Here is a 72,089-nt window from a genome sequence, read left to right as displayed (position 1 = left end):
TGCGTATCATACACCTTAAGCTGTTAATAACTTGGTTTCGCCATGTTTCGTATGAACATTGCATTACAACGATATGGCAACACAGAGATGTTACAAGTTGTAGTATGTTCCCACAAGATAGATTTTGTGATACATCAATTATTAATGAGACCATAATTTAAATTGCAGCGATATCCTCTATAAATGTTTTTTCTTGGCTTAACTACATTATTTGCCGGTATTTCATTTTAAATAAATTCATCCAACCATGTCATTGTTTTATTACAAAGTATCACATGAAAAACTTAAGGCAAACATTTATTCATAACATTCATCATTCCATTTATTGGAAATGATTACCAATGACTGACATTTATTAATACTTTGGGCAGTTTACTTTACTTACATTTAAAAAAAAATACACAGGGTTTTAATTATGCCTTTACACCCTAAAGGGTGATCACACCTAGTATTTTGGCACGTATTTGTTTATTAACGCTGGCATTTCCTACTGAAGTGTCTGTTTGATTGTTATCTTTTTGTTGTATCAAAACTGAAATGTACATTGAACTTGACTTCCTTGTGTACCTTGTCTTTTGCCGGCGTTTCTGCTTCTTCAGGCTGAAAAAATGCCACTCATTATGAAAAGAAAAAAAAAAAAGAAGGCAACATGCTGCTGTAGAGGAAGCATATCAATTTTGATGGATACACGTTAATGTCTACGGTTTTGACATCTTCCGTAGTATAAATTAGCATAAAAGCTATGACAGGCTTGGCTAACTGAATGAATGGATGAATGAACATTTTTAAAAATAAAAACGAAAAAGGTTGATCATTACTTTTAATCAAATACATCAAAGAAATGGCGAGGCACAAATGTTACATGACAAAGCCGAGAGATCTATTCAGTCAAGCAAGTCAAAGGAGACACAATAAATAAAAATATTTCAGAAGAAATATAACAATCACAATTTGTTACTTATATGACAGTAAAAATGTTTAGCGGGTTTCTTTATGAGGTTTGTAACAAAAATATGATTGCCTAACCTAAATTAAATACACAAACAAATGTTGGAAACGTGTCGGGAAATGGAAACTTTAAAGGTGAGAATACATAAAACCCTGTTTTGAGTGGTTTAAGTCATCGGCTGACCTCTATAAGAAAACAGCAACATCATCAGAAATGGTTCGAAAAGTAAAGAAGCGAATTGATCGAAACCCGCATCGCAGTGGCCGAAAAATGGCTCGGGAGCTGACATATCGCAATATTCCATTCGGCAAATATTGAAAAATGAATGGAGCTCGGGGTAAAGCCATTGAAATACAAAAAAGTGCAAGAACTTACACCGCAACCGAAAGAAAATAGACTCAAAAGAGCTAAAGAGTTACTTCGCTTGGCCGAAAGTGGCCACCAAAGTCTCCGGGTACCAATCCGATGGACTATTGTATTTGGAGTATTTTGGAAAGCTTGGCACTAAAAAATACCAAAGTGTCAATCACTTCAAGCAATGGGAAATGGGCCAAAATACCGCAGAGCAACATTCGAGCAGCATGTGACGGTTTCATTGGCCGTTTGAAGGCCATAATATGTGCCAAAGGCGACCAATTCGAAAAAATCTAAACTTATTTGTATTTAAGAACATCAGACACTTGCTGTGTTGCCAGACGTTGCCACTACGTCTTTATGATTTTTCATTCAAAATTTTAAAATTGGTTTAACAGTTCATTGTCCCAGCAGCTGTGTCGATGCGACTGCCTTTATTGTTTACCATGACATTTCAGCTGTGAAATGCATAGGCGTTTTTCGATCACAGCGAGCCCTATTTTCAACGAAAAATTAAATTTAATCAGAGGTACTGTTTTCTTGGTTGTGTGAAAATATATAAAATTTGATTTGCGGCAAGAATTCAGCTATAAAATATTATAATTTTAACAAAATACAATATAATCATAATGTAATCAAGAGTGATGGCAACAATTATGAATCATATGTTAAATGACAATGTTGCCATACACATGGAAATACACACGGACAATAAAAGTGACAGCACATATGTAAAACCCATTCCGTCTGATTATACCTAAGAACACATCGTCTAATAATCATTACGACTGAAAATTAATATTCAATATTTTTTTGGAGTGTAACTTTTTAAGGAAAAATTTTCTTCGATATTGCTTTCTAATAATGTAATGTGTTATTGCTTAAAATTGTGTCTATTAGTGTTTTCCAATAAACAATTGTATATGGTTTTGTTGTTTTGTTCCTGCAAACTATTGTATGTTAATCTATTTTTTTTTCATTTAACACGAAATTTCCATTTTCAGTAGCAAAATTTATAAATTAGAGGTCGTTGAAATGGCAAAACACTAAGCAAACAACAACAACAACACCAACAATGCCACATTCAAAATCTCTACACATTAATTATATATTGTTGGTTTGTGATGATTGAATTGCTTTTTTTTTTGGCAGTTTGGGTTTTTCTACTCGTGGATACAGTATTGAAATTAGCCGAAAAAAAACACAAAACTTGCATTGACCAGGCGTTAATATGCATGTGTGTATATCTGTATATACGTTTTTCGATGAGAATTCACTGCCAATGGTCATAACAAAATAAACTTGTTATTGATTCATAATTATTGAATTTCAGAGACAAGAGCTATTATGATAATGGCAATCATTTAGATAATTGCAAGCGTGTTTGTCTACACATTTATAAATAGCTACCTATATAATTATATGCATATATATATTTCTTTTATGCCATATGTGAGAGGGCAGAGTATCATGGTTAACACAGCAATTCCATTAAATGTGTCTAATTTTTAATCTATTACGACAATATTGCGGTTACTTCGCTCCAGTAATATCCAGAACACTCTCGACACACTCTCTCTCTCTCTCTCTTTTACCGGTTATGTCCAAAAAAAGTGACACACATACTATGTTCACAAGCCAACTTTATGTGGCTTGACCCCTTTATTGGTTTCCTGTAAAATATTGTCACGTGTGAACCCTCTTCTCTTCCCTTTTCTCACCTCATTTATAATGGTAACCATTGTTGGAAATCTATTTGTTTTCTTTTGTTTATAAACAAACATTGACATGTTGACACATTTTCCATTTTTATATTCCGATTTTTTTTTTCGTATTAAATTATCATAATTTATTTTGCAATTAGCCAAGAACAAGGAATGTTTAATGAGCTCAACAGTACTAACTCCATAAAAAATACGAGTTTAGCTGTGCTTGGAATTTAAATGAATTCCCATAGATGTCAAAAACGCAATAGCTCTTGATAAATCAAACCCAAAAAAATTTTATTAAAAGTGTTTCGTTTTTTGTTTATTTTCGAATAAAGCTTGCATTTGCATTTCATAAATCATTGGCAGTAATTGCCTAATTACTACCGATGCAGAGGAATTTAAAAATGATGGTCATATGATCCAAATACGTGATCTGAAAATATTCCTTTATTCAAACAAATGAGTCATTCTCTCTCTCTGCAGCTGGCGCTAAGTATTAAAGACAAGTTATGCATTTTTTGACAAAAATATGGATAAATATGATAATAAATTTGTTTATTTAATTGTACCGGTCAGTAATTGTTGTCCCAAGTAGGATTTTAAGTTATTAAGTGTTGATATTTATTACAAAAAAAGCCGACGACAAATGTACTTTCAAAAACAACAAACTTCAAATGTTTTCGCGATACATTTTTCGTCAATGTACAAAAACCCGAGTCATTTGTTTTCCAAGAAAAATTTTTAATTACAACTTACAAATGTGCTTAATATTAAAAACGTGTCACTTAAATTGTCATTGATTATATGATATATTTTCATAAAATGTGTCACTTAAGGCAGAAACAGAATGGACGCTTCAACGCGTTGTTATGTTCAGCTGTTCAGAATAAACACAAAATATTACCAAATAATCAGGGTAGAAGAATACAGGTAGACCCATCAACGCTTGGGAACATTGATATGTCAAAGCTTGGGAACATTGATATGTCAATTTTTTTTCAAAAATAAGTAGATTTTTATAAGTTTTCTCATACGACGCCAATCGGAGGCTGTTACAATATGTATTTTTCAACCATTTTAACGAATTTAAATACTTTTTCATTCAAGATTTTCCATTTCAAAATTGGTTTGACAGCTCATTTTGCCATCAGCTGTGTCGATACGGCTTGGTACAATAAAAAGGTAAGGTAGAGCTACCAGCTGATTATAATTTTTTTTAAGTGTGCCCGACTTCTGTCAATTTGAGTATGTTTTTGTTTTAAAAAATAAAAACGCAATATTTTCAAAACCAAATTGCGAGAAGCGCATTAAAGCTATTCGCCAGTTTGCATTGGAATTGAAAGATAGAACTGTTTAGATCATATTTTTGATATACATTTTTGAAATCCAGGCATTTCATTAATTTTTTCTGCTGTTTAACTGATTTTAAAAATGAGGAAAAATATTGAATAAATAAAAACAACTTGTTGTATACAAATTTGAAAGGAAGCGAGCCTCAGTTGTATTTCTGTGGTTATACGAAGCTGTTCTACCTCCTTATTTTTTATGGCAAATAATGCAAAAGTTAACCAGTGTCGACATATATCATGGCTGAAAACACTGTTAGATATATCTATTGTCCTGTTGAAACAGCTAGCTAAGGGTTTTCATGGTAGAAGAATACAGGTAGATACACGTTTGGGAACATATATATGTCCAATTTTATAAAATATATTTCAAAATAAGTCAATTTTTACATGTTTCTTATGCGAAGCCAATTAGAGGTTCTTGTGATATGCTTTTTTCAATAATTTTTACAAATTTCAATAATTTTCATTTAAAATTTTCAGTTTTACAATTAGTTTGACAGTTCATTGTCCCATCAGCTGTGTCGATGCGATTAACTGTATTCCTCTTCCATAAGGGATTGTAATTACAAGACTACGTTTACATTAGACATGTTCGGATGAAATGGTAAATTTTCATTGATTACACGTCAAATATAAGTGGTTTGAAAAGTGAATGCCATTATATGACCATGTAGTCGATTCAAAGTACCGTTAGTGGTTAACAATACACCTGCAAATGTCAGCGTGGGATTACATTAAGTGACACTAAGATGTTACTAGTTCAAGTATTTATGGTTAATAATTTAACCATGTTATCGATAGTTTAATTATATCAATAGAATATTAAACATCTACCACAAAGCACAATTACTCACAAATATTGATTGCCATCAGCTCGTTTTTTTTGGCAAAACCAAATGTAAGTAAACGCAAAAATAACTTAAAGAAGATCCAGTTAAAATAACCACAACAGAATATGGCCACAAAACTTAAAATATTTGCCAAAAATATGGTGCTATCATCTTTGTTTGCACAGTTCAACTGATACTCCAAAAAAAGTAAACATTACCAAGGTTGCAATCATCCTGAACTAAATGACAGGGTAAATAACTAGGGAAAATATGGTTTAGGCGACTGTTTTTTGTTTTTCTGTATAGACTGTTCAACGCAAATGACCCTGAACATTTTTGGCTCATTTCAGATAGAGTTAAACCAGTTCAATATGCAATGTGAATGTCAATGAGGTAGGCATTAATTTTTTAAAACAAAAATATTTTTGACAAGAAGAAGAACAACCATACGAGTGACGCTATTCTGTCAGCCAGTGTAATCTTCATCTTAAAAATATTATTTATAATTATTGCTTCATTAAATTATTTATAATTTTTGTTTTTTATTGCAAAACTTGTTTCAAAGAATTGTTTACGATTCGCTTAACACATGTGTGCTGTTTTCAAATATTTTGTCTTGGCCACGATTTCATCACGATTTCTATACAATATCTTGACAGTTATCTTTTTAATTATTAGGCTTTAGATTCCATTTTTAATTAAAAATTCTAATAAAAAATGACATTCACACTTATTGATGTCAATAAAAGTTGGATTATTTTTTATATACATTTTTTTTATCAAAGAAACATTAACTTTTTAAAAGACACCTTCAATTCTGCTAATGATTATTATTATTACTTGAAGTGAAGATAAAATGACTCATAACTCATTCTTGTATTTCCATGTTCTTTCTTTGTTAACAAAAGCTTAAACTTGTTCCTTTTCAAAAAAAAAGGAACTAATGGACATATTTGCTAATACTTATGCTAATTGATCTGTTATTAGATGCTGTCAGTTGTGATGATTTTGATTGAGGTTTCTGTTTATTTCTGGAATATTTTATTTGCGTGTGTATAAAATCTCTTGAGAACTAACACACCGATATTAAAAACCAAAAGGCTTTATCTAAGAACTTAGTTTATATTATATCTTAATGACAATTGAACTAGTAATTAAAACAACAAAATTTAATAAATCAAGTTTAATGTAAACAACCTCATTATACACACCATGGTAGAAGAATACAGGTAGATGCATCAACGCTTTGAACATTGATATGTCAAATTTTTTAATATGTTTCTTCAAAATAAATAGGTGTATATGTTTTCTCATGGTAAAATCAAGGAGGTAAAGCCATGCAATCATATGTTTACAATGTTTTCAAAAATTATAAATTTGACATCTCATTGTCAAATTTGTATTTATAAATCCATTGTACATACACAAATCAGAGATGGGGACCTGTTTTATGTAGTGAAATGTGACAAGGTAAATTACAGAAAATTCAGAGATGGAAATGCTTATTTGAAATGACTTTACTTTCTTAATTTTACCATGTGTTTTCTTATGCGACACAAATCGAAGGTTGGAATGATATACAGTTTTCAACAACTTTTACAAATTTAAATATTTTTTATTTAAAAATTTCAATTCGAAATTTGTTTGACAGTTCATTGTCCCAGCAGCTGTGTTAGTGCGACTAACGGTATTCTATCATGATACACACTTGCGTTGAAAGAGACATGTTAATATAAAAACAAACAATTACAGAAACAAATGACAAATAAAAGTTTGAAAAAGTTTGAGTTTTGAAATGTGGTTTCAAAATTCTACTCCAAAACCTTTTCAATAATTGCATATTGCCTTAGCAGTTTAAATCAGTTAACATTGGTAGCTATTTGCTGTGATGTCGTAACAACAGATGCATTTTCACAGGGTTGCCATATTTTGACTCTGTCTTGCCCTATCTTTACACTGCTATGTCTTTGAAGAAAGGAGTTTAAGGTTGACTTAGTTCGAGTTTGTGCCTTACACTCCTTTGTTTTTTTTCGAAGAAGCCAGCCCATGACTTAAGCCAGTCAAAATAGCGTTTTATGTATTTTCACCTTAAGTTTTCAGCAGTAATGTTCATTACTTTGTTTTGTTTCTTCGAGTGTATTTTGTTACCCAAGGTTCAAGTTACCTACAAAACCCTAGCAACTTTGTTGTTTTTTTTTTGTTTTATGATTTCTTTTGTCCTCATCACGATTATTACAGGTCTCCTGTTGTCGTTTACAACACGATTTATTATATAACACACATGGAGAGTGAGTATTGATTCGAAGTTTAAAGATGGCCTGCGGTGTGAAGTCATGATGCTAACTAATCATACATTATCAGCTGACTATGTATGAATGTATGTAGTATGTTTGTATGTACTTTGAGGTCACATTGTATACATTTGACATCGATGAAAGAAAAAAAAGTTAAAAGGCCAAAACAAAAGTGATCATCATTAAATATAAAACTAGCCATTGGCTCGGGCAGAAATATCATTAAAATGGCCTGGGACACATTAATATGGGTAAATGATTGTGCGGGTATATACTATAAATAAATAACTGCGGAGGATGTTAAAGATTTAAATCACCTCTCTTTGTTTGCTATTAATAACAATAAACATTTATGCTGTTGCCATCATTGTTAGAGTGCGAAAACACAAAAGGCGTTGTTGGTGTGGCCAACAAATGCATGCATTAATATTTTTTATTTCAAATGGCCAACCATTAAAAATCAGGGAAGTTGTGATGAGGAGTGACTATAGGAGATGCAATTGATAAGAGGCCAATACTTGAGTGTGGATAAATAAACCTTTAATTGAGGTTTTGTTTTCTTGTAGTCAAGTGTTTTCTTTTGGTTAGCAAATGTTTGTGTTAGTAGTAGCATTTGGGGTCAGGAAGAAATAATAATATAAATAAAAAAACATTAAAAATAGGTTGTTGTTGTTATTGTTACTAGTCAAAGTTTGTTAATTAATGTTATTTTTAACTACCGTGTGCCACCTTCGCATACCAACTTAAATAGCAAAAGAAACAAGTACAATAAAAAGAGGCAAAAGGCACTTACATGCTACACTGCGAAACAAATGAATAAAGCCACATATTTATGCTAGATGCTACCTTATATAAAATACAATTTTCGAAGAGCATTTTTGGGATACTATTTGCAAATATTATACCCTAATTGTTAGTTCTTGTGTATTTTTTTTTTTTTTTTTTTGCATCAAACATAGAATTGACCATTGAATGTGTCTGTCTAAACATAGCTATATTTAATATGCCGAAAACGCAATTATTGAAATTTTCTTCGAGAAAAGTGGTGAGTGAAAACATAGCATAGCATTGGGACATAAATGGACAAATTTGAAAAATGTAAAGACTTCAATTAAAAGTTAATCTAATTATCTACCTGAAGTCTATTTTAAGCTTGAACATGGTAGAAGGAGCATGGACACAGCTGTTGTGACATTGAACCAATTTTAAAATTGAAAATTTTAAATTAAGAATTATTAAAATTTGTAAAAATTGTTGGTGTCGTGTAAGACAACGAATAAAAATCTACTTCAAAAATTTTCTAAATTTTTTGACATATCAATGTTTCCAAGCGTTGATGCATCTACCTGTATTCTTCTACCATGAGCTTGAACAAATGTAAAAACATGTTCACACATTTGTGAAATCCTGAAATACACCCAATGTAGTATTAAGGCTCTATCAGACGGAACGTTTTTTTATATATGTGCTGTCAATTTATTATTGATGTGTATTTCCGTGTGTATGTCAAAATTGCCGTTTTCACACGGTTTTTATTTCCTTTAACTACATTGATATTAGATTTCATAACAAATTGTTATATTTTATGAAAGAATTTTTACTTCAAATTTAATTTTAAATATTTTCACATACAAATTTAAAAATTCTATGAATTATTTTTCGATGAAAATAGGGCAGAACTGAAATGGTGCCCATGTATCACACGATAAGTCTAACTTCTACACTTGGAAAATATGACATTACGCAACATTGCGTCTTATAGAGCCTTTAGTACTAGTAATTTATTGAGTCTTCTTCTTTTCGATTACATATGGATGTGCCTAGGAATGATAACACAAAGTATTCTTAGGTTAAGATCAAATATATATAGATTAAATACACTCTAGTTGTTTACATATATGTCAGTCTGATCATAAGGCAATTATAACAATCAAGGACTTGATTGTAACCATGGCAGAACAATACAGGTAGATGCATTAACGCTTGGGAACATTGACATGTCAAAATGTTAAAATGTTTTCCAAACTTAAGAAGATTTCTGTATGTTTTCTTATACGAGCCAATCGGAGGATGTTATGACACGTGTTTCAACAATTTTTACAAATTTGAAAAAGTTTTCATTCAAAAATTTTTAATTTCAAAATTGGTTTGACAGTTCATTGTCCCAGCAGCTGTGTAAATTCGATTACTTTTATTCTTCTACCATGATATGATCAAAGACTGAACCATTTAAAGGCTGAAATCTAGGAATCTGCACAAAAAATTAAACCACAAAAAACATCGTAGCTTGTAAATGATTTAAAAGATCCAGCAAGAAACCCTGATGATTTCCTTTATTTTAACTGTCAACATTATTATTAATATTATATATAAGATTTTCCAGTGCTTGGAAAACCTTTCAAAGATGCTTTGAGCTGACAGCTCAATTTCCCGTGTTACGATCGTACATTTTTCCCGAGAGATAATTCCTACAATTCTAAATAATTGAAGAGAAATAGTTTGTGAAGTTGGCAATGCGAATGGAACTTTTTCGTACCTTGTGTATCCTATTTGTTGCACAAATTGCAAACCAGTAGTTCGCTTTTAAATAAAAACTAAGCAACTAAAATCATTTTTCTCCTCTAAAATTGTTCGGAAAAAATTACAAATTGCTGCTTTTTTTAACCCTTTCAATTAATATATATGCTTTATTAACTTAAAAGCCAATAACTGGCTTATTATGTATATTTTTGTTAGGGGAGATTTTTTTGGATGAAATTCAATGTCGAGAGTATTGGTGATACCTACATTTTGTAAGAATTAAGTTACGAATAAAAATTTGATTTACGATAGCAAATAACAGAAAAACTCCGCCCGGAATTGTTTTCTCATAGTTGGTCTGAATATAAAATGAATGGTTTTATGAAACCGATTTAAATACGTATTAAAACTTATTTAATACCAGTTTCTATCAATAATATTCGAATCCTAGCGTTGATCTAGCTTGTTTACCTCTTGTGATAACTTTTTACGTTTTTTTTTGTTTCCATTTCCGGCCTCAGATTTTATTGTTAGTATAAACTAATCTAAGTGGCTTTATTTGCATTTCCATAGTGTATGGTTAATACAGGCAGCAAATTAGATATGTAGCTAAATAAGATAACATCTGTTAAAACCCATTAAAAGAACCCTTAAAAGACAAACACACACAGTTTTCAGTTTCCAGAAGAAGCGTCAGAGCGAGCAAGAAAGAGAAGAAGGAAAAACCAAACAACACATTTCGTTTTGACAAATACCAAGTTTTGCTGGAGCTCCATTAAACGACACCGTGTATCCAATCACCACGTTGGTTGCACCAGGGTTATGGCCAGTTCTTGTCGGGGGGGCGGGGGCTGCGCTTGTAATGGGGGGCGTGGTTGTGCGGTTGGCAAAGGCTTGTTGTGTTTTGTTTCGTATGCGTTTCTGGTTTCATTGTATTTTGCGCGTCAATAAATTCGTTTTTTTTTTTTTTTTTTTTGCACAAAATTCGCGTTGTTTTTTTTTTTTTTTTTTTAGAATTTTAACTGTATAAAAATATTTTTTTCTGTAAAAAGATTATTATATTTTTTGGCTGTTGTTACTTCATCCACGAAAAGCTAAGCTATTGTTTTTTAAGTTATTTTCAAATACATTAGATTAGTGTCGTTACACCACAACAGAGTTTTTTTTTTTGTTTTTTTTAATTAATTAAATAATAAATCTTGAATACATCTGTTTACTTTTTCTTCTGTCTCGAATAGTATTTTTTCGTCTGCCACTTTGATTATTGGCCCAGAGAACGTTTTGAAAATTGTCCGTACCGCAATGCGACTAGTGTATTAATAAAGTTAAGCTTCTAAACATCTTCAAGCGGTGGCGTTTACTTAAGCTGCGAGTTGTGTTGGCTGCTACAGGTCTGCCTTCAGCTTGCTGGTGGTGGTGGTGATGACGGTAGTGGTTTTGCTTGTCGCAGTTTGGCACTTGGGTGATTCTGTGAACTTTTAAGATGGCAAGGGGTGATACACTGAGGAATGTTTTTTTTACATATGTTATTTTAAATTTCCATATGTAAAATATATACATATCGTGCGATACATGTACAACATTTCAGTTGTGAAATATATGAGTAAAGTACATATGGGTACTTTTTCGATCACAGTGATCCCTATGTTCATCGGAGAAATATAATTTAAGGCTCTATCAGACGAAATGTTTTTGAGATACACATTGAAATACACAAGGATAATAAAGTTGAAAGAATAAAAATATCTGAACTGATATATGTGTGAAATTCACTGTTTTCAGCAATAAAACGGGCGTTTTAAAGAAGTCTCTTATATATCTTAAGTGGTGTACACATCATCGTACAAAATTGATTAAGTTCTCGGTTTAACTTTCTCGGATTTTTATTGGAGTCTTAGTCATCAGTAACTGTAAACAATATAAGTGCCTGATTTGTAGGATGTGTGACAGTACGTTTGGATTTACGAAATCCGCTCAATCTTAAATGTCAATTCCAAAGCGTATTTACAATTTGCATGATGCATGTGATTGCATGTTGCTGGGACAATGAACTGTCAAAACAATTTTAAAACTTAAATTTTTAATGAAAAATTATTTAAATTCGTTAAAATTGTAGAAAATGCAAATCATAAGAACCTCCGATAGGTCGTATATGAAAACATATAAAAATCTTATTATTTTTTGAAAAAAAAAAAAAAAACATTTTAAAAAATTGGCATGTTCTATTTTCTATGTTCCCAAGCGTTGATACATCTACCTGTATTATGCTACCATGGCTTATACGTCAAATAATATCCACTGAAATATAAACACAATTTACGTGACATATACGCTATGCAATTGACATTTGAAATCGAGTAGAGTAGTCTAATCGAGTGATCTAAGATTTGATACCCCATGACTCCTAAATTTCTCTCTGTGTAGTATTGAACCTTAGCGAATTAACCCGAAATTGCTGACAGCTACGTCTTTTGCTGCAGTGACTAAACACATTGTTTGCTTTTTCTTCGTTGATTAAAATTGAAGTTTTTGCCAATTTTTGTTGCTGTCATCAATGAAAAACACCAACTGATGTTCAATGGGGATACCTACCTATTCAACGATCGACTGACAAGCGTATCGTTGTTAAACGCCAGTAAGCAACACGAATCATCTCATCATCCTTCCTTATCTGAAGCGCTCAACAACCTAAAGTTATTTTTAAAGTATTGACATAGCAAAATATTTCATATTCCATGTCAAATTTCGATGAGATGTCACATTTGCACAATTGAGATTGGAAAGTGTTAAGGAAGTTGATAATATCTCGAAAAAGTGGGGTCCAACAAAATAAACATTTCACAATTTTGGCATTAAGATAATAAATTTTTTTAATTTATATATTGACTCTGTGTTATAAGTTTAGAGTTGTTCTTTGCAAATTCCGCTCGTGGAGAAACAACTTGTCTTAATTATTCAATTTTATTAGGCGGCTTATGGCCTATGTTTTTTTTTTTTGTTGTGTCTTATTTGCTATTACAAATATAGCCGTGGTTTGTCATTTGTTCCCCTCGCCCCTTGTGGAATATATTTTGAATTTCAATAGCTGGGAGCTGCGATTCATGGGCTCTCTTTTTTTGTTGTGTCGTGTTTACATTCTAACGTCACTATTAATGATTTTCAACTCTTGGCCGTTGTTGTTGTTGTTGTTGCTGCCGCCGCCATTATTATTGTTATTATTTATTGTGGGTTTTTTGCTGTTTGGTTGTTAACACTTTTTTGCTTCATCTTCGATCGTGTCAATCGTGTGACGTGAGTGTCAAAAAAAGTTGACTGGTTGTGATGTAAATATGAATTTCAATGTATTTGACGATTAGAGAGAGATGTTGATTACTCAACAGGTTTGATATAATTAAATAATTTCCTTTGCCTAGGGAGGCCTTTAAAGCTATCATTAAATTAAATTGGAAATTTTGTTTTATTGGTTAAATATTCTAGCAGTATAAGAGTCATATAAAGCAGGAGCGGGAAAATGCAACCCCTCGTACCAAAGTAGAATAATAATGGTTGGTGCATCAACGCTTGGGAACAATGAAATGTCAAAAGTTTTAAAATGTTTTGACAAAAATAAGTTGAAATTTATATGTTTTCTTATCGAGGGTTGTTTTGACAACAATTTTTACAAATTTCAATAATATTCCATTAAAAATTGCAATTTCAAAATTGGTTTGACAGTCCATTGTCCCAGCAGCAGTGTTAATGCGACTCCCAGTATTCTTCTATCATACCTCGTACCTTCAATAAGCGTAATTCTCTTCTCTTCACCATGGTAGAAGAATAAAGGTAGGTGCATCAACGCTTGGGAACATTGATATGTCAAACATTTTTAAAATGTTTTGTCAAAAAAATGTAGATTTTTACATGTTTTCTTATACGAGGAAAATCGGATGTTGTTATGATATGTATTTCAACAATTTTTACAAATTTTAATAATTCTTTATTCAAAATTTTCAATTCCAAAATCGCTTTGACAGTTCATTGTCCCAGCAGCTTTGTCAATGTGACTACCTGTATTTTTCCATTATGTCTCGTACTTTCAATCAGCGCAATTCTCTTCACACTCAGAAACATAGAAATGCTATGTAGTCACAACAAATGTTCTACCCTCTATCCGTTTCTTTGTATTCTTCATTAAAGGATAATCATGGTAGGAGAATAAAGGTAGATGCATGAACGCTTGGGAACATTGATATGTCAATTTTTTGTTTTCAAAAACATATATTTTTCTAAGTTTCTTATATGCTAACTAACCAGAGGATGTTATGATATGCATTTTTCAACAATTTTAACAAATGTCAATAATTTCATTCAAGATTTTCAATTTCCAAATCGCTTTGACAGTTCATTGTCCCAGCAGCTGTGTCGATGCGACTAACTGTATTCTTTTGCCATGAGGATGATGAAGAATATACAATGATTACATCCAAACGTGAAAGAATTGATCACTTTCACCATTTTTGTGACTGAGGCTACGTTTAGATACAACTTTGCATCCGGCTTAACTGTCATAATTATCCAATCACATTAGTTTATTGTGATTGATTGTTCTTAAAGGCATGCCTCTTCTCCTCTTTTTGACAAGCAATAGGGACCTGCAGGCCTACTCCTTTTTAACGGCCATGTCTGTCATTAATTAGAATTTAAATTAATTAACAATGTCTTATCACTTCCTTGAGATGTTAATACTTTTGTCTTAATTGGGGTGTTTATTTTATTGTTCGACTATCATTAATAATTTTTTTCTCTCTTACCAGCACTCTAATTATTTGTAAATTTGCCATACAATAATAAATCAAATATTTTGTAGAAATTTCTATACCATCATAAAATCAAAAAAGAACAAATCTTCATAAATCATTATGACTTCTTGAGGGCAAATCACAAATTTGCCAATATTAAAATCCAATTGTCTTTGTGGTATCTTTATTAGTTAGCCAATATGATGGCATCATCATCGTCATCATGCCACCCAAGGAGGAAACAAAAGTTCAAATTCCACAGATTGTTAGCATGTTATGAACTATAATGCCGTAACGTAACATAACACTGTGTCTAGCCAGCAATTTTTTTCCCCAAAATGGGTGGTGCCAATGAATTCGATTTGGCATGAATTGTTTTAATTTATCGAATTAGCTGAAGCAAAACTAATTCAACATTTTAAACAGTTAATGTAAGAGTTTTCGTATAAAACCTTGACAGATCTGTCAAAATCATTTGATAAATGTCATTGCTAATAACAGTGTTATCATTTTTTTATTTAAAAATGGATGGTGTTCCTTTTTATAAACTAAATTATAACTAGCGGGTTGTCAATAATCTTTGTTACCATATTTCAGGCTTGTTTTGGGAAACTTAAAAAAAAAAATAGATAAACAGCCACATGTCAAAAATCAAGTGGTATAACTTCAAAATCATCAGAGATTTATTAATACGTTTTAAGTGACATATACGCATTGGAATTGACAATGGAAATCGAGTAGATTTAGTGGTCTAAACGTGCTCTTGGTTACATAAAACCTCTTTAGTGGATTTCAACTGTCAATAACATAGCATTTATGAACGAAGAATACCGTTAGTCGCATTGACACAGCCGATGGTACAATGAGTTGTCAAAGCGATTTTGAAATTGAAAATTTTGAATAAAAAGGTTTAAAATGTTTGAAAAATACAAATTATAACAACCTCAGATTGGCGTCGTACAAGAAAACTTATAAAAATCTGCTTATTAAAAAAATTAAAATTTGACATATCAATTTTCCCAAGCGTTGATGGATATACCTGTATTCTTCCACCATGAATACGGCGAGTAGTCCTAAAGTACGCTTAGATTTACAAATTCCACACGATCTCAAATGTCAATTCCATAGGGTATACGTCAAAAAACTTCCAATGGAATGAGATTTGAATTCTAGTGGTTTAGTAGTCTAAAGGTGAGAATACATACAGTGCTTATTTGACTGGCCTAAGTCATCGGCTGGCTTCTTCGGAAAAGAACAAAGGAGCGTAGGACCAAAATCGAACTAAACAAAACTAAAACTACTTTCTTTCTCTACAAAGAAGCCAGCTGATGATTTAAGCCAGTCAAACAAGCGTTTATGTATCTTACCTTAAAAGCGGCTTTACTGGCTTTATTGTCAAAGTTCTTTACGTTGATTTTAAAGGATTACCATTTCAGACCTCTGTATTTCACATCAAAATAAAATATCAAATAATCCTCACATTTAAACATTTCTTTTCTACCATTTGGGACAAGAAGAAATATCTGCTCATATTGTATTTATATTAGGTTCACATAATGCTACCAGCTCCCGTGCAGTGTTGCAGATTTTCTTTATTGGATGTCTTTCATTTAATTGTACTGACTGACAGCAAACAGGGAATGAACGGTAAATTGTCGGTAATGATGATGCTGACGTTCGTTTGGTAGCGAGCGGCATTCGTTTGATTATGATTTGTGAGCCATTGTGTGTTTGCCCAGCGAATAATGAGATTTGCATTGGGTGGCTCCCACAATGAAGTAAAGACTGTATAACAAAATAATTATGAATATCACTCTTATCTCCATTATTGTTATTAGTATTATTATTAATGACAATTAAACTGCAATCCAATCTACCATAGCGAAAAATTAATTACTGCTGCTGGGGCGATGAAGACTTTGAAATATGTTGGACCATGCTGCTGTTACCGTGCCAGGTAAGTGTGGATAATGTGAATTAAGAAATAATTTGTCTTTTGTTTTCGTTTCCTAATATTGTTATTTAAACGGATTGGAAGTATTTTAAACATCATTTGATATAGCAGACATACATTTTAATTAAAGCTAGTTTACACTGACACCAAATTAAATATTTTACGAAGATACCCTATTTCATTACGCCAATGAAAAGTGTCATCTAAATAAAGCATTTTATTAAACAATTTCAGTTAAGGTGCAAGTACATAGAAAGCTTGAAGTCATGGCTAGGCATATTAGTGCCAAATTATAAAGGAAAATGACGGCAGGATTTTAGTGCGGTTCTGTAATTCCTTTATGAAATGTCACCAAATATGCCTAGCCATGACTTTAAGCTTCTTATGTACTTGCACCCTTATGCAAATAAGAAGTTTGACGTTTATGTCCGCCCACCCTGACCCTTTAGTCCAAGTAAATAGGATTACAAATTTTTAAAGGGTTACAAAATATCAGACGCACTTACCTCGTTGTAACCTACGCCTATCCATCTTCCATCTTTTCATTAGTTTCCCACAATTTTCTCACATTTATTCGCTTATTTTTTATCTTGTGCCAATAAACCCTATAGTATGGACATTGTTTATTTCGACACACGGCCATAGTTTAGTATGTACCATCGTTTAGTATCCCTGAATTTGGCAATTTTTCCTTGCCGGGATTTTCTCCGTATGGAGCATAAAACTTTATAACGGGAATTTACGTGACAATATATAAATATGATTTAAGCTTCATAAAAGAAAAAGCTATACATTTAAATAAAATATAATGTCACCTGGGCACACTTCAAATCGTGTAATTAAAATAGTGTAAATATGACATTAATTTAGACTGCAAATACAATGCAAATATTTTTATTCTGCAACAATGTATCCGCAGCTTGACTGCACTTAGCCTATTGTGTAATGCACATTCATGCATACATATATGTATGTAAATGTTAAATACATTATGTATATATGCAGCAAACATCCGGATACTGTTGTTGCCGTTTAAGGCGCCAATTAGCCTTTAATTATGTTAAATATCAATTGAAAAGTTCAAGTTTTCCCATCAACAATCGAATCGTCTCATCACATTCATACGTCCAGCGAGATTTTTCTTAGTCATCGAAAAGTAATTAAATGAAAATCTTTGTTAAATAACTTATAAATGCAATTTGAAGTTCAGAGTGGTAGACGTTTTTGAATACAAGTTTAAGTGTGGGCATACATGTGATGAGTTTAAATTCTTGTTTTTTTTGTATTTTATATAATTAGTTCAATGTTACCTAAAACTTAATTTTTTGAATTTAAATACAAGTTTAAGTGTGGGCATAAATGTAATGAGTTTATTTTGTTCTTGTATTTTATATAATTAGTTCAATGTTACCCTAACACTCGATTTTTTGAATTTAAATAAATTTTTATTGATCTAGAATATCTTTCTTCTGATTTTTCTATTCTGCCACAAGAATACATGAGGAAGGTTAACTTGAGTTGCATGAGAAAAATACAACTCTGTAGTAGTGAATTTCACATTTTTAACTACATAATTTTGATTGTGTCAGATTTTGTTTGCCATTTATTCATTTTTGATCATGGCAAAACAATAAATGTAAACCCATTGTTAAATTTAATATGGCAACCCTTTTCTGGCATATTTGGCATATTTTGTGACATATCATAAAGGGATACCAAGCCGACCTCAAACTCTGTCGTCGTCTCCCTTTATAATTTGACATTCTTATGCCTAGCCATAATGTTAAGCTACGTATGTATCCTCACCTTAATACTTGGAACATAAATTACGTACCTTACAAAGATTCGTCACTTGAGATATAAACAAAGAAATTTTAAATATTACTCGTTCATCAATTATGTTCTGAATGCATATTGTCTTAAAACGGTGACACATGCCCAAAGCAAATTCTAACCTACAAGCATTCTAAAGAAACAAGAATAACTGTCAAATTATCACTTACCGTTTGAAATAATATAATATTTTGAAAAACGACCTAGTACTGGCCTTAATAAAAAAAAAAACGTTGAGTATATGTATGAACCCCATTGAATACATGTTTAAACCATACGAACAAAAGTGGCATTTGTTTAAATGACATATTTTATGTGGAACTCCATTATTTTCGTTTTCATTTTATGTTCCATATAGTGTTAATCTGCACTGATTGTTGTTGCTATTGTTATGTTAATTCTTTAAACCACAAAAGGCAAATAGTTTGACCATTGTTAACATTTCTTTATTCTCTATTTAGCCAAATATTTATTCGTAGCTTTAATGTCATACAACCGGATATTGTTTCCAGCGAAATATTTATCTCTTTCAATTTTGTACTAAATATATTAAAATGAAATAGATCTTTTATTACGATTGGTTTAAGAATATACGCTCACAATTAAAATAGTATTTTTCTCCCTGTGGCTAGGAATAGATAAAATTATTTGTAAGGAAAAAGAATAAACTTATACCAAGTTTGTATTCCATGAAATTGGTTTGGAGCGGAATTTATTAATATAGGTGTAAAGTTCTTAAAATAGGGTAATTAATACAGCCATATTAGTAAAAATATCCTTTGTGCGAACAGTGTATTAGACCTGATATTTAATTTACACACACGGTAGAAGAATATAGGTAGATGCAACAACACTTGGGAACATTCATATGTCAAAAATTAAGTAGATCTTACAAAAATTAGTAGATCTTTATATGTTTTCTTATACGACGCAAATCGGAGGTTGTAATGATGTGTGTTTTTCAACAATTTTACAAATTTCAATAATTTTTCATTCAAGATTTTCAATTCCAAAATCGGTTTGACAGTTCATTGTCCCAGCAGCTGTGCCGATGCGAATACCTGTATTCTTCTACCATGATTTACATATTAAATGCTGAAAATGGCATATGTACCTCATGGTAGAATAAACCGATTTTGGAATTGGAAATGTTAAATGAAACAATATTGAAATTTGTAAAAATTGTTGAAAATTTCACATCATAACAATTTCTGATTTGCGTCGTATCAGAAAACATCTATAAATCTACTATTTTTTTTTTAGAAAAAGCCTTTTAAAAATTTTGACATACCAATGTTCCCAGGCGTTTATGCGTCTACCTGTATTCTTCTACCCTGGTATGCCTGTAACGTTTTTAAGACTCAACTAAATCCTGTTTCCAATCATTCGTCCCCTATACAATAGCCACATTTTTTATTCCCGGAAGGAATGTTTCAGCCCCAAACTCTGGTTCTCCTACAACCAACCCACACACGAACAATTAAAAAAGAACCGTCAATCATTTTTTTATGAACGGGCGGGCATAGATTTTATAACAAAAAATGCCAACAACAAATGTGGAATGAAAACAATTTCTGACGACCACATCATTGTCATGTAACCACATAAGGTAGATTATCGTGTAGTTTATGGTCATACGTTAAGATCACTGACCAAACCTGTTTGTTATTTTTGTTGGTAATTTAATGCATATTATATTTTATTTTTTTTTCGCTGCAAAAAACAAAACTGAAAATTCCAAATACTACGGCTTGATCATAAGCTCATTCACAACGCCAAAACATTTCGAGAGCTGTAGTGGAGGTGATTTTATTAAAGATAATTACAATGAAGATTGCCGAGATGATGATAATAATGATGATAACGTGGTTGATACCCGGTCACCATGACCTTAACACACTTTTGTCGTTTGTTTATTTACACATCTTTTTTGGAGCTATTCTGTTTACATTTGTCATCATCATTTTAATGGTGTTGCTCCAATAAATCCGCTTGCCAACCGTCAAATCAACATAATTGTTTGTCATCATTGATGTGTGTGTGTTTTTTTTCCTTTTACCGTTTTGTGGATGCTGCAAAGTGAAATGAAGCGTGTTGGACTTACTTTGGGAAAAATGTTGTGTTATATGGCGAGCCACTCTTTGGTCTTGTTTTTATCGTGCAAATTAGCCGCGTTGACATTTATTTAATATTTATGTTAATTTTAATGCTACACAAACGTGTAAATGGTTTATAGTAAGAAACTCTGTTCGAAGCTAGATTTTTGTTGAATAGAGTATGATAAACGGTATGGGCTTGAAATTCTCATAAAATATTTTTTGTTTTTTGTTGAATGAAACCTAAAGCGCATAAATTAAATGAAATGTTTCATATTTAAATAAGAATATTATTTTTTTTTCATTGACATAGTATGACATCAAACCGGCGAATGTGAAAGTCATAACCAACATGGGTTCTTATTCCACTTTACACATTTAACCTTGAATATTCGCATAAATTTTTGAGCCAGAGGAAATGCTATAATTTCACAATACCCTAGGCAAATACAACCGTTCAAGAGTAAACAAATTAGCATAAATGTCCATTCAACTTTTAAAATCTACATGTATTTTTGGACATCTCGTACACGTGGAAACACACCCATTATATGACGTAAAGCATGTTTACACATACAAAGTTCAATGGCTTCCAACTGTCAATTGATTATAAATTCCCTATGCATTTTAAGACAAAGCAGTTTTTTTCAGAACGGATTTAAATATTTTTTTTTAACTAGGTTAACCATTAAAAGTCAAAAAGTTGGCATACATGTTCATGAAAATATGCATTATGATGCAATAGCTAAGGGTTCGCCTTAATTCACATAATTTCTTGACATTTATTTCGCTTAAACTTACTCTACAATGACATCACCCACTTCACTCAAAAATTATCATAAAAGCCGTATAGAAACAGAATATTTTCGATATTTTTGGAGTATCAAAACTTGTTTGGTAACGAAACACTACTCTATTATTGCCAACTACTAACTAGAATTAACCAACCATTAATCAAATGTATTCTTGTGTGAGAAGGAAAAAGAAGAGAACATAGATTTTATATCCTTCTTTACAGATTATACAGATTACAACTCTATCTGTCATACACTTTTAAAGAAAATAAATAGTAAAACCTACAAATTTTCAATTTTTTGTTTGTTAAAAATAAAAATGTGAATGTTTTAGACTAGAAAAGGCTACATTTGGAATAATTCACAGTAAAATTAAGGAGGTAAAGTCATTTCAAATAAGACTATCCATCTCTGTATTTTCTGTAATTTACCTTGTCAAATTTCACTGATTTCTCTGTATACAATGTGTTTATAAATAAAAATTTTTACAATGAGATGTTGTCAAATGCACGACATTTTGTCTTCTGAATTCCACCAAAGAATAATTAATTTTAAAAACCTTTATTGCTTTTTTTGTGACCTTGTAGATACGGATCTTGCGTATTATGGTAACACGGCCGTACGCATTAAGTAGGTTGTTAGAAATGGTCGCAATCTACAAACAAACGCCATTCCTTGCGACAATACATATCGTTCTCTTTTAAACTTGCCTCTTGCATTTATTCCGGTAATTTTTTCTGCAACTTTTGCAACGATTTTTCTTTTATAATACAAAAAAAAAACAAAATTAACAGATTCTGGAACATAGCTTATTTCTGTGATTGATTTGTACAGGCATTTCGTCCAAAAATATCGATAGAACAAACCAGCAATCGATACTCCTTTTAAAACTACTATCGATTTTGCCATCGATTGTTTGCCAGCTCTTGTGTGAGGAGGTGTCAAAAAGCAGCGTCACAAAAAAAAGACGAGGGCTTCATTCAAGATATTTGCCTGGAAAATAGGTAAAAATCCATATATTGGACTATTCTCGAAGCGTTGTTGTAAATTTAATCACTTTTACTAGGAAAAGAAACAAACAGAGGTAAGAAAAGTTAATAAAATGTGCATCCTAACTATATTCGTATGGTTTTAATGAGGAAAAAATGTGAGCATTTTGCTGGTATTATTCCGACTGTATTTGATGCCCGTAGGTACAGATAAAATCAATGGGCAAATGTTCATGTTGCGCCTAAATTATCTTTTGCGTTTTGCCTCTAATTGAACCTATTTAAAGTTAATTATTCAGTTTAATATGGATAGTTTTTAGCATTTTATTTGTGCTTTATAAATTTGAGGTTATGTCAAATTTACTTTTGAATGGAAAGGTGACTTTCACCTTATTGTCGTGGCAATGTACTGTAACATTCCAAAAAAGATAAGAGACTGCCGGCATATTGTGTTACAGCGATTTGGATTTTTTCGAATTTTTATTTCAGTTTTACTAAAAATATTTATTTGAAACCTTTTGCAGACCATGGCCGACTCGGATGATGAGTACGATCGCAAGCGCCGTGACAAATTCCGTGGAGAACGTAGCTCGGGCGACAGTTACCGTTCCGAGAGACGTGATGATCGAAGAACTGGTGCTGGCAGTGCAGGTGGCGGACGTGATGATTGGCCAGAACGGTAAGTTGACATTCGAGAAACTGAAATTTTCTGTGTACGAACCATTTTTATGCTCATAATTAGAGGTAATCCATTTAGAGGAGGAGCTAGTGGTCGACCAAGACCCGACTACCGCGACTATCGTGGGGCAAGAGATCGTTATTCTCCTGACAGAGAAATGCCACCGGCAAAACGCATGCGACCCGGTTGGGGCGATGATCTGAGGGCTAATCACAGATATGGCCGTAAGTTGTTTGAACCGCGACATATTATTTTCATATCTCATCATGTTCCTCCATACAGCATATGATCCATATTTACTGCATGCTTGGAATGAACACTACGCTGCTCACAGTTTACACAGTGCTTATGGCGCTGGCCTATCTCATGGCGCCCATCCACGAGAGTCTGCTGCTAACAGTGATATGCAAACACAGCCCGCCATGATGACTCTGAAACAATTTTTAGACACACAAGACGATGGCATCTCTGATACCGAAGTCCTGCGTAAATACAATGAATACAAATTGGAATTCAAGCGGCAGCAATTGAATGAATTCTTTGTAGCCCATAAAGACGAGGAATGGTAAGTGGTGCAATAAGACCGAAGAAGAAGCTGGATCTTGTGATTTCAGTTTCTAATAGGTATCTACAAAATTTCCAAATCTACACTTTATTTGTTTAACGTTTATATCACCATCAAATGTGCCACTGTATGTTTACATAAGTTTTTCTCTACAGCTATTTTAAACAAGGCATCCTTATGGGAGCCAACACGCCAACAGCCTTAGTAACTGTAGGACGATAAGTGCACAGCCAAAAAAAAACTCCATAGGGAGTTGTGTTGTGTGCCCTGAATATGCCTAGATTTCTCCTACTACCACTACTACTTCTTCTTCTGAATGAAGCATGATCATTTGATTTTCGATACGATTTGATTTAATTGTTTTGCACTTGGCGAGCAATGCCATAGTGTGTTTAAATAGCCTTTTAAAATCGCGTTTATATTTAAATCGTTTTTTGAAATCTATCGTTATAAGAACGCCAGCAAAGCCATGATCTTTAAATCATAGCTAGCTGAAAGGTAAGATTTCACAAACACTATCTTTTTAAAATAATGTTGTATACATAGCGAATTTGAGCAACAACAATGCCCTGCCAAGCACAAAGGGTCAATAGGTCCCAAAAATCTTGCGGAGTGACAAATCAGATGAGAAGAGATTTACATGGACACACTTCAAACATTCCTATGGAAATTTATTTGAAAACTTCCATTTCTTTTGTTATACTAATTTTTGTTTTTCCAATTTCCATCTATTTTTTTTAATAGGTTCAAGAATAAATATCACCCAGTGGATAGCGTTAAACGCAAAGATGAACAATTAAATTTCCTAAAGGTACATATTTATCGTCTATCATTTAAATATTGATAAAAATGTTAATTTTTGGCTTTTCTTGGGTTTCCAGAAACGTGTAGAAGTCTTCGAGGAGTTACTACAGAACGGTATGATTCAAAGCGTTACCGTAGATACCAATCAAACAGACCCTCTTTTGCGGGTTTTGGACACTGTCGTTATAAAATTGGAAGGCGGCACCGATGAAGATCTTAAAATCTTAGACGAAAAGCCTAAGAGGCCTCTTATCCTGAACGGATATTGACAAGAAGGGAGATGATGATGATGTTATTATCACCTCGGTTGAAAAGAAGGATGACGATGAACCCAAGTGTGTCTCCCCAAGGTCACAAGACGCCATAGTGGCTCCGACAATGAGGAAAATTGGGACGATGATTCAAAATCAAAGAAAGGCGAAAAGAAGAAAAAGTCTCTAAAAAGAAAACGCACAAGTTCAGATTCTTCTTCATCCTCATCCTCCGATTCAGATTCTTCGAGTTCTTCCTCCAGCAGTGAGGATGAAGCTGATGACAAGGTTAAAAGTAAATATGATTTAGATGATGTCAAGGAAGATACTAAAGAAGAAGAGGAAGAAGAAAACAAGGAGAAGAATGCAGAAGAACCTGAAAAGGTCAAGTCAGCCGATGAGGAGACTGAAAAGAAAGCAGACAGCGACAATGAAGAGAAAAAACTTGTCGAAAATGGCAGTGAAGAGAAGGAAGATCTTAAAGAAGAAACCGAAACAAAATCCAATGGCAATGATGCTGATGGAGATGCTAAAATGGAGGAGGGGGAAGAGAACAAGAAGGAAGAAGAGACAGAACAGAAGCCTGATGTTAAAAATGACGAGGAGGATGAAAAGAAAGAGGCCGTCGAGACTGAAACCTCAGCGGAAGATAAAAAAAGCCATAGATGACGAACAGCCAGAGACAATTGACTTGGACAAAGTCAAAGACGGTCCTCAGCCACGTGCTTTACATCGCACCTCATCGATATTTTTGCGTAACTTGGCTCCCTCTATTACTAAAAGTGAAATCGAGGCTGTTTGTCAGAAATTCGATGGCTTCCTCAGAGTAGCTATTGCCGATCCCTTGGTGGAACGCCGTTGGTATCGTCGTGGTTGGGTCACATTCAAACGCGATGTAAACATTAAGGAGATCTGTTGGAATTTGAATAACACACGTCTACGAGACTGTGAAATGGGCGCAATTGTCAATAGAGACCTCAGTCGCCGGGTGAGGCCTGTGAATGGCATGACTGCCCATAAAACTGTTGTGAGGGCCGACATTAAGTTGTGTGCAAAAATTGCCATGAATTTGGATGAGAAGTTTAGACTTTGGGTAAGGGAAAATAGTACTATATTTGTGTGGTGTTTTTGAGAATATAATTTTGATTACATCTTTTAGCAATCGTCCAATGCCGAAAGCAAGGGCGAAGGTGGTAGTGGTGAAAATAATAGTACTGCTGAGAACACAACAGATGTTCACAATACATCCAACTCTTCAACGTATGGCTTCAAAACCAACAATCCAGTTTTGCAGAACATTACCGATTTCCTTATTGAGGAAGCCTCTGCCGAAGAGGAAGAACTCCTTGGCATTTCCGGAGAAAACAAGGAGAGCGAAGGCGAAGCCATTGAACGGGATCCTCAATTGATTTCTGTTCTCGATAATCTGATTTTGTATTTGAGAATTGTGCACTCGGTGGATTTCTATAACCACTGTGAATACCCCTATGAAGATGAAATGCCCAATCGTTGCGGCATTATTCATGCACGAGGACCCCCGCCGTCAAAAGTCTCGCAAAATGACATTCAAGATTATATTAAGAATTTCGAAAACAAAATGCAAACATTCTTGGCCAAGACAACGACAATCGAGGAGGAGGAACTGAAAAACCTGGGAGCAAAGGATGCTGAAAATGAAGTGGAGAAATTCATACAGGCCAACACCCAAGAATTGGCCAAAGACAAATGGTTGTGTCCGTTGTCGGGCAAGAAATTCAAAGGTCCCGAGTTTATACGCAAGCACATTTTCAACAAACATGGCGAGAAGGTGGAGGAAGTACGCAAGGAGGTGGAATTCTTTAATAACTACTTGAAGGATCCCAAGAGGCCGCAATTACCAGAACATCCTGGTAACAATAAGAGGACCACCTCAGAATCCAGTGGAGGTTACAGAGCCCCTGTATATCCACCAGCTGCTTATGCACCACCCTATGCGGCATATGCGCCGCCGCTTATGATTCCAGGACGTGGAGGTCGTGGTTTTGGTGGTCCCGGACGAAGGTATATATAGCAAAGTTCTGTTAGTTCTAAATAAATATAAATAATTCCCATAGCTTAGTTTGTTATTGTAATGCAGTTGCTTTGTTTTGATATTTAACTCTCAGTTTTCCGATACTACTACTACTACTAGAATTTTGGTTGAAGTCTTTTTACTATTATTTTTTTACTCTACTTTACAACTATCTTTTGTGTGTGAACTTCTTTTACAGAGACTTGCCCATAGAACATCAACGTCGTATTATTGGTTATCACGATTTGGATGCTCCGGCCAATTTCGATATGTTTGATTAGACAACAACAAGAACATGAACATAAACATGAACCGTTATAACAACACCGACAACGACGAAATGACCATGACCAGTTTGTTGTTGTAATCGATGATTGATGTTAAGGCTAAAAGTTGTCGTCCTCCTCTCTTTTTGTTTTCTATTTAGACAAAAAAAAAAAACAAAATGTACGACCCAATGCGCCTACTATTCTAAACTTTGCAGTGTCTGTCTGTCTGTTTGTCTCACTACGTCATTGTTTTGTTCTTTTACTTTAGTTTAGTTAATTTGATTTATTTTATATGTTTTGTGTTGTTTTTCTTTTTTATTATAAACATTCGCATTTGAAATGGCAAGCGAAAGAGAAGAAATACATACCATCTAATTTAAAATTTACCTTTAGCTAATTATTTTATAAACGTATATGACCCCCCCCCCCCCAGTCCCCTGATTCTTTTCACTTGGCATATGTTAGTGATTTGAAGATTTTGTTTTGGAAAATATTAGTTGAACATTGAACTAACCATATTAGCAATATATACATACATATAAACATACTATTAAACTAAACCATATTTTGTTATTGAACTTTTGCATATTTTTTTTTTCTTCTTCCACAACATCTTTTGTTTGCTTGCAGACCTGGTCAAGAGTTTCGTCAAATAATACAGTATCGTGACTTGGATGCTCCACAAGATCCCATTGATATGTTCAATTAGAAAAAACAGAAAGAAAAAAAAAGAAAAGAAATACTAAAATAAACATAAGCGCTACAAAATACGTATTTTACTTAATCTTAATATCATAGTCTCTTCCTACCTCCCTCCCACCACTGCCCCTCAGCAAACAGCAAAATGACAGCAAGCATAATGTATGCTGCCCTACTCTGCTTCTGTATTTAGTTCAGTTCATTTCGGTGCGGTTGGTTCCTTCTTTCCTCGATCGATCAACTTAGTTTAGATTATAATCTATTCTATGATGTACGACTGTGTGTGTGTGCGAGCGTGTGAACGTACGTGTTAATAGCAAAAAAAAAAAAGATGACGACGGAGAAGAAGCTGCTAGATATTCTACAAAGCCAAAAACAAAAAGAACAATAAAAGCAGGCAGGCAAGCAATTAAACCATCTATCCCCATTTGCTGGTGGCAAACAAGAGGGAATATTATCACCACCTAGGCAAGCAATACAAACCAACTCACACACACGCGCGCACACCCCACTTGCCTGTCTACCACATTTTATAATTAATAAACGTACATTGCTCTATGTAATTTCTATTTGTCAGTAACGGTATAATGTAGTTTTTATTTTTAAAAATCTTGTATTTTATATTGTTATAACAAACGAAACAAAAACAAATCTTCATTATTATTATCAGCATCATCATCATAATTATTTTCTTTTATAATAGTAATAGAATATTATTATAAATATAAATATATAAACCTATATTATTATAATTATTTAATAATAAATAGAAGTTCTCAACCCAAAACAAAAAAACCAGCTGTCGCAGCCGCTTTAACACTCTTTACTCTTCCACCACAACCTTCTCTCAACAGCAGGGGCAAGCGTGTGATTTTGTTTTTTTTTTTTTTTTTCGTGGTTTGGTTCTCTTTCAGGAGCACATATTTTCCATATAAAATTTGACATTCTTCATTGCCCTCAGTATGTGGTCGTTCAGTTTATTGCCCGCCACACCATCGAGTTCTTTTTCCAACACCTCTTCGGCCTTCTCCAGCGATTCTTTGGCATTGGTGAACAGTTCCAATGCTTGGATTTTATCATCGTCTAGCATACGTCGACCTTGTTCCATGTAGACGGTATGCATTTCATGAAATATAATGGCCACATAGATGGACAGACGTATTGTGGCCGGATCAAGCTTCTGACAGATGTCATATAAATCTTCACACATTTTCAATTTCTTTTGCAATTGGCTGCTGGACATCTGCTCCGATTTGTAACCCATTTCGTTGCCATACAGCTGGATGAGACAATGTTTTAAGCTGAACATGTGATAATGATTCGGATGCAAAAATGTACCCAATTTCTCAATGAGACTCTCGACTTGTTTGACTGTGGGACGACGGGCCATCAGGGTTTTCACCTCCTCCGTCATTTGTGTTAGAAGATAACCAACCTGTTGATGGTTTTGGAAAGAAAAAGAGGGAAGGAGGATTTGAATTAAAGTACAGATATCATCAATGCTAATAAAGTTGAATTCCCAGATGATCCAATGTATCCGACCGGCATTTAACACCCTCCCTTGGTGAAAAGTTTCTATCTTTCACTAACAACTATAAATCATAAGGGAGAAAGCAAGGAAGGGGATAACATAGCTTTCGTATGACAATTCGAAAGTAAACACGAAAGAAAAACACCCATTCCTTGGTAGACGATATTTGAGTCTGTTGGTAGAAAATGGGGGAAATGTACATCTTTAACCCGGCCATCTTCCACAAATTGTATAACTACTCATGGATCCCTTTAATTCCTATTGGGCACGGATCGACAGCGATGTGCAGCACATCTGCACAGGACCACATGACACGCTGCACCTTTTTCGCTGTCCAGACAACTCCAGTCTCGGTGTGGACCAAACCCGTACAGGTTGCATCCTTTTTGAGACTGAACTTAGAGGCAGAAACCGATTGAGAAGGCAGTATAAGCTGCTACAACAACAACTACTCATTAATGCCATTGCAGCTTAACCTGAGTTTTATGTCAATACTGTTTTTGGGGAGAATAAATGTTTGGATTTTGGAATGAAAAAAAAAGTTTTCGTATTGAAGTCCTGAAATTTTGAATAAACCTCAAACTTCCATTAATTTTTAAATTAAAGTGTCGCAAGAGAAGTGCCAGATAAAGAAAACAATGTGCTGCATTTTTTGTACTGAATCTAAAGTTTCAAAAATCTGCCCTAAGTCGTAAGGATAGTATCAATCGGCCATGAAACACTTGGCCCTGCATCAAAGTTCCTTAATTTTTACTCTCCTACCCATCATCGATTCTGAATTGGCTAACTGATCTCTTTTAAAAAGCCTTCCCTAGAGCACAATTTTATTATCCCAACTCACCTGTTCACCATTGACCACCATGGGACATTTATTGCATATCCAATCGGTTTTCTTATCCAATGGATCCTTGGGCAACTGAATGCCACCATCACATTTTGTATTCACATCACCGGCACACTTTAGGGCACTGAAATAGCTACCCAATTCCGTGGGATCTGTACAACGTTCACAATGACACTTGAAATGTTTCGTGATCTGCAAGTGTTCCAGCCTCATTTGGGTGGCCCACAACATATTGGTGTACATAATTTTGATGTGCTCCCCCTCTTTGATGTCTCGTCCCGCAATAACGGAAATACTACAGCCATCACATTCATTAAATTGGAAATAACTGTTGGGCATGCACGAATGTTCCATCATGCAGGCGGTAAAGAAGACCCCACTCAGATCCAGACCCGTTGAAAGGCTAATGACCATATAATTGGTTTCTATGATGCCACAGATGCGACGCAGGATTTTTGCATCGTATTGCTCGAGTAGCTTTTCTTTGGCCGTTTCCTCCCTCTTTTTGAGCGGTTCCAAAAAGTTCTTCATCAAATATGTGACGACACGCTTTTCGGCATCTCTAGAAGAACGAAAGAACAGAAAAAATAACAAAAAGAGCACACAGACGTGCAGGCGGCACACACATCATCCATTGTGACGCATATATGTATGTAGCCAGCCACCAGTTAGCTACAGTGCCAACGTTTTACTTATGTCATGTTTTCAATAATACATACTCTTGCAGCTCTGATCCTTCGCGGTCCTCTTCATGGCTCTGCATCTTCATTAGCTTCTTCCACTTTTTGGGATTTTGCTTTTGCAACAGCAGACATTTCAATACCAGCAGAGCATCCGGCCTGTAGTAGTCGGTCATGGCTTTGATGTCACTTGTTGTTTTTGGTCCAGGGCCCAATCTTAAGATCTCACAATCTATGCCATGGCTATTGGGATTTTCAATATCTTCACAATGGGGTGAGCAACAAGGCCACTGGCACCTGAGAGTGGGAATGGAGTTGTTTGTGTTGTTGTGAGAGCGCTTTTGAGATGATTCCAAATTATATAACTTACTTGGTGCAGCTGAAACCACCAATGCGACAGGGTGTATAACAACCCACACAGGGCATAACGGGCACCTCTTGTTCTCGCTCCGAAACAAACCACTTGGGCCCCACCACCAATGGCTTCTCCTCGAAGATAACATTGCCGGCTTGTATGTCGCGCGTAACCAAAAGGTGGCGACCCAAAATTGCGTCATTTTCAATTCTATACGAGCTTTCGCATTCTACTTTGTGTTCCTGCCAATGTTCACGCTGATGATCTTTGCCACAATACTTAACACTTTTGCATGCCGAGCAAGTCAAAGTGGCTGGCACCTGACACACGGCACAACGATCGGATTTATCACTGCCGGCGGAAGACATTTCGCTGATTGTTATTGTTGTTGAAGTAAGGAATCGAAAAGGATTTCCCTTTCACCAGTGTTCGCTTGTTTATTTGCTATTGGATTTATTTATTTATTTGTTAGTTAGTTATCATCGATTCAATAATTCATTAACTTTAGTACTTGCACCGCAGCGGTGGAAACTGAAGAAAAGATGCTGGCGTCGCGTACGTCTTTTTCTGATGGCGATGTTCGGGTTCTATTCACTTTAGTTTTTATATGCTGAGAAGGAATATATATTTTTAGACCATTCAACAGATGATATATACGCACACTTGCGATCCTAACCGTTTAATAAATTCAAATGAAATTCGTTTGAAGATCATCACACACTCCTACAGAGAACAAGCAACACCACAAGTCTTTCGTTCGTTCATTTCGTTTGGCTGTCGCGGATGTTGTTGTTTATGGGCCGGTGCAGGAGGCATGCGCCATGAGATGCCTGAATGTTGCTCTTTCGCAAAGTGTTGTTATGGGTGGTGCGTATGTGTGTGTCGCATGTCAAGTTTGTTGGCCAGCACCACCATCCATAGGTGAGTAAAAAGTGGAGGGGCATAAAATGGTCTTAAAAACATCAAGACTAGAAAAACAAACATAATTGCTAACAACAAAAGGTGGACCAAAGAAAAGGGGAATGGGTTCCAAGATTTCAGAAAATAATGAGTTCCAAAGCTAGTCCCAAAATAAGATCAAAGGGACTCAGGGCGTTAACGATCATCACTTAAAAATGTTAATTAAGTAGTTGGCCTACCGACATTACAATAAATTTCCATTTATTTAAATATATAACAATTTCAACACCTTTAATTCTTAAAATCTAAATTATGAGCCCGTGTGCACTCGTTATTGTCCCCTACTGTATATACAGATATTCAATTAACCTACACAGCCTCAAAACAACTACTTATGGTGATGATGATGACGATCCATCAAAAAATCACACCTCATTAATTCCGTAATTCAATGCGATCTTGCTTCAACAAGTAAGGATGTGCCTCTAGAATCTCTTTTTGCTCTCGCATATTACGCACAACACCCGGCAAATTCCAGGCATGTCGCAACAAAGCTCCTTCGACTGAAAATTTCCCATGGCGGATGCATCGTAACGCTGTACAATGGGCCACGGTACGCAGTTCAATACCAATTTCATGGACAAGTGTGGCTAAATAACTTTCCGATTCATTAATGGCATGAATTTCCAATGTAAAATGAGGTTTTTGGAAATCAATTAATTTAATGCCATAGATGATGGGCTGGCTGTTGTTGGCAGGTCGTATTAGGCCCTTGCAGGCAATTTCATAGGCTGCCTGGGACTGCATATCCACGCCACACAATTCGAACATTTTGCGTTGATGTGAGGCTTGCAGGGAAGAGACTAAGGCACTTAGGCGGTCTGGATGGACATGGCGGTAGTTAGCCTTCAGCGTTGTGTGCGAATCTGGCAAATGTGTTTCAGTGGCCTTGCCCAATTGGCCGGTGACATGGTAGGCTCGTATGGGGCGATTGCGTTGTATTCTCATTGATTGTTTGAGGCCTTTGTTAATACCAAATACTAAGGGAAGATACATAATTTTGAGTATTACGGATCACAATAATTCCAAGCTACTTACACAAAACTCCGCTTGTGTGGACACCCAAACTGGCAACTGTTGCACAACGTATGTCCTCCATCTGATAACGTGGCCCCGTGCTAAGAACATGTTCAGCTAGATTTAATGAGTTCACCTTCCTAAGTAAAGGGTCTGCAGCACCGCCTGGTTCCAATAGAGGTATTTGATGGGCTTCGGGTTCGTTATTAGCCTTCAAGGCATTTAAGTCTGAAAGAGTTAGGAAAATATTAAAATTGGTGGCTTCGGTTAAGATTAATAGTTTGCCAGCAAACCTTCACAAATGTTATGTAAAATAGCTGCACGAACATGCTTGATTTTCATGCCAGCCGGTTTATAGACATTTAGGATCCCATTGAGATTTCGAAAAACCAAAGAGGCATCTCGCACCTTTTGTAAAGCCATTTCGGGTCTCGGACGGGCAACGAATTATCAACTCCACAAAGGCAGCAGTATTTGTATTGTTATATTAATTGTTATTGTTATATTAACTATTCTGCACACATAAAATACATTTAGTTCTTTATATAAATTATTAGTTTTTATTTCAGATATTAAAGAAATAGTTTCTCAAAATGTTTAGACTACAAAAATATATAAGTAATCATATATATCATTATATCGTTTTTGATGAATAAAAAAAGAGTTTCCCGGAATCAGGGTATAAATACCACCTACCTCTGGGAAAAATTTCGAAAAAATCTAAGGAGACAGGAAGACAATTTGGCGAAAATGCAATGTATGCCGATTAGGCAATGAGACTGATATTGCAGTTTAAAAAATCCGGTATTATTTAAATTATTCTACACAAATCTCACAATATTTTCTGCCTACAATCATTTAAGTAATTTATTTAATAATTTATATCAACATTTGTTTTTTTTCGACTTTAGCCTTTTTGCTTGGAGTAAAAATTATGTTTTGTTATGCCGACGGAATATTAGTTAGCCATTTAGTTAATATATTTTTTATATTTTTAACCTTCTGAAATGTTTGTAAAGAAAGGAGAAATGACGTGCAGCCATCTGATTTTGTGTACCATATGTATAGACGTACTTTTCGTTGACTTGACTTTTGTGCTGTCATTCCAATCACAATAATGCATAATCAGCTGTCTTGGAAGGGGTATACTTAGGCCATGCCATGGCAGAAGAATACAGGTAGATGCATCAACGCTTGGGAGCATTGATATGTCAAAAAAATTTAAATGTTTTTTCAAATATAAGTAGATTTTTATATGTTTCCTTATACTACGTCATTCCATAAACAGTTTGTTTTCGCCAGTGCCTCTTTTGCGATAACAGGAGCGTGTTATCAGTTTTCGTGATTAGCAGAAAAGGGTTATCAATTCACCCATCATATTCGTGACTTTTTCTCTTGAATTCCGTTTTGCATTCATATTCACAGCTGTGAATTGGTATCTCTGTTTAAGAGAGCCACACTGTTGAATACTCTCTTTGAAAGGCACGTGGAAGCATTCTCTGTTTATTTCTTATTTGCTGGCCAAGGCACAAGACATTCTTCCGAAATGAAGTGGACCACAGCCAATTTGAAAAGTCCAAATTACACCGAAAACCATGAAATTTATGTGGGGACCAAAACGGGGACCTTCAAAAGTAAGTAAACATCAAATTTCTCTCAAGCTGTTCGTAAAAAACTCACTTTATTTCAGAGTTACTGCCTGCGTATGAAGACAAGCCCTTCAAGCAGTCCAACTTACAAGATCTCAACGAATTGGACAAAGATTCGCATATAACCAGCTTAAGTTTTGCGAATGCCAATAAATCAGAGATACTTATTGGTCGGGGGAAGTCCACGGCGCAGGTGCACTCGGTACGTACCGGTCATACACAATACACCATTGATTTCGAGGAGTCTCCCATTGTGGGCTTGGCGCGTTATGATAACTGTGTTGTTGCTGGCTTCGGTAATGGACACATACGCAGTGTGGCCATAAACGATGATGGTGACATTGATGAAGAACAACCCAAACTGCTGTTGGACAAAGTGGGTGATGATATGTCACGTTTAAGACAGTGTCCCAGCGATCGCAACATAGTTGCTGTCGGTGGCAAGGGCAGACAAAACAATCTGAAGATTTTCGATATGGCTGCCGGGGGAAAGCAGCTTTTTACATCAAAGAATTTACCCAATGATTACTTGCAACTTGAGGTGCCAATATGGGATTGTGATGTGGGATTCTTTGATTCTCCGCATACATTGGCAACATGCTCGCGTTATGGCTATGTACGTTTGTATGATACAAGAAAACAAAGACGCCCAGTTCAGTGCTATGCCACGGAAGATCAAATGAGCTTCACCACCTTGGCAGCAAATGGAAATTACATTTACACCGGTACCACAATGGGGGCATTGAAGGTAGGTTTAGATGTCCATGGTTACTTTTGCAATGATGGTAATGAATTGTTTTTTTGTAGGCTTTTGACATCAGACGCATGAAGACCTTTGTCCATACCTATAAAGGTTTTACGGGAGGCATTAGTGACTTGCATTTGGATGCTTCGGGTAAATACTTGGCTTCTGCCTGTTTGGATCGTTATGTGCGTGTACACAATGTGGACTCCTGTGTTATGTTGTATCAGTGCTATGTTAAGTCTAAAGCAACCCGGGTACTTCTACGTGAATCCATGGAAAATCCAAATGCCGCGGAAGATGGCGAAGAGATAGAAGGTGAAAACGGCGGCAAATCAAATGGTAAAAATAAAAAGAAAGCCAACAAAACTCAAGGAGGCAATGTATCCGAGGATGAAGAATATGAAAATATGTTTGATAATATGCAGACAATATGGTGAGTGGGAGGAAGGAGTTTAAATGGGGAACGAATCATCATTTGTTTTTAATTTTTTTTAGTGACAATGGAAACGACGCCCAAGACGATGAGGATAATAGTGACGACGACAATGGAGATGGTGCAGGAGACAGTAGCAATGAAGAAGAACCCGAAGAAAAACAGAAATCCTCCAAAGCTGGCTCAAAAAGAAAAGCCAAAGGAAATGCAATAAAGAACAAGAAGAAAAAGAATTAGACGCCTGGATAAACTGATGATACATTTAAGTTAATAAATAGTTGTAACATATTTTCAAGTCCCCTGTGTTATTGGGATTATCTTTCAAGATATGTGTAATTCCTCTGGTGGGGCCCAGTTGATTTTTGTATAAGCTAATGAAACTTAACATTTAAAATAAAAAAACTAATATCAAATATTTTAATAATCATTTAAAAGTGATATAGTCCCACTCGATGCGAGGAGAAAACGGCTTCAAGTATGACTAAAAATGTGAAAGAGCCACTTTATATATGACTACCATGAATTGTAAACTACCTTTCGTAGTTTTCCGTTTTCTGCTTTTTGGCTACGGAAAAGCTTCATACGAGAGATCTTTAATGTTTTATTTCCATGTAACAATATTTTCCTTTTTAAGATAATTTAATGGTTTACCTACAGTTTAACACACAGTTTGTTGAACATTATGTCCTTTTTCTCTACAAGTAATCAGTGTTTTCTTTCGTGTTCACAGAGTCCAAAAATGATTCCAGTGTGGCTTTAAAAATCACCTATCTGCTTTTTTATATTATGGTTAGCTTCAATTCTATTTCGATCATCTTTAAATACTCATTTCTCTTTCCTTTTCTTTGCAAAGAGGACCGGTTTAAATATAACTGACACCTAAAAGTATACTACAATTTACATTAACTTCTTTTACATCAAGCTTGTTTACTTTAATAGTTATTATTTGACCTTATTACATTGTATTCAATGTTGAAAGTGACATTTATTTTGATTTGCTTTGTCGTACAAAACCATTCCAATTACCAGAAACAACAACGAAAACAACATTAAACATAAATAGACAAATGGATGTGAATTTTATGTCTTACATCAATTAAAAACAAATCCACAATGGGGAGATGAAGATGGCTGGCAAACGTGTAGCTAACATAAGAAATGAGTATTTGGTAGTTTTGCTCTCCAGCAGCACACAAACCCACACACATCTGGTCACACACACACAGACTGACTGACTGACAACCGTCTCCTTGGGTCACGTGTGTGGTTAAAAGGACTTCCCGAGTTAATGTCTACATTCTGCAATTAGGCCTTTGATAAATACCTTTGACCATTTAGAACATATTCAGGATCATGGTTGTTGTTGGTGTTATTTTACCTAATGGTACTATTAGTGGTGTGTGAGTGTTTTCATAGTAGTAATAAGTATAATGAAAAACATAATGTTTCTTTGTGTTATGGCCAAGTTGAATAACATATTTTTCCCGTTGTTGTTGTTTTTGTTAATAACTGAAATGAGCCAAAACATAATTTGGCTTTAAGTGAGTATTAAATGTTATAAACTACTACAGCAAATGACTGGGTGTGGTCCCAGGCACATATATATTTATGCTCATGTGTTGTTTCCAACACCTCCTCTTCACACTTCACAGAATTCGACCACAGAGATTGTGGTTATGACAAATGAAATTGTGGACAGATTCAATGGGAGCAGAACTATAAACTGAGTGTGATTGTGTGTGTGTACGACTTAATTTGTGACAATAGTAATTTATAATAAGTATGTAGTGAAATTGTTCTCTTAATGAATTGAAAAGCATATTTATTAAATAATGAGGTAGATTATTGGTTCAATAATATACGTATTTTGGGAAGGAACTATTATCATGGAATAACATATTAGGGGTTTGGAATGGAAATACGAAAATATATGAAAATTACTAGAAACTAGAGACATATAAGCCTGGCATTAGGACATGACAATACCAGTTTCTTCTTCTTGTCTGCAATACAGTATTTTCAATTACTTTGAAGCAGAAGCATAGATAAATAAATAGAATATCCCAATTTATATTAGGAAGCTTTCTTGTGACAAGTCTCTGTAGGAGAGAGAGAGAAAGAAGAAAGAGAAATGTATATTTGAAAAATTTCAATACAATTGAAGGAATGACCAGTATCCTTTTGTGTTTTTATTTTTATACAAAAATATTAATATCAACGACAGAAGACGGAATAATGAAGAACGAAAATGGCTGAAAACAAAAATTAAGGAAGCAAGTACAAAAGATAACGTTAAAAGTTAACTCTCCCTGTCTAAATCAGGAGTATCATATTGTCTCTTCTTCTTCTCTGCAATTCACTGTTGATGAATACATCGTAAATGAAGAAGAGACAAATGTTAATTTCATATTGTGTTTTTATTTTTATACAAAAATACTAATAACGACAGAAGAGGGAATAATGAAAAATGAAAATGGCTAAAAACAAATTGATTCGTATAAATTCAGAGACAAATACAAAAGAGAACGATTAAAATCGCCACAATTCAATTCCCCCAGTCTGTCATTATGACTCTTCTTCTTCTCTGCCAATCACAGTTGATGAATACATTTTAAAAGAAGAAGAGAAAAATGTTAATTTCATATTGAATTTAACGACTTTGAGGCAGCACCATCGCCGCTTGGACAACCACAACGCTATTGTTAGTTGCTGGTATGGCCAAAAATAAAGCGGAGAACAATTTGGTAACTCAATTCACAATATCGCGATATTTAAATCGAGAACGTTAAAAGGAATAATAGCTCTGTTTTGTTCCCCAAAAAAGGCACTTCTGGTCACTTGGGCTTACTAAAAGCAAAGCCGGCCAACTATAGTCGGTATGTTGCGGGACCATGTTGATAGCCGGAGATGGACTAGTGTTGAAGGAAAGCAGATCCACCCCCACATTATATATGTATTTTAAAGGAAGTATGAAGATCTGGGTGTTATTTTCGGAAAACCGCATTGCACTCCATTATTCAATGGATAAAATGTGGAAATTACTACAATTGGAACAAAAACAAGTATATCCGGGGGGATTACCCACAATAAGTATGTCCGGGGGGATTACCCTCTTGTTTCCAGTCCTACCAAACCAAACACAATTGATGGATTGCAGCATCCCATTTAGATTAAATTGTGAACATGCAACCATACATCTGTATTAAAGCGCCTAGTAAGTCTATATCTATCAAATCAACAATTTTGAAATTAAAAATGCTTTGTTATTAAAACTAATAGCATGCAATTTGTTTTAGAAAACAAAAACAATTTTTTAATATTTGCTGTTATATTAATAAATTTTCAATATTATTAACATTAATGCCCATTTTGCAGATTAAATCTAATGCAACAAAGTCCTTTTGTTTTCTGCTGCTGCCATCATCGTCATTGAGGCGGCAACAGAAAAAAATAGATGTGTGGCCAACTATGGCAGGACAATTAATTGAGAAGATTAAATGGTGTTGAAGCAAAAAAATCAACGAGACTACTCTGTGGTGCGGTTGCAGCTGCCCAGCGCATCTGTTATCGTGACTTCAATGTTCCCACAGGCAATGCACATTTCAATGGCAGCAAAGGGAATTGCACTTTACCTCGCCTTTTGTCTACTTCTCATCCCTTGGAGTTGCGGGCTAAATTGCAAATAAGTACCAGGAACAAAAGCATTGTGTGCCAACGATTTGATATTAAAGGGAAAATGCAATTGTTTATGCCATGCTTTCGTTACCGTCAAAGTTTAGACTTCCCTAACGCTTTGCGGGTAGTGAAGGAGGACAATTTAAGTAAATTATGTAGAATTATCGTTGTAAATATAAACGATTGGGGAGAATGTTATTAAAAGTATGCTGCAGGAGGGGGGGAGGGTAGGATGTTGTTGGAGAATATAAAATAAGGCTTCAAAGAGATTTATCAGATTATGCTATTATCTGTAAAATTTGTGGCCTCCTGAACATATGCTACACAAAGTGGTAAGTTGTTAAAGAGTATAAATAGCAACAAATTTAAAAATATTTTTCTTATTTTAGGGACAATGAAGCTGATGCCCTTAGACGATAAGTAATGTAATGAAAACGAAAATTGTCGAGAATGAAAAGGGCAGACGTAATGAAGAAGAATCTATAGATAGAAATAAATCTTACGAACTCAATTCCGGAAATATGAAACAAAAGCTAATATAGGGATGGGAAATTATATGTTGACGTGGAGGTATTCGATCTGTATAGTAGAACTCAAAGGGGTTTGTATTATTTTAATTGTTACTAACATCATCTTAAACATTTCTAAAGTGGGTATTTTTTGACATAGCTTGCAATGCATCTGGTAGGAAATTATTAAAAAATCTATTACCTAAAATACCTACATACCAAAACTGGAATTGATTTTTAATGATATTCATAAAGTTTTCAGATTTTTATAACCTCCACCGTAGTATGGAGGGTATATTAAGTTTGTCATTCCGTTTGTAACACCTCGAAGTATTCTTGATTAGCATAAAATTCTATGTCGATTTAGCGATGTCCGTCCGTCCCTCTGTGGAAATCACCCTAGCTTCCGAACGAAATGAAGTAGGTTGATTAAATTTTATTGAAATGTATATTATATCTGCAGGACTTTTGGTATTGAAAATGGCCCATGTAGGTCCACGTTTTGATATAGCTCCCATATAATAGTACCCTCTATTTCCGGTATTTTGGAGATTTAAGCGACATTTTTCACCAGAAATGTTTCAAATTAGGTATTTGAAGTTCGTAATGGATACTACAGCCCAAGACAGAAAAGCATCTGTGCCGGTCCACGTCTTCGTATAGCCCCCATATAACGGTACCTCCCGATATTCGATATTTTGAATATTTTACCAACATTATTTACAGGGATAGTTTCAAATTTGGTTTTCGAAGTTCGTAATGGATAATACAGCCTGAGATATAAAGTGTCTGTGCCGGTCCACGTCATCGTATAGCCCCCACATTTCCCTATTTTCGGTATTTTGGGGATTTAAGCAACATTATTCACCAGAAATTTTCCAAATTTGGTATTTGAAGTTCGTAATGGATACTACAGCCTATGACAGAAAATTGTCCGTGAAGGTCCACGTCTTCGTATAGCCCCCATATAACGGCACCTCCCCGATATTCGGTATTTTGATGATGTTAGGGACATTATTCACTGGAATTGTTTCAAATTTGGTATTTCAAGCTTGTAATAGATACTACATCCTATGAGAGAAAATTATTTATGCCTATATTGTCTGAATTTTGCGGAATCTACCGCTTTAATACGTATTTACAAACAAATTTATAAAATAAACATATTTTTGATTTTTTACACCCACATACATGCATCCATAGCTACTTTTCATATTTTTATTCACGGATTTATTTATATTTGATCAAAAAATAAAAGAAAATAGAACAACAACAACAAACAAGTCGATCAACAAATTTACATAAGCAAATAAAGAAAATAAAGGTTGTAGGACGGCACCGTGACCTCCTTCATATATTAATATACATATGTGGTGTATCATAACAACGACACGCTGAAGAACAACCCATAAAGTTCTCAGCAGTGAACCTTGCCAAGGAAAAACTACGCACTTTATTAAAGCAAATATGTAAATAATCTTTGGTTACACAACAAAACTGAATTTTTTTTCCAAGATTTTATTTTTGTTCCTCCTCTGACTCAATTCATTTTTTCCTTTCCCGTAGTTCCTTTGTTGAAGTTGATGGATATTTTTTCATTTAGTTTTCCTTTTCGAACAAAAGATTTTTGATTTACACTTGCAGGAAGGGTGGGTGTAAATGAGTTTGGGACATTTTGTTGTAGCAAATTGCCTCCATGGCCATCTAATGGTAGGAAACACCATGACTTGGCAAAAACAAGTCATGTTGCAGAAGGCTTCAAAAACACACAGTTTCTGGTGTGTTGGGATTCTGTGGAATAGTTGTAGTTCTATGCAAAATTAAAGCCAGCCTGAGGAATTTTTGCAATCATGGGAGATATAAAAGGATCTTACGACAAGATGAGTAACCCTGAAGAACAAATTGGATGCTTGGAATAAAATCGTCCTTTTTAAATGCCTCCTTAAATAGAAGACTTTTAGGAAGAGATTTTTCGGCAACAGTACCATTTTATAGAACTCTCTGAAGCAGGTGACCTCTCTAAAGGGTTTCTATAGATTAAAAGCTTTTTACAACGTAGAAAAGATCTCCGAAAGGTTGTTTATGTAGAAAAGATTTTTAGAGGGCCTTCTGTGTAGAAAATATATGTAAAAGGACTTTTATGTTGTGAAGGCTTCTAAAAGATTCTCTGGGTGGAGAAGATCTCTAATAGGCCGAAGAGCTTGAGGTCTTCTTCTCATAAAAGATCTTTAGACCTCCATAGAAGATCTGGAGGATGGAGGTCTTTTCTTCGCATAGAAGTCCTGGAGGTCTTCTCTTCCCATAGAAGACCTTGAGGTCTTCTCCATAGAAGACCTTGAGGTCTTCTACATGGAAGACCTTGAGGTTTTCTCCCTAGAAGACCTTGAGGTCTTCTCTCCCTAGAAGACCTTGAGGTCTTCTCTCCATAGAAGAGCTTGAGGTCTTCTCTCTATAGAAGAGCTTGAGGTCTTCTCTCCATAGAAGAGCTTGAGGTCTTCTCTCCATAGAAGAGCTTGAGGTCTTCTCTCCATAGAAGAGCTTGAGGTCTTCTCCATCGAAGAGCTCGAGTCCTTCTCCATCGAAGAGCTCGAGGTCTTCTCTTCCCACAGAAGACCTGGAGGTCTTCTCCATAGAAGACCGGAAGTCTTCTCCTCCCATAGAAGACCTGGAGGTCTTCTCTTTTCATAGAAGACCTAGAGGTCTTCTCTTCCCATAGAAGACCTAGAGGTCTTCTCTTCCCATAGAAGACCTAGAGGTCTTCTCTTCCCATAGAAGACCTGGAGGTCTTCTCTTCCCATAGAAGACCTAGAGGACTTCTCTTCCCATAGAAGACCTAGAGGTCTTCTCTTCCCATAGAAGACCTGGAGGTCTTCTCTTCCCATAGAAGACCTAGAGGTCTTCTCTTCCCATAGAATTCCTGGAGGTCTACTCCATAGAAGTCCTGGAAGTCTTCTCTTCCCATAGAAGAGCTGAAGCTTTTCTCTTCTCTTCTCAAGAAAGAGCTGAAGCTCTTCTCTTCTCACAGAAGAGCTGGAGATCTCCTTCTTCTCACAAAAGAACTGGAGCTCTTCTCTTTTCATAAAAGATCTACAGAATTCCCAACATTTTCACCCCATCCTATTACATTATCTCATTTGTTTGCCATCCCTGAACATGTTCCGACAATGTAGTTACAAATTTGCAACAGCAACAAAAAAAATCTGCTTGTAAGGATTTGTTATTTATTTATCAGTTTTAGTCAACAATGATGTGACAATCCCCAACTATGAACTGTCATCCTGTCCGGTGTCTGTTCCAGCAACGTGTTCCGAATTTGTACAAGGCTTGTAAGGTGTTATCGGTATCAGATTCCCACTCGGTGCAATTTTCCTAATTGCACGTGCTGTGAAAATGCATTTATGCCCATCAGACGGCCAGACAGGCAGATAGACTGGCAGACGGCTGGAAAACCCCTTGTTTGTTTTGCTGTCGTTGTTGCCAGTTGTAACTGTCATGCAAAAATTGTAACTAGGCATTGCAATTGTCAACTGATAGGGAAATTATAATTCCGAGGAGCTTTGTAAAGCTTTAAACGATGGAGAAGCAGAGACAAGTCCATCAAATGTCTGCAAGCAAATGATCTCTGTTTAAATACAGACATATTTGGTAGGTGGATATGAGAGAAGCTTAGTTGTTAAAGTCTCCGGGGGTCTTGATAAGGAAAAGGGGTGAGAAATGGAATAAAGTTCCTCCAGAGGAAATGATGGCCAAACAATTGCCAGAACATAAAAGAGATTCAAATATAATTCATAAATCTGAAGATTTATTTGACCCTTAAAAGTCCTTTAGAAGTCTGGAAATCCGGAATTTATATGGACTCAGACCGCATACCCTATCTCCTACACTCTGAGGACCATCGAGTGGTGCACTATCGTTTTGTTTGCTGCAAACACCCCTTGTATTTAGAAAAGATTTGAAAAATTTGTTTATTTATGCAGTTAAGCATTTAGAGGTGAGAGCTGTGTTTTCTTATCTCCGAAAAATGTTATGGCACATGTTGTTGTCCAAACACAGAGATGGACAGTGGAACCTGGTGTTGGCGAGAGGTGAGACATGTGAACATAACTCATAGAAGATTAAAATTAAATAGACCAACAAAAAACCTTTGCATGTATGCTCTCTCAAAGTGAACAACTCTCTCTCTCTCTCTCTCCCTCTCTGATTGGCATAACTGAGTTTCGTAGAAGAAGAAAGGAGAAGGTTTTACTGTTTTTCAAAATAAACGCAGTATTTACACATGTGTGTGTCTGCATGTACATCTGTAAGTATTGCAGAATTTATTATTTACACAACACTCACACACACACTCTCATATATGACCAAAAAAACGTGTCGGGGCATATTTTATGGTTGCCCCCAGTAACAAGGCCCACATGACGTATGATTAATAAAAATAGGAATTATTTGAATTGGAAAATGGAACGGCATTTAAATCATAAACGAATTTAAAACATTTTTGTTAACAACAAAATTCGTAAATTATGGCAACAACAAAAAAATCTGGATTATTTTTGGCAAAAAAAAGGAAAAACAACTTGGGAGCAAACCCGGCCGGCCGGCTAGCAGCGGGGGTGTTAAGGCAATTATTTTTTCATTTTTGCTACAAATTTTGTAGACATATGCCTCGACGCGCACTCACTCACTCACACACACACACACATACATACACTCCATGTATGCAAATGATTATTGTTGTGATAACGTATAAATACGACATAGCTAATCCTTGCTAGATGATGAATGGTGACAGTGGTGATGGCGGAGGTGGCGCCCAATGGAAAAATGATTCAAATAATACATTTTATTTGGCGTCATAAATCAGAGTGGCGAAAGACAAGTGCACAATAACTTGCCTAGCCTCGCAGGCCAATGACGAGCCATAGGGAGAGCGGTTGAATAGGAGAGAAACGCCGAATTTTAAATAAAAACAAAATACTAATCTCGGAAAAGTGCCACATAAATTACCAACAAAAAAAAGGAATGAAAAGAAAAACCGTTCAAATCCTTTGAACTCTGTGCCATAAAACCGCAAAATCATAAACTGACAATTTTTATTTACTCCATTAATTTTCAACAGCTGAAGGAACGGCAGTTTATGGTTAACTGCCGGATCTATTGCTGTCAACGACAGAGATGGTGATGATAAAACGAGGCTTATTTTGGTTTTACTTGGGAAGTGGCTTGGGAGCAGAGATTTTCAGTTAATAAAAAACTTTTATGGAATCAATCTAAACTTCAGTGGCCCGGTTACAGATTATGGCTCTCTAAAACAAAAGAATTCGAAAAATTAAAAATGTGATAAGGAACTGTTAATTAAATTAAATTAAATAAGGAGAAGAGTTCAGAAGGAATCATTGAAGGAAGTCAAAATAGAAGAGATGAGATCTACTCGTAGAAGAGCTTGAGGTCTTTTCGTAAAAAGGCTTGAGGACTTTTTAGAGAAGAGCTGGAGGACTTCTCAGAGAAGAGCTGGAGGTCTTCCAGGAGAGGAGTTGGAGGTCTTCCCAGAGAGGAGCTGGAAGTCTTCTCATAGACGGTCTCGAGGTCTTCTCATAGACGAGCTCGAGGTCTTCTCATAGACGAGCTCGAGGTCTTCTCATAGACGAGCTCGAGGTCTTCTCATAGACGAGCTCAAGGTTTTCTCATAGAAGGGCTCGGGGTCTTCTCCAAAGAAGAGCTCGGGGTCTTCTCCATAGAAGATCTCAGGGTCTTCTCCTTAGAAGAGTTCGGGGTCTTCTTCATAGAAGAGCTGGAGGTCTTCTCATCATAGAAGAGCTGGAGATCTTCTCATCATAGAAGAGCTGGAGATCTTCTCATCATAGAAGAGCTGGAGATCTTCTCATCATAGAAGAGCTCGCGGGTCTTCTCCATAAAAGAGTTCGCGGGTCTTCTCCATAAAAGAGTTCGCGGGTCTTCTCCATAGAAGAGCTCGCGGGTCTTCTCCATAGAAGAGCTCGCGGGTCTTCTCCATAGAAGAGCTCGCGGGTCTTCTCCATAGAAGAGCTCGCGGGTCTTCTCCATAGAAGAGCTCGCGGGTCTTCTCCATAGAAGAGCTCGGGGGTCTTCTCCATAGAAGAGCTCGGGGGTCTTCTCCATAGAAGAGCTCGGGGGTCTTCTCCATAGAAGAGCTCGGGGGTCTTGTCCATAGAAGAGCTCGGGGGTCTTCTCAGAGAAGAGTTCGGGGTCTTTTCATAGAAGAGCTCGAAGTATCCTTGAAGAAGAACTCGGGGTCTTCTCATAGAAGAGCTGGAGGTCTTCTCAGAGACAAGCTGGAGGTTTTCTCAGAGAAAAGCTGGAGTTTTTCTCAGAGAAGAGCTGGAGGTCTTCTCAGAGAAGAGCTGGATATCTTCTCAGGGAAAAGCTGGATATCTTCTCAGGGAAGAGGAGCTCTTCTCAAAGAAGAACTCGAGAACTTCTCAAGGAAAAACTCGAGGTCTTCTCATGGACCTCCAGCTCTTCTCTTTGTTCTCTTTGCAACTTAAAACATCCGTCTTCAGTTTAAGCAGTTTGAATTCATAAATTTGTCTCTCTCTCCCTCCCTCCTTGGCTGAGTTCAAGTTTGTCTTGTCACACCGGTTGGCAGACAACAGATGCCGCAACATGAATGGCCTAACCCCTTTTCTAAGGGAGATAAATAAACAGACAAAAGTTGTCACATAATTCTGGACTTAATTTACCTCCACTCAGTTGTGACTAAACAAATCCTTTTCCCATCATTATCCTTAAAGACAAAAGGGATTCCAACCTTTTGGAGGCGAAATGAGGTCCTTTGAATATTCATGAAAATGTCCTGGCAACAAATGACACATATAAAACAATAATAAATAGTCTTTATGGCTGAACTTTAAGAAAACACAAAAAAAAAACAAAAAGTTTGGCAGTTTTGCCAATCAGCTTTGCGACTTAGCTTTATGTACGCGTGTGTGTGTGAGTGCCGTGTATGTGTGTTTTAACAATAAAACATGACACACAACAGCCAGTCATAAAACAGGTTTGAAAAGGCAAAAAACATAGAAAAATACACACACACATACTCCCCCACTAATACCCGCAACAACCCTTCGTCGCTAATCCATTGTCTTGGGTTTTCAGTTATCCTTTCTCCTTGTCAATAACGGGGACTAATGAACGAAAAGTGTTAACACTTTCCAAACTGATGACGTCTGTAAATCCTTTTAGCGACACATGAGTTAACACAGGATGTCTATGTCTATGTCTATGTGTGTGTGTGTGTGCGTCATGTTGTCTCCTTAATACCATGACAGCTTACAGGAAAAAAATTAAAAGAAAAGAAAAGCCAACAACCTCTAGGAAATTTAAGAAATTCCACTTGAATTCCATTTAAAGGATATTTAAAGGACTAGAAAAACAACTTCCAATGCCAATCAAAGGCGTTCTCTCGCATCAGCTCTCGAAGAGTTTTTAATCAAACTTTTGTAAATTATTGCCAAAAAAGTGCTTCAAATTATTGTCTTTAAATATTTCTTTTTTTTTCAGTTGCACTTGGCAATGGCATTACTTAGCCTGGCCAGCTAAAAGTTTCCGATTCATATTTCAAACAGGGATTTCATCAGAATTCCCATGTCCAGCAGCAGGGCATCGGAATACAAAACAAATTCGTGGAAAGCGAAATGCTGCTGCTGATGATGATAATAATAATGAATGTTAATAATCCCTAGGCCGGCGCTACGGTCATGTCCGCCAACAATTAAGCCTGCCTGACCTTTAGCAGGCCACAAGAACTACAACAACATCAAGGGAACACCTTTGGGCGGTAACTAGGCATTTTATGCGTGACGTTGTCGGGGAATTATTAATTTCGTTTTGAGAATTATTAATGTGTGCTGAAATTTGAAGAGAAGTTCGGCAACAAAAAATTTAATTGGAAAAATCTTCTTCAAAAATCTGAGGTTTTATGGTTGACATTTAAAAATAATAGTCATGTCCTTCTAAGAAACAAAAAACAACAAATATCCCGACGTCATTTATATGGCAGATTTAAAAGAATGCTGCCCCATGCCGTTAGGGAGAGAATGAGAAGAGTCAATGGAATTGATTTGGTAGCCGTTATCAACAAAATATGGGAAGTGATGAGAAGAACTTCCTCACTTCAGATCTATGACCTTGAGCTGTAAAACCAATGGGCCAAAAGAGAAAGAGAGCTTGAGCCAAAAGGCAATCCCTCTGGGGCCACAGGGGAACCCCCGGGGGCCAAAGGGGAATCCATCAGGGCCAAGGGGAATCCCTCTGGGAAAAAGGGAATTTTTTCGGGTCCAAAAGGGCATCTCCCGGGGCAAAAAGGGAATCTCCCGGGGCAAAAAGGGAATCACCCGGGACCGAGAGGAATCCACGGGTTAAATGGGGAATCTACTGGGGCTCCTCCTGCGAAAACATTCTACGAGAAGTCCTTGAGCTTTTTGCGAGAAGACCATGAGATCTCCTCTGCGAAGATATAAGGCCTTCAATTCTTCTACGATGGGACCTTCAGCTCTTCTACGAGAAGGCCTTCAGTTCTTCTCTTCTGTAGGACATCGAGCTCTTCAATGAGAAGACCCCGAGCTCTTCCATTGAGAAGACTTCGAGCTCTTCTATGGAGAAGACCCCGAACTCTTCTATGGAGAAGACCCCGAGCTCTTCTATGGAGAAGACCCCGAGCTCTTCTATGGAGAAGACCCCGAACTCTTCTTAGAAGACCTTCAGCTCTTCTATCGAGAAGACCTTCAGCTCTTCTACGAGAAGACTTTCAGCTCTTCTACGAGAAGACCTTTAGCTCTTCTACGAGAAGACCTTTAGCTCTTCTACGAGAAGACCTTCAGCTCTTCTACGAGAAGACCTTCAGCTCTTCTAAGAGAAGACCTTCAGCTCTTCTATGTGGAGAAGACCTTCAGCTATTCTACGAAAAACCTTCAGCTACAAGAAAACCTTCAGCTCTTCTGCGAGAAGGCCTTGAGCTCTTCTGGGAGAAGACCTCAATCTCTTATGGGAGAAGACTTTAAGCTCTTCTATGGAGGAGACCTTAAGCTCTTCTATGGAGGAGACCTTAAGCTCTTCTATGGAGGAGACCTTAAGCTCTTCTATGGAGGAGACTTTAAGCTCTTCTATGGAGAAGACCTTCGGCTCTTCTATGGCGAAGACATTCAGCTCTTCTGGGAGAAGATCTTAAAGTCTTCTGGGAGAAAATCTTAAGCTCTTCTGGGAGAAGAACTTGAACTCTTTTCCGAGAAGATCGTGAGCTATTCTCTGAGAAAATCGTGTGCTATTCTCTGAGAAAATGGTAAGCTCTTCTCTGAGAAAATCGTGAGCTCTTCTCTGACAAGACCTAGAGTTTCTCTCCGAGAAGAACTTAAGTTCTTCTCTGAGAAGACCTTTAGCTCTTCTCTGAGAAGACCTTGAGCTCTTCTCCAAGAGTACCATTTATTTTTGTAAAATTAGACTTTAATCTCATCGTTACAAAGTAAAGTTTCAAAATCAGACATTATCTGCTCTCATTTGCCAACAGAAATGTGACATTTAGCTCCCTCATTACAAGCTAAGTAGCTTTATCTTTTTTCGAAAACTTTCAACACAAACACACATGTGACTATAAAACTACTTTGCTTGTTAGTCTATCCTCCGCTTCATCTTCTTGAGTTTTTTTCGCTTCTTTTTTTCTATTATTTGTCGATTTACTTTGTGCCGATTTTGTTGGCAGTTGCCAAGTTTGTTTAAGTTCTTACAAAACAGTTCAATAAAGAAGAGACTGACAGCAGCAACACCAATAACAACACGGACAACATAATCTATGACTTGGCTAAACAATCTCCATATCCTTCCACATGACAGAGCGAGAGGGAGAGGTAGAGGTAGAGGGAGAGAGAAATGCAACAACAGCAAAATAACGAATTTTTAACAAATTGAAAAAGTTTCGTAGGAGGTAAATAAAGTTCGAATATCCCTTTTGAGACTAGACTTGTTCTCCTTATTAGGCCGATGACTAACAAGGGGGAGAATTAATCACCAAAGGAAACTGGGCATTGTGCCCAATATTAGAGGGGGGGTGTGCCGTCGTCACCTATGATGATGGCCCGGTCTAGGAGAAATAAAAAGTATTCAATTGCATTTCGGGTCATTAAACTCGAAATCAAACGAAAATTCAAATTACATTTCATTACCTTTCCTTTTTCTCTTTCTTCGTGGAAATTGGAAATTCTCGGGGCATTGTCGTCAGCCCTGCCGCATGGATGATGTATCGATGACACTCAACACGCAATTCTTGATATGATATGAGTTTGTCCGTCTGTCTATCTGTTTGCCAGTCAATGTGTGTGTGCCAAAGGCAAATATTTATAGAAAACCGAACAGGAGCTGGAGGAGTCCATCTGTCGGCAGATACCTTGGAATTTTTAGCACGTACAACATGTCCAATAGAATCGAATCGAATTCCCTGCCAATGATGGACAATGACACGTTTCCATGGAAAGTAATACAAAGAGCAATAGCAACAGCAACGCAGTACCGTACAGGACAGGACCCTTTGAACAAACATTCCCACACACACACCTAACTAAGGGAGAGAAAAGTCCTGCAGCCCTCAGGGATTTTCTATCCAAGAAACACACATCCTTGGCTGCAGTCACTGGGCAGCTCATTTTTTCTCACTTATTTGGCTGATTACAGAAACAAACAGACAGACAGACAACAACAGCAACAGGTTGTTGTTGCTCTCTCTCTTTTCATTTGCCAGCAGAATCCGAACGAGCCATTGGAGGAACTCTGATGGAAAAGTGTTTTTAATTTTTATTGAAATACTTTTGTCAAAAGTTATGAAAAACATAGAAAACTTTCAACCGAATCGAGAAGTCAGGCTGGCGATGAAGAAGAAGAGGAAGAAAGTTTTCTCTTTTCCACCAACTCCTTTCAGGGAATCAGGCAGAACATTGCGCCAATGATCATTTGGAAAAACTTAAAAATCCTTTCAAATATGGCCACAACAAAAATAACAACAATGGAATGCCGAACATGCCAGATGGTGCATTTAGACCAATGCTGTCCCATTCCGGTATGGATACAATGAGGACAGTCTATGGCCATGGAATAGAAAGTTAGAATTCCAATATTTGAAGTGCTGAGAAGGTCTAGGGAGTCCTTGAAGGACTTCACAGAGAAGAAGTCAAGGTCTTCGCAAGGAAAAGTCCAAGGTCTTCGCAGAGAAGAGCTCAAGGTCTTCACAGAGAAGAGCTCAAGGTCTTCGCAGAGAAGAGCTCCAGGTCTTGGCAGAGAAGAGCTCAAGGTCTTCTCGGAGAAGAGCTCACTGTCTTCTCCTAGAAGAGCTGAAGGTCTTCGCAGAGAAGAGCTCAAGGTCTTCGCAGAGAAGAGCTCAAGGTATTCGCAAAGAAGAGCTCAAGGTATTCGCAAAGAAGAGCTCAAGGTCTTCGCAGAGAAGAGCTCAAGGTCTTCGCAGAGAAGAGCTCAAGGTCTTCGCAGAGAAGAGCTCAAGGTCTTCGCAGAGAAGAGCTCAAGGTCTTCGCAGAGAAGAGCTCAAGGTCTTCGCAGAGAAGAGCTCAAGGTCTTCGCCGACAAGAGCTCAAGATCTTCTCAGAGAAAGGCTCAAGGTCTTCGTAGAGAAGAGCTGAAGGTCTTCGCCATAGAAGAGCTGAAGGTCTTCGCTATAGAAGAGCTGAAGGTCTTCGCCATAGAAGAGCTGAAGGTCTTCGCCATAGAAGAGCTGAAGGTCTTCGTCATAGAAGAGCTGAAGGTCTTCGCCATAGAAGAGCTGAAGGTCTTCGCCATAGAAGAGCTGAAGGTCTTCGCCATAGAAGAGCTGAAGGTCTTCGCCATAGAAGAGCTGAAGGTCTTCGCCATAGAAGAGCTGAAGGTCTTCGCCATAGAAGAGCTGAAGGTCTTCGCCATAGAAGAGCTGAAGGTCTTCGCCATAGAAGAGCTGAAGGTCTTCGCCATAGAAGAGCTGAAGGTCTTCGCCATAGAAGAGCTGAAGGTCTTCGCCATAGAAGAGCTGAAGGTCTTCTCGGAGAAAAGTTGAAGGTCTTCTCGGAGAAGAGCTGAAGGTCTTCTCGGAGAAAAGTTGAAGGTCTTCGCAGAGGAGAGCTTAAGGTCTTCGCAGAGAAGAGCTTAAGGTCTTCGCAGAGAAAAGCTGAAGGTCCTCGCAGAGAGGAGCTGAAGGTCTTCGCAGAGAGGAGGTCTTCGCAGAGGGGGAATCCCCTTTGGCCCCAGCGGGAATCCCCTTTGGCCCCAGGGGGAATCCCCTTTGGCCCCGGGGGAATCCCCTTTGGCCCCGGGGGAATCCCCTTTGGCACCGGGGGAATCCCCTTTGGCCCCAGGGGGAATCCCCTTTGGCCCCAGGGGGAATCCCCTTTGGCCTCAGGGAAATTTCCCTCCGACTAATTTAAATAGACTCCCTGCCCTCAACCTCGTCTATAAGGAATCGTTCCGGGTCTCCGGCTCATCTTTATAGACTCCCAGGCTTGTCTAGCCTCCAGATCGTCTAAATAGACTCTCTAGCCTCCAGCACGTCCAAATAGACTCCCTGGCCTCAAGTTTGTCTATCTGAACTACCTAGTCTTCAGTTCATCAATATAGCCTCCCTATTCTACAGCTCGTTAATATAGACTCCCTGGTCTCCAGCTTGTCTATATAGACTCCCTAGCTTCTATCTTATCTATATAGACTCTATAGCCTCCAACTCGTCTATATAGACTCCCTGTCGAGCTGATGGACCAGGGTGTATACATAGGCGAGCTGAAGGCATGAGAGTATATGTAGACACCTTGGTCCATCAGCTCGACTATTTAGACTCCCTGCTGTCCAGCTTGTCTCTTTAGACTACCTGGTCCTATCACGTCTGTGTAGATTACCTGGCCTTCGTTTATATAGACCCTGTGGTCTTTATTTAGACCCTGTGGTCCGCTCGTCGATATAATGCTCTATTGCCTTCATTCCCCACATTCTCCCACAAGGGTGTCCTGTGCAAAAAAATGTCATTGAAATTTTGATGAACATCTTTTCCATTTAAAACCTGAATAGGTTCTTCTCTTCCAAGAAGACTTAACGAATTGTAACAACCACGTAGAAATCTATATCAATTCACTATCCTCACTGCATTCGCATTAAAGCTTCCTGAAAACCAAACCAGGACAATTGTCTTGTATTTAAGTTAACACATCCTTGTTGTTTTTCCTCTGCTTTTTCTCCCTCCATTTCTATTTCTTTTCATTCATGAGTGGCCAACGGCTGAGTACGAAGTGGATGGGTGTTTGTGTGCGGGCTGGTTGGTTGGTGTGCGAGGGTGTGTTCGACTGCAATTGCTGGTGTCTTGTAAAGAGCATTAGTATCAACAGTTATTGTGTAATAAAATATTTTCTACTCCTGATTCCGCATCAGCAGCCAGTCGTGCCTAAATGCCAGCTGGTGTTGCTGTTGTTGATGTTGCTGCTGCCTGGCGGCATTAGAAAATGTTGTTAGCAATGCAAGTGAAAAAAAAAAAAACGGCAGCAGCTGAAATAGCTGTTGGAACGTAGCGTTGGCTAGGTGCTGCGGTTGCTGTTGTTGTTGTCATCGTCACCGAAAGATGCGACATTGCCATGCCAAGGAGCATCTTCATTTAGTTTTTTTTCTTCGTCGTCTTCTACACATCGCCACTGCTGCCTCAGCTAAGGCAATACCATTGTTTTGTTAACTAGCTGTTGTACATCTGTGTGTCCGTCCGTCCATCCGCCTGTCTGTCCGGTTGTCTGTCTGTCTCATCATGTCTTGTCCACTTTTCCAATGTGGCATTTGTCCGTAACTTTGTTGAGATGTGGCCGATGCTGCATAAATCGCATTATATTTAGAATTTTCTTTCGAGCTCCTTCTCCCACAGAGAGGAGGAAGAAGGCGATGTAGTGTAAGTGTGTAGGAGTGTGTGTGTGAGCATACTGGTATCCTTTAATGTAATTTTACTTACCAGTCGTTTGCTCCTTTTTTCCCAGTTGTACTAAGGCAATGTATGCTCTTCTTTTTTTCTTGCATTTCTCGTTTTATAGTTCCCGATGATAATGCCTCCGACTTACATTTGTAGTCCACATCATTTTCTAGGGGAATTTATGTGATTCCATTTATCTGTGTGTCTGTGTGTGAGTGTTGTGCTCTGATTCCCTTTCTCAGTTGGCTAAACTTCTTTCTTTTCAATTCTTTCCCCCCAAGAATGACATGAAAGCCGCTTGCCTTACCATGAGCGGCTTACCTTGCCGGGATGTCCTTTCCAATCCTTCTCGTCTCCTGCATTGTTCTCTGCATATTTTATATTAAATATGACGACAATATGCGATTTGGGTTTTTTTGTTTCTCCCTGCTTTCCGATAAACCGATACAACATTTAACATAAATATGATAATTTAATGAGAATTTAAATGTTGGGGCCGAAAGGATTTTGCAAAAGGATAACTGCCGTCCACATGGATTCAATGAGGAGGAGGAGGGGGGATAATCAATAGCTAGGCATGTGTTTTGGCTATTGGAAATCTCTTTTCTTTTTGTTGTTTATATCTCGTAAATGTTGAAGGCCAAAGTTGGGCTATTCGGTCCTGGGACCTCCAATCATAATCAAGGATAATAACTAGAGACAATATGACATCTGTATGGGACACCTGGGAATAGTTTTATTTTTTGGGTTCAAAGGACAGTCCAAAAATGAATAAAAAACAACAAAAGACCAATAAGTGATTTTATGAAAAATTGGATGAATTATTTTTGTTACTGAAAGAGAAAACCTTTGCATTGTGTTATGTTCAATGGCAGAATTTCGGTAGATATTAGACAATATGTGAGTCTTTCATATATAAGACTATTAGTAGGTATTTAGTTACAGAAACTGTCCCATAAATATGAGATACACTATAGGAGACCAGGGGCTTCATACAGACGAGCTGTAGGCCGTATAAACAAGCTGGATGCCAAAGAGTCCGTATATACGAGCTGGAGGCCAGGGAGTTAATATATAGACGAGCTGGAGACGCAGGGATTCCATACATACGAGTTAGAGGCCAGGGAGTCCATATAGACGAGCTGGAGGCCATTGAGTCGAGCTGGAGGCCAGAGAATCCACCACATAGTCGAGCTCGTGACCAGGGTATGTGTGACGAGCTGGAGGCCAGGGAGTTCATATAGACGAACTGGAGACCAAGGGAATCCATACAGACAAGCTGGAGGTCAGAGAGTCCATACAGACGAGCTGGAGACCAGAGAGTCCATTTAATTCATTTAGTGAGTCCATGTAGACGAGCTGGAGGAGAATAAGTGTATAGAGTCGAGATGAAGGGTCCGCATATGTATTAAGTAAATGTGGAGTCCCCCGGGGATAGGAGATTCCCCCGGGGCCCATAGGGGACTCCCCCGGGGCTCATAGGGGATTCCCCCGGGGGCTCATAGGGGATTCCCCCGGGGGCCCATAGGGGATTTCCCCAGGGGCCCATAGGGGATTCCCCCGGGGGCCCATAGGGGATTCCCCCGGGGGCCCATAGGGGATTCCCCCGGGGCCCATAGGGGATTCCGCCGGGGCCCATAGGGGATTCCCCCGGGGGCCCATAGGGGGTTCCCCCGGGGGCCCATAGGGGATTCCCCCGGGGGCCCATAGGGGATTCCCCCGGGGGCCCATAGGGGATTCCCCCGGGGGCCCATAGGGGATTCTCCCGGGGGCCCATAGGGGATTTCCTCGGCGGCCTCTTTAGCTCTTCTAAGCGAATACCTTTAGATCTTCTCGGCGAATATCTTGAGCCACTCTCGGCGAATATCTTGAGCCCTTCTCGGCGAATATCTTGAGCCCTTCTCGGCGAATATCTTGAGCCCTTCTCGGCGAATATCTTGAGCTCTTCTATGAGAATATCTTGAGCTCTTCTATGCGAAGACCTTAAGGTCTCTTCTATGCGAAGACCTTAAGGTCTCTTCTATGCGAAGACCTTAAGGTCTCTTCTATGCGAAGACCTTAAGGTCTCTTCTATGCGAAGACCTTAAGGTCTCTTCTATGCGAAGACCTTAAGGTCTCTTCTGTGCGAAGACCTTAAGGTCTCTTCTGTGCGAAGACCTTAAGGTCTCTTCTATGCGAAGGCCTTAAGGTCTCTTCTATGCGAAGACCTTAAGGTCTCTTCTATGCGAAGACCTTAAGGTCTCTTCTATGCGAAGACCTTGAGCTCTTCTCTGCGAAGACCTCCAGCTCTTCTCTGCGAAGACCTCCAGCTCTTCTCTGCGAAGACCTCCAGCTCTTCTCTGCGAAGACCTCCAGCTCTTCTCTGCGAAGACCTCCAGCTCTTCTATGCGAAGACCTCCAGCTCTTCTATGCGAAGACCTTGAGCTCTTCTATGCGAAGACCTCCAGCTCTTCTATGCCTTAAGCTCTTCTCTGCGAAGACCTTAAGCTCTTCTCTGCGAAGACCTTGAGCTCTTGTCCGCGAAGACCTTTAGCTCTTCTCTGCGAAGACCTTTAGCTCTTCTCTGCGAAGACCTTGAGTTCTTCTCTGCGAAGACCTTGAGTTCTTCTCTACGAAGACCTTTAGCTCCTCTCAGAAAAGACCTTGAGCACTTCTCTGAAAAGACTTTGAGCTATTCTCGGCAAAGACCTTCAACTCTTATATAAGAAGTTCCCGAGAACTTCTATGGGAAGACTTTGAGCTCTTCTATGGTAGGACCATGGGCTCTTCTACGAGAAGGTATTGAACTCATCTAGACTAGAAGAAGAAGTCTTTAGCAGATACATTAGTCAATGAAGATGTGTTGAAATGGATTTGCCTATTAATGAAGATCAACCTCCAGAGCTTTTCGCTTTTCCCTTCCACAAATCCTTGGCCGAAAAAATTCCCCAATTTAAAAAATACTTTCCTAACTGCCAAAATACCATTCCGCCTTTCCCATAATCGCATTCCCGCCGTGGTCGTCTAGGGTTAAATTGCTTTAAATAATTTATTTAAAACGATATTTTAATTGGACATGTGTATGCATTTTATAATTATGTTTGTTAGCCAGCCTCTAATAAGGTGGCTGCTACGTGTGTGTACGTGAGTGTGTGTGCATGTGCACAACAAAATAGGTGTCTAAGTTTAATTACAACAAATGGCCACTGCAATCAGATTACCAATCAATTTATGGCATACAAACAATTGCACACAAACACACACTCATTAATGTGTGAGAATGGCGGTTGGAAATTAAAATAAATTAGAGTTAATATTGAAATAAATTTCATTGAATAACACAGAATAAATATAAATTAGTAAACGTTTTTAGTTTTGGGTAATAAAATATTTACTGGGGATTAGTAGTTTGTTGTTAGAAATAGGCAAAAGAGTACACGATTCTAGTGAGTGTCAACTTGATATTGATGTTGGGTAATGAAGTTGTATAATTGCTGAGCATACTTTTAGGCGTTCTATTATCATTTGTAATTTTTTTATCTTTTCCATTTTCATTTAGAAATTAATATGAGTCTCTCTCTCTACTAAACACGATTCCTTTCATTATTTTGAGTGATATTGTGTAGTAACTTAATTGTGATATATCTGTTGTGTCTCTTTAAATCTCTTTAACACAGTATCTATGCCTATCATAATAATTATGTTATCCAGAATTTCTTTCAAATCCTTGGTAAGACCTTAAGACCTAAGACCACCATCACCAAATTTAGTATTTGAATATCTGTCAATATTTAATTTTTGAATTTAAATGCAAATGAAGTTATTTTTTTGCAAAGTTTCTTTCTTGGTAATCTAAATTCCGACATCATATTTTCGGTTGTCTATGCCAACAAAATTACCATCCACAGACACCTAACGACAAGTGTCTGTGCCGCGAGATGACGTATCAAAATCATTAACTAATAATAAATCATGTTCTGTCCAATGCAAACAAAGGCCGACCTCAGTGCCGTTTGTGAGAAAGGTTACAACAACAAATAATTATTAAATAAACCGCAAAAAAGTTTTGTTTAACTTTTCGCTGCTGTTGTCACACTACTGTCAACAAAAGAGAAATGGAGAGGGAGCTGTAAAAAGAGAGGGAGAGAGAGAGGAATGGAGAGTGAGGAAAAAAACCTTGCAAATGACATTGACATGGTTGGCTGACGTCTGGCTGAGTGACTAAAATTTTGCACAGATCAGGCTTTTGTCTGCAGGCAAGTCTATTTCGAAGAAGGGCTATATAGGTCCACGATATCGTATAGCCCCCATATAACGGTACCTCCGGATATTCGGTATTTTGATCATTTTAGCCACATTTTTCAATGGAATTGTCTGAAATTCTGCACAAGGAGTTCTCTGTGAGTACTTTATGCGCTGGAAGAGAATTGTCTATATAGGTCCACAATATCGTATAGCCCCCATACAGCCCTATAGCCTCCGATATTTTGTGTTTGGATGATTTTAGCGACATTTTTTACCGGAATTGTTTCAAATTTGGCATTTGAAGTTCGTAATGAGTACTACAGTTTATGATAGAAAATTGTCTATGCAGGTCCAGGTCTTCGTATAGCCCCCATATAACGGTACCTCCCGATTTCCGGTATTTTGATGATTCTAGACACATTTTTCAATGGATTTGTCTGAAATTCTGCACAAGGAGTTCTCAGTGAGTACTTTATGCCCTGGAAGAGAATTGTCTATGTAGGGCCACGATGTCGTATAGCCCTAATTCAACGGTACCCTCCGATATTCGGTATTTGGACGATTTTAGCGACATTTTTTGCCGGAATTGGTTCAAATTTGGTATTTGAAGTTCGTAATGGGTGATACCACCTATGCGGAAAAAATACGTATGCAGCTCCACATCTTCGTATAGCCCCCATATAACGATACCTCCCAAATTTCGGTATTTTAATGATTCTAGCCAAATTTTTCAATGGAATTGTCTGACAAGGAGTCTCACAAGGAGTTCTCTGTGAGTACTTTACGCCCTGGATGAGAATTGTCTATGTAGGTCCACGATATCGTATAGCCCCCATACAACGGTACCCCTCGATATTCGCGATATGATATTAGCGAAATTTTTACCGGAATTGTCTCAAATTTCGTATTTGAAGCTCGTTATGGGTACTACAGCCTGTGACAGAAAATTGTCTATGCAGGTCCAGGTCTTCGCATAGCCCCGATATAGCGGTACCTCCCTATATTCGGAATTTTGATGATTTTAGCCACATTAATCACCGTTTTTTCAAGGTTCGTATTTGAATATTGTAATGATTTATGGCAAAGGCAGATCATGCAGGTCCACGTCGTCGTATAGACCCCAATATAACGGCTATATTCGGTATTTTTGAGATTTAAATAAATTTTTTTAACGGATTTTATTTTTTTGAAAATTTTCAAATTCTTTCCAAATGGTGGAGGGTATTCGAAGTTCGGCCCAGTCTAACTTTGCAGTTTTTTACTTGTTTCTTTTTTTTAGATGAACTAAGCTTTGTGGTAATTACAACAAAAGAAGTTTGCGCCACAACAATGGTCGTTCCAGGGCATTTGCAACTTTTTATTCTTCTTGGTAATGAAAGAATCTATGGAGCTTGTGATTACCGCTAAGTAATGTTAAGCAGCTATAAAGCAAGAGAATAAAAATAATCACTTGAAAGGCGAAGGCTAGAAAAACTTGGAGAATTTATAAAAATAGAACAACAAAAATAAATAATGCGATTAATTTTATTGAGAAAAATTTCACGCTAAAAATAATTTCAGATTAATTAAGGACTCACAAAGTTAACCTTAAAATATGTCAAAGGATACAAAGGACTTAAAAAGATAAGCACATGGACTTATAACACATATACTTGACGATTTTTTTGAGTTTTCCTTAATTTGTAAGATATTCTCTTTTAAAACTGTTTTCATATTTAAAAAAAAGCCCTAAAAACCAAAAAAAAAATCACCCAATTTTTCATTACCCGTTAAATTGGTTTATCAAACAGGCTGCTCTTTCTAATTTGCCCCCCCAAAAAAATAAACAAAACAAAAATTTCTTGTCTCCATCACCCCAAACTTCACACAGGCTGGTCTTAATTAAAACCCCCCACCCTGCTAGCTATGCTTTGCTTCTCGGAATATCCTAAAATTAATTGTAATGAGTTTATTGGTGTTTTAACACCTGTGGCTGTGTACTCTCTCCCTTCTCTTCTCTTTTCCACTCTAACACACACACTCTCTCTCGCATTTGGGGACCAAACAACTCATTTAACCCAAGCAACCATTAATCATTTGCAAATCCTCTGGGTTTTTGTGGATTTGAATGCAAAAATCCCATTTTTGGTAGCAACAATATTTACATTTGTCGAATAAAGTAATTAACAATGTAAACCAAAGACCAGTTCAAGAAGAGGGAGAGAGAGGTGTAAAGGACGAAAGGATATCCTGGCAGCAATGAAATTTCAATGGAACTGCCCAAGGGGACATTGTGGCAATTTAATCTCTTTAACACATGCCGAGTTCCATGGAAGAGTTAAATGGTTCGAAGAAATTTGAAATAAAATTGTCATCTGACAAATGATGAGCTGGATTAGTTTGACAGGACAATGAAGAAAATTGACAGCTAGCTGGCAAATAATTTCGTTAGGTTTGGCAAATATCTCTCTCCACAATATTTTTAGTTAGAGTTTAAGGTCTTCTTTTCAGAGAAGCGCACAAGGTCTTTTCAGAGAAAAATTTACGGTCTTCTCAGAAAAGAGCTCAAGGTTTACTCAGAGAAGAGCTTGAGGTCTTCTCATTAAGAGGAGCTTGATGTCTTCTCATTGAGAAGAGGTTGAGGTCTCCTCATTGAAAAGAGGTTGAGGTCTCCTAATTGAGAAAACGTCTTCTTAGAGAAGAGTTTGAGGTCTTCTCAGAGAAGAGTCTTCTCATTGAGAAGAGCTCACAGGAAGAGCTCGAGGCTTTCTCACAGGAAGAGCTCGAGGTCTTCTCAGAGAAAAACTAGAGGTCTTCTCATAGGAAGAGCTAGAGGTCTTCTCACAGGACGAGCTAGAGGTCTTCCACAGGAGGAGGTCTTTTCAGAGAAGAGCTTGAGGCCTTCTCATTGAGAAGAGCCCGTGGTCTTCTCAGAGAATAACTGGAAGTCTTTTCAGAGAAGAGCTGGGAGTCTCTTCTCATAGAAGAGCTGGAGGTCTCTTCTCATAGAAGGGCTGGAGGTCTCTTCTCATAGAAGAGCTGGAGGTCTCTTCTCATAGAAGAGCTGGAGGTCTCTTCTCATAGAAAAGCTGGAGGTCTTCTCATAGAAGAGCTAAAAGTCTTCGCAGAGAAGAGTTCAAGGTCTTCTCAGAGAAGAGTTCAAGGTCTTCTCATAGAAGAGCTCAAGTTCTTCTCATAGAAGAACTTAAGGTCTTTTCATTGAGAAGAGCTTGAGACCTCCTTATTGAGAAGAGCTTGAGGCCTTCTCATTGAGAAGAGCTCGTGGTCTTCTCAGAGAATAAATGGAGGTCTTTTCAAAGAAAAGCTTGAGGTCCTTTTTGATAGAAGAGCTGGAGATCTCTTCTCATAGAAGAGCTAGAGGTCTCTTCTCACAGAAGAGGAGGTCTCTTCTCACAGAAGATCTGGAGGTCCCTTCTCATAGAAGTGCTCAAGGTCTTCTCAGAGAACTGCTCAAGGTCTTTTCACAGAAGAGCTCAAAGTCTTCTCAGAGGAGAGCTCAAAAATAGCTTAAGGACGTACAGAAGAGGTCTTTTCATAGCCCGAGGTCTTCTCAGGGAAGTTTGAAGTCTTCCCAGACGAGCTGAAGAGCTCGAGGTCTTCTCATGGAAGTTCGAGGTATATTCTAGGTCTTCTCATGATCCTCTCAGAGAGGAATTTGAGGTCCTCTCAAAGAGGAATTATTCTCCTCTAATGGGAGAACATGATATTTATAAAAAAATTCGAGGTCTTTTTCCGATAGAAGAGCTGGAGGCCTTATTCTTTTTCTCATTGAAGAGCCCAAGGTCTTCCTTCCATAATCTGCTTACCTTCTCGGACATATTCTGACCTTCTCTGACATATTCTCATGATCTACTCCCATAAGTCCTGGTGGTCTTTCCCAAGGAGGTACTGAGAATTCCTTCAAAAAGACTTGGGCTAAACTTTGAAGCGGGCATGATAACAACTTCAAATAACCACAAAGGGTTGATTCTAAGAGATCAATTTGTCTGCTCTTGGGACTGTAGAGATTCTCTTTTGGAAGATATTTTAGCTTTCCTGTGGAAGACGACTTCCTCTAAATGAAGTTTTGTTATGTGCCTTTTTGAGTAAACCTTTTGTAATATTTAATTGATGAACCTTTTATTCAACCTTAGTGAATCGGAAATTTTCAACACCGGTCTATGGAAAATAACGAAACTGAGTCAAACATCAATTTATGTAAATATCTGCGATTAGTGATTTAAATTTGAATTTAAATACTTTCAGGGCATGTGTCGAAGATTCCATGGAAATGAACATCTGTTCCCCCTGTCCCACCGGCAAAAAAGTTATCTTCTTCTTTTTCATGGCGATAAACTACCAAACAGTTAATCTTTATCAGGTTTTATTATTTTGTGGGAATCTCTGCATGAGTGTGTTCGTGTGTCTCGTGTTTTTTTGAAAAATGTAGAAAGGTGCGGATTTGTTTTCCCTGAATATTTTAAGGAGCAACTTTTTTATGACCCCCTGTGTGACCCCTTTTTTGGTCCTTCTAGCCGTGGCATATGTGCCCAAGCTCCCAAAAAGACACAAAATTATCCTCAGTTTATGTAAATTTTATGATTTACTTCGAAGGTGTTGTGTTATGCCGGCCGAACGGCCGGCGGGTGGAGTAGACGTAAAAGCCAAGGGGTAGGGGCATGTTTGCTTAAAGGCAGGTTAGATTTGTAGTTACCTGTGGCTGCTGTAGCGTTTCCCCAAATTTGCAAGTCAAATCAGCCTAAAAAAGGATGCAGATTTGCCCAAATGGAAATCTAAACGGTTTAATACGACTTTAAGGTACCATATCTCCGGCCACACAATTCCCCACATCGAAATAAACAGCAAAAATCTGCTGTAATCTTCGTGTTCTTAGAAAAATGATTCCGAAAATATGAAATCGTTATTTTTTAAATTTCCTCTCATAAGTTTTATTATTTCCACAACCCCCCACCCGACGTCCCAGGGGTGGCAACCGAAATCTTTGCCAACTCAAATCCATCTTGTCCGCAAATAAATCAACAACATCGTGGCCGTAGAGCAACAGGGGAGTTGGAGGGATTTGTGGGAGTAGCAACTTTATAAACATTTCATTATGAACTTCGAAACATCGCAACAGGGGGAAGGGGGGGTCCAGGTAATAAATGTGACTACCATCCAAACCAGAAGGAATGTCTGCACGAGTTTAAGTATCCCCCATCTGGTTGTTGTTGTTGCTGCTGTTGTAGCAAAATAAACACAAACAAATGGAGAAGAACTAAACTAAACGGTATTTGTCGTCCAAGGATTTTAAGCTTACTCCATGCATAGCTCTGGCTGCCTTTGGCCAATGACCACCTCTAGAGAAAAAGGGAAGGAATCGCATTGTGTTGGAGTCATAAATGTAAATAGTTAGAATACTTACAGTTAGTTACATGTGTGTGTATGTTTTTACTTCTTTTGTTTATTTTAATAAATTATGCAGAGGTTCCAAAGCTTCGGTGGGGGGTTCGCTGCATCAAATCATCAATGTAAGCCAGTTACAGATTTAGAATTTGAAAACTTTAAATGAAACGGGATATGATTTTAAACAAGGACTCGTTGGGTGATTACTGTACGGTCAAGGAAAATTTAGAAGAGTCTTCTCAGAAGGTCTTCTCAGACAAGAGCAGAAGGTCTTCTCAAAGAAGAGCAGAATGTCTTCTCATAGGAGAGCTCGAGGTCTTCTCCGGGAAAAGCTGGAGGTCTTCTCCATAGAAGAGCTGGAGGTCTTCTCCATAGAAGAGCTGGAGGTCTTCTCCATAGAAGAGCTGGAGGTCTTCTCCATAGAAGAGCTGGAGGTCTTCTCCATAGAAGAGCTGGAGGTCTTCTCCATAGAAGAGCTGGAGGTCTTCTCATAGAAGAGCTGGAGGTCTTCTCATAGAGAGCTGGAAGTCTTCTCACAGAAAAGCTCGATGTGTTCTCAGAGAAGAGCTTTAGGTCTTCTCAGAGAAGAGCCGAAGATCTTCTCATAGAAGAGCCGAAGATCTTCTCATAGAAGAGCCGAAGATCTTCTCATAGAAGAGCCGAAGGTCTTCTCATAGAAGAGCCGAAGATCTTCTCATAGAAGAGCCGAAGATCTTCTCATAGAAGAGCCGAAGGTCTTCTCATAGAAGAGCCGAAGGTCTTCTCATAGAAGAGCCGAAGGTCTTCTCAGAGAAGAGCTCGAGGTCTTTTCATAGAAGAGCTCGAGGTCTTTTCATAGAAGAGCTCGAGGTCTTTTCATAGAAGAGCTCGAGGTCTTTTCATAGAAGAGCTCGAGGTCTTTTCATAGAAGAGCTCGAGGTCTTTTCATAGAAGAGCTCGAGGTCTTTCATAGAAGAGCTCGAGGTCTTTTCATAGAAGAGCTCGAGGTCTGTTCATAGAAGAGCTGGAGGTCTTTTCATAGAAGAGCTGGAGGTCTTCTCATATAACTCAAGGTCTTCTCATAGAAGAGCTGGAGGTCTTCTCACAGAAGAGCTGGAGGTCTTCTCACAGAAGAGCTGGAGGTCTTCTCACAGAAGAGCTGGAGGTCTTCTCACAGAAGAGCTGGAGGTCTTCTCACAGAAGAGCTGGAGGTCTTCTCACAGAAGAGCTGGAGGTCTTCTCCGAGAAGAGCTGGAGTTGTCCTCCGAGAAGAGCTGGAGTTGTCCTCCGAGAAGAGCTGGAGTTGTTCTCCGAGAAGAGCTGGAGGTCTTCTCCGAGAAGAGCTGGAGGTCTTCTCCGAGAAGAGTTGGAGATCTTCTCCGAGAAGAGTTGGAGATCTTCTCCGAGAAGAGTTGGAGATCTTCTCTGAGAAGAGCTGGAGGTCTTCTCTGAGAAGAGCTGGAGGTCTTCTCTGAGAAGAGCTGGAGGTCTTCTCTGAGGAGAGCTGGAGGTCATCTCTGAGGAGAGCTGGAGGTCTTCTCTGAGGAGAGCTGGAGGTCTTCTCTGAGGAGAGCTGGAGGTCTTCTCAAAGAAGAGCTGGAGTTCTTCTCAGAGAAAAGCTCTGCTTATAGAAGTGCTGGAAATCTTCTCTCAGCGAGAGCTGGAAATCATCTCTTCTCATAGAAGAGTTGAAGATCTTTTCATCTCAGAGAAGAGCTGAAGATCTTCTCTTCTCTGAGAAGAGCTGAAAATCCTTCTTTTCTCAGAGAAGATCTGAAGATCTTCTCTTCTTAGAGAAGAGTTGGAAATCTTCTATCTCAGAGAAGTGGTCCATCTAAACGTTACTCATCCCCCAATTAATTCAAAAATTAAAGCAATAAAATGCAATTTCAAATTTTTTCATTCCGCTTTTTGTCACTTCTTAAATTGATTTGATTTTATTATTCGCATCCCAATTTTTGTTTTTTGGTTATTTACGCATTTCAAGTTTACGACCTATTCGTCTGTCTATTTTCGGGCCAAATTGAATTTGTCTGATGTCTCGTTTCAATCACTGCTCCACGCATTTGCAAGTCCAACGTCGGCATGTCATGCACGTGGTCATCTCGAGGCCTAAAGTCAGACCATGGAAGCGGCTTAAATGACAAAAACTTTTCAAAGAAGTTCCCGCACGAGAATGGTGCCCAAAAGTGGCGAGGGGTAGTGAGTGGCTGGTGTTCGCGCCAAGTGATAATTCAAAAATTGTAAATATAATTTGACACTGAGTTATAAATCATAGCGACAGTCTCCTTCACGCCACAGTGACAACGACACTTCAATTACGGGGAGCGATTTTCATTTTCCACAATCGCCTTTGAAGTGGAATATCTTTTGGGAATGTAAAGGGAGGGGGAGAGGACAAAAAGGGGGTGGCAATGAATTTGTCTCTGCTTTTCTAAGATGCCACAAGGACATGCACAATTTTGAAGATAGAGAAAATGATGCCATTGATGATGCCAGCCATGCCGGGCGCGTAATCTTGAAAACTTGCTATTCCTCTCCTGATGATGTTTAATAAGCCATGGCTTTTAACTTCCTGACTTCGATTGCTGTAAGTGGCACTCAATAATTAAAACAGGTACTGGGCCAAAAAGGATATGGTTTGGCAATGAATGGAAGGAAAGATAGACACCGAAAATAATAATAGTTTTGTGGAGGAGAATGGAAGAGAGAGAGAGATGGAGAGAGGAAACTATTAAATATTTCATAAGGCAAGTAAAGGATACCAGTATGGCTCATTATGTTGTCTTTCATACATTTTGATGGCAGATCCTTTTCCAGGACACTAGCCAAACATAACCTGGAGGTTAATGAATATTTCTAATGACAAGATATTCGGTTCATTTAGACAGCAGACAGAATTTTAATAAACTATGGCAATAACATGAAGCTGGCTTGGGGATAGTTTCGAGGAACTTTTGCCAAAGAAAGAGGGAGAGAGAGAGAGAGAGAGGATAAAGGATATTTCTATTCCATGAATTTATTTGGCTGCCAGACAAATATGGCTTTGTATACATTGTCAGATTTATTGACAGTGCCGGCAATGTAATCTGTCTCGGGCAAAATGGAGTCTATCCGAAGAAATAATGAATAAAGGTAGCCGCATTAAATCCAAATCAAAAGGACACAGAATATATTGAGTGAAAGGATTTGGAAAGAATAAATATTGAAACGATGTCTGGCCTTTGTAGGACATTTAATAAAAGCAATTTACACGATTGTTAACACCACGTCGAAGGGTTAGGATTTTAAAAAGGTAGGTCAATTCAAAAGAGGATAACACCTTTTTAGAAATTCCAAAACAGGTGGATGCCATTGTATATATGCCGAAATGCTCTTTTTTTTTAATAAAATTTACTCCCACACCCAAAAATGTTTATTACAGCCCCATCCTAGCCGCCCCCATATGTGTGGGCCTATGCCACATCCTTGCATGCCTGGGAATTATGTTTCAGAAAAGCAAAAAAAAAAAAAAAAAAAATTTTTGACAGTTTCATTGCATTTTCAAACAAGTTTTGTGCAAATTTGCAGTTTTTAGCCAATGCGGGAGAGAGTGAGAGTAAAAAACGCAAAACTTTCTCTTTCCGCCAGATGTGCAGAATATAAGGAACATCGGTTAAATATGGTCACAATGCCGTCAGGAAACATCACAATTACCATTATTCATTTGCTTAAGCGTTTCCAACATATGGTAGCATGTTTTCTTCAAGCCTCCAGTTTGGAAACGAGGTTGGCAATGGGAATTTGAAGGATAAGAATTTGAGGTTATGTTAAGGGGCTCGAATGGAAAATCATAATTTTATATGAAAAAATTAGTAAAATAAACACAAAGTACTGCCGGCCGAACTCCACCTTAGGGTAAAGGAAGCAGTATGACCCACAAATACCAATTTTTAAAGAAATCCGTGAAAAAATGTGACAAAAACCATCAAAATACCGAATATCGGGAGGTACAGTTTTATGGGGGCTATACGAAGATGTGGACAGACAGTCTCCTGTCATAGGCTGTAGCATCCATTACGAACTTCAAATGCCAAATTTGAAACGATTCCGGTGAAAAATGTCGCTAAAATCATTAAAATACCGAATATCGGGAGGTACTGTTATATGGGGGCTCTACGAAGTCTTTGACCTGAACAAACAATTTTCTGTCTTAGGCTGTAGTATCCATTACGAACTTTCAAATACCAAATTTTTAATTATTCCGATGAATAATGTCGCTAAAATCATCAAAATACCGAATATCGGGAGGTACCGTTATATGGGGGCTATACCAAAACGTGAACCTACATGGCCCATTTTCAATACCAAAAGTCCCGCAGACATAACATACACTTGAGTAAAATTTTATCAATCTGCTTCAATTCGTTCGGAAGCTAGAGGGATTTCCACAGACGGACAGACGGACAGATGGACGGTCATAGCAAAATCGACATAGAATTTTATGCTGATCAAGAATATATATACTTTGTGGGGTCTAAAATGTGTATTTCGAGGTCTTACAAACGGAATGACAAACTTAAAAAACCCTCCATAATATGATGGAGGATATAAAAATGTAAAAATGATGGCGTTTGACTTTGTTGCAGTTTTTTATATCTCACCCTGTATGTAAACCCCTTATTGTCTGATATCAGTTTAATTAATTCATTTAATTTTTTTATCTCACCCTGTATGTAAACCCCTTATCGTCCGATAACAGCTTAATTAATTCATTTAATTTTTTTAAAGAACATTTTTTCCTGCTTGACATGTAACAGGTCAATTTTTCATTCACCTGTCAAATATCGTTGATTTGTAAGAAAAAAAAGCAAGGATTTTAAGAATTTTCTTCAATGGCTTCCAGGGAATTATTTTGTGGTTTCCCTAGGAAGACCTCTGTGATCACCAAAGAAGTTACATTTAAGAGAGCCAATTCCGATATCTCCCCTCATTTGCACATGGCACCCCTTCAACGATTACCCATCAAGGTTATTTCTCCCCTTAGACTTAAACTTTTTGCTCCAATGCTGCTGCATGCATGCTCGAACATGTGTGAGTGCCATTGTCAGATAAAGGATTAAAAGCATAAACATGCTTATGGAACACCTACACGTTGACGCCTTGATATTTTGTTAAACTCACTCCAACACTCACACTCACACACACACACCGTCACAAACATACTTAGATGCATTTGCCACTGACATACATACATTTACTTCTATGAAAACACACATCTGTACATATTTTCTCGTTCGTGGCCAGGCAAAAGTTTTGAACTCAACAACACAAATGCCGGGTTGGTTGTTGCTACTCTGTTGTTGCTGGAGTGTTTCATGGAGAGGGGAGAGAGAAGGGGAGAGAGAAGGCACAAGAAAAGCCTCTTCAATGTGCACCGAGAACTAACAAAGGCAAAAAGAGAGGGAGAGGGGGAATTTGTTATAAAAAGGCAATGCAGGTATGTAGGTGTAGAGTCTGGCTTAACTGTCAAAGGTGTGATAATGTGCATGCGTAGGTGTGAGAGTGTGTGTTTGGTTTCTGTAAAAACGAGTAATCAATTTATGCATTGAAATTGAAAACATAATTGGCCACAATTTAAATAGGGCCATTCATGCATCAACTGGGTAAATGGGGCTTTGACATTTATACTTTCACTCTCTCCCACTCTCACTCTCCCTACCACTCTCTGTGTGTTTCTATTGATTTTTTTTGCATTTACTCTTTGGCAAGTGCCAAGTTGATTGTTGTTGTTTATGAGGGAACATGAATGGAACACCCCCATTGGCCATTTGATGGAAGATGAAGTTTTACAGGATTTGTTGTTCTTAGTTTTTCTTGTTGTTGTTGTTGTTTTTTCTTCTTCTTTTCCTTTCTTTTTTCATATTAACACTCCAAGTAAATAAGCATTGAGAATTTCTTGTTTTTTCCTGCTGCTGAATGTTACTGTGGTCGAAAGTTTTGTTTTGCGGCATTGAGAGGACAAGTTGCAGTGCAGAACATGCTGAGGGAAAAAAGTGAAAAGTTTTAATTTTATTTTGTATTGCCAAACAACAAATGAGATTTTAATGTTTAACACCCCCCTCCCTCCAACTCTCTTTCGACCACACAGAGTCATTTGGACAAATTTCTCTTTTTTTCAAATGACGTAATTAAATGGAAATATTTATAAATTTAATTTTATTAATTTAATAAAAAAAGGAAACACATTTGTATTAATTTTTCTTAACTGCCAGAATAGGCGATCCATCAAAGTTGCCAGAGCGAAAAAACAAAAAAAAAAAAAAAAAAAAAAACTAATGTCCTGTTGCCTTTTGATTTATTAGTCTTTATTATTATTTGGGCCAATAAACTTACCCCAGGACGAAAAAGGGCCAATGACCATTGCAAACTGCGTTTTTTTGTCATTTGCCAAAATTTAGAAAATAATTAAAATGAATTAACACCAAAGGTCCATGACCAAAATCTAGCCTAGAACATTGGCCAAGGGATAATGGTATTAAATTTATTTATTAAAGCCATTAAATTCAATTTTTCCTTTTTTCTGTTGCCTTTGTCCAAGAAAATGTTTTTTTTTTTCGTTTATTGTTGGCTAGAGATTTTCGTAAATCTCAACATAAAAAAATTATTAGCCGTTTGTCTTAGTTGCGACAATGATGCCTTGGTGTGTGGGTGTGTGGGTGTATGCGTGTATTTTTATAGAGATCACATTGTTAAATTGCCCGTGATATTTAAGAACATTTTCTTAAGAAGGCAATAGTCTATTGAAACAAATATTCAGTATCCTATAATAAAATATTCAGTTCGAAAAAATATTACAAATATCTGTGTAAATATGTGGATCTCAGAATCTTGGCAAACCAGGCCCAGGTAATTTCCATCATAAGGGAGGTTAGCTCGGCAAAAAAAACTCTTATATAAACATGCTATAAGGCTCTCTTAGCTCTCTTATATGGCAAAAATTACAGGATATCAGCTCTGAAGTTTTTTTAAATCCATTTTTTATAGGTAGTTCTGAGATCCAGACAAAATTATTACAAAAGGATTCGGATGAATGTGCATGTCTCCCCTTAAAAAAAACTCTCATAAAATTCCACATTTAATTCCTTGAGAGTTTGAAACTTAAAGATTCAGATAGTTCTGAGGATCCTTGAAAAAAAATCACTTTAATAGCCTAGACGGTCCTTCATTTTACTAGTCCCGATAGTCCCTTAAAAACCACTCTCGACGTTGAAGGCCTTAGATTCTTTACACATTTATAGCCCAGAGGGTCCTTATTTACACAATTTACGTTTATAGATCTTTAAAAGTTCCACGTTCTTAGATCAGAGGTTCCCCCGAATAAATTATCTAAAGCACATATTCATATCCTCAAGAAAAATTCCCATTTTTCAAGGTCCTTGGAATTTTTTCCTCAAAGCCTGCGTTTCTAACTCTCAAGAGTCCTGTTTTTTTTTCTTCAAATCATTTAGGTTTACAACCATGAAGGTCCTTTTTTCTGAAAAGCCAAGTTGAAGACATTTTCAAAATCTTTAAACCATTCAGTGTCTACGGTCTGTTGAACCGAAGAGTCATTGAAATATAATTTTTATAAATATATTTTTTAAGAGCTCCGCAGAAAATCCTTTAGAAAATATGTGTTTATGGTTCCGAGAGTCCATGGAAAAAAATCTTCTACAAATATTTTCTAATCTTGAAGATCCTTGGAAAAAATTCAACAACAATTAACGTTTGACATCGTTTAAAAAAATTCTATAAAAAAAATCTCTGGGAAATTTAAAAAAATCCACGCAAAAGACCGTTGGGTCCTTGGAAAAGGGTGTTTAAATACCCACTTTATAAATCTTTAAAATTTCACTTTTAAGGCCTGAAGATTCCGGGAAAATATTATTTCAAATCTAACTTCTAAACTAAAGGGCCCCAGAGAAAATAAAAATACTTAAAAAAGTATACTTTTAAGGTCCGGAGAATCCATAGAAAAAAATACTTCAAAAACACGTTATGAGTCTGAAGGTCCTTGGAAAACAATTCTCCTACAATTTACGTTTGACATCGTGGGAAAAAGATTCTATAAAGATTTTTTATAGAAGTGTTTTAAAGGCCTTAAGATCCTTGGAAAAATTTAATAGAAAAAATCCACGTCTAAAGACCGGTGGATCCTTGGAAAAAGTGATTTAAATATAAAGTTGAAACAAAAAACGGTTTTTTTTTGAAAATTTCGAACTTTTGTGAGCGGGAGTGGACTGATATTGCCCATCTCCGAACTCAATCTAAGTTTGACAAAAATTTTACGATGTACCACCAAATCGGACCAAATCGTCAACTGCCTTCGAGAGTTATAGTGCGCGCCAGGCAGCCAGCCAGACAGACGGACGGAAGGACATCG

General features: G+C 37.2%; 3 protein-coding genes and 1 pseudogene across 3 annotated transcripts; 2 read left to right on the top strand and 2 right to left on the bottom strand.

Annotated features, from left to right (window-relative positions):
• The first annotated feature begins 22,389 nt into the window (after window positions 1-22,389).
• On the top strand, window positions 22,390-27,803 carry LOC131802882 (serrate RNA effector molecule homolog; annotated as a pseudogene).
• Window positions 27,804-28,637: 834 nt separating this feature from the next.
• On the bottom strand, window positions 28,638-32,065 carry LOC131802883 (SET domain-containing protein SmydA-8-like). The gene is made up of 5 exons (XM_059123610.1): window positions 31,688-32,065; window positions 31,192-31,620; window positions 30,861-31,118; window positions 30,139-30,703; window positions 28,638-29,201 (listed from the first exon to the last, which is right to left on the bottom strand). The coding sequence occupies exons 2-5, from the start codon at window positions 31,542-31,544 to the stop codon at window positions 28,677-28,679; spliced, it is 1,701 nt and encodes a 566-aa protein (XP_058979593.1). The 5' UTR covers window positions 31,545-31,620; window positions 31,688-32,065; the 3' UTR covers window positions 28,638-28,676.
• Window positions 32,066-32,320: 255 nt separating this feature from the next.
• On the bottom strand, window positions 32,321-33,672 carry LOC131802887 (pseudouridylate synthase TRUB2, mitochondrial-like). The gene is made up of 3 exons (XM_059123614.1): window positions 33,447-33,672; window positions 33,175-33,381; window positions 32,321-33,116 (listed from the first exon to the last, which is right to left on the bottom strand). Exons 1-3 carry the CDS (start codon window positions 33,574-33,576, stop codon window positions 32,512-32,514), a joined length of 942 nt encoding a protein of 313 aa, XP_058979597.1. The 5' UTR covers window positions 33,577-33,672; the 3' UTR covers window positions 32,321-32,511.
• A 922-nt stretch (window positions 33,673-34,594) lies between these two features.
• On the top strand, window positions 34,595-36,268 carry LOC131802885 (WD repeat-containing protein 74-like). Its single transcript, XM_059123612.1, has 4 exons — window positions 34,595-34,787; window positions 34,844-35,550; window positions 35,610-35,980; window positions 36,043-36,268. The coding sequence occupies exons 1-4, from the start codon at window positions 34,700-34,702 to the stop codon at window positions 36,215-36,217; spliced, it is 1,341 nt and encodes a 446-aa protein (XP_058979595.1). The 5' UTR covers window positions 34,595-34,699; the 3' UTR covers window positions 36,218-36,268.
• The last annotated feature ends 35,821 nt before the right edge of the window (window positions 36,269-72,089 follow it).

The sequence above is a fragment of the Musca domestica genome, unplaced genomic scaffold (assembly GCF_030504385.1).
Source record: "Musca domestica strain aabys unplaced genomic scaffold, Musca_domestica.polishedcontigs.V.1.1 25, whole genome shotgun sequence".
Classification (NCBI taxonomy): domain Eukaryota; kingdom Metazoa; phylum Arthropoda; class Insecta; order Diptera; family Muscidae; genus Musca; species Musca domestica.
Note: the sequence above shows the minus strand (reverse complement) of the source record. Positions and strands in the feature narration are given on the sequence as shown.

What these genes read in the sequence shown, in the direction of transcription:
- LOC131802885 (XM_059123612.1), top strand. Translation starts at nt 34,700, where the DNA reads ATGAAGTGGACCACAGCCAATTTGAAAAGTCCAAATTACACCGAAAAC. An exon ending in CAAAACGGGGACCTTCAAAA is followed by an intron (nt 34,788 to 34,843) that starts GTAAGTAAACAT and finishes ACTTTATTTCAG; the next exon opens with AGTTACTGCCTGCGTATGAA. An exon ending in CCACAATGGGGGCATTGAAG is followed by an intron (nt 35,551 to 35,609) that starts GTAGGTTTAGAT and finishes GTTTTTTTGTAG; the next exon opens with GCTTTTGACATCAGACGCAT.
- LOC131802883 (XM_059123610.1), bottom strand. Translation starts at nt 31,544, where the DNA reads ATGTCTTCCGCCGGCAGTGATAAATCCGATCGTTGTGCCGTGTGTCAG. An exon ending in GGTGGTTTCAGCTGCACCAA is followed by an intron (nt 31,119 to 31,191) that starts GTAAGTTATATA and finishes TCCCACTCTCAG; the next exon opens with GTGCCAGTGGCCTTGTTGCT. An exon ending in GAAGGATCAGAGCTGCAAGA is followed by an intron (nt 30,704 to 30,860) that starts GTATGTATTATT and finishes TCGTTCTTCTAG; the next exon opens with AGATGCCGAAAAGCGTGTCG.
- LOC131802887 (XM_059123614.1), bottom strand. Translation starts at nt 33,576, where the DNA reads ATGGCTTTACAAAAGGTGCGAGATGCCTCTTTGGTTTTTCGAAATCTC. An exon ending in TTTACATAACATTTGTGAAG is followed by an intron (nt 33,382 to 33,446) that starts GTTTGCTGGCAA and finishes TAACTCTTTCAG; the next exon opens with ACTTAAATGCCTTGAAGGCT. An exon ending in CCACACAAGCGGAGTTTTGT is followed by an intron (nt 33,117 to 33,174) that starts GTAAGTAGCTTG and finishes ATCTTCCCTTAG; the next exon opens with TATTTGGTATTAACAAAGGC.